The sequence below is a fragment of the Quercus lobata genome, chromosome 8 (assembly GCF_001633185.2).
Source record: "Quercus lobata isolate SW786 chromosome 8, ValleyOak3.0 Primary Assembly, whole genome shotgun sequence".
Taxonomy (NCBI): Eukaryota; Viridiplantae; Streptophyta; class Magnoliopsida; order Fagales; family Fagaceae; genus Quercus; species Quercus lobata.
Window position 1 is genome coordinate 48,886,136 of NC_044911.1, and position 59,098 is coordinate 48,945,233.

Genomic DNA, 59,098 nt, shown 5'->3' on the forward strand with positions numbered 1-59,098 from the left:
TAACTAACAGCGGGAGGTTTATCGTGTTTTACCTTACTTTTCCGCTGGGTTATTTTTAGTAGAAACACTTTACCGCTGGGCTATTTTCTGCAGAAACACCTTCTTGCTGGGCTGTTTTTTGCAGAAATACTTTACTGCTAGGTTATTTCTTACAATATGTTTTTCAACCATGCTGACTTGTCCACTGTAGGGATTGTTCATGGCCCACTCTTGTCAGTCTCAATCTAAGCCCAAGGCATAAAATATAGTGGATTTCTTGGATTTTCACTGATAGCCTTTGGGCTGTGCATCAAGCTCATCGTCGAGTTTCGGTTTAGACTTCCCAACCCAACATAAATCTCATTTGTCGGAAAGGAAACTTTTTCGCCCCCGACACACTATAGCAAATTTGTAAATAAAATGTCATCATGCCCTCAAATCCTTACCTACTCCCCCCCCCCCCCCCTCTTTTTTTAAATGTATTTTACCTTCTTCTTCCAATTTCTTCAGCTTATGCCCCTCCTCTACCACAAAGCTTCTTTCTTCTTCACTTGTAATTCATTTTTGGATCTGGTTAATAGGTACCTTTAAAGTATTAATTAATTGACTACTTAAGAAAGTTTTAATACTTTTTGGGAAATATAAAAAGCAGTTAAGAAATTTAGTTTTTTTTTTTCATAAAATGTTTTTAAAAATATTTCATAGACAATTAACTTTTCCCTTTCTTTAAAAAAAAAAAAATTGACAACTGTTGATACGAGAAATTGTTAATGATAGATAAAAAAGTGATATTAATGATGAGTCCAAATAAAAATTAGTAAAAACTTACCAACTCAAGTGTGAAAAAATTTGTCAAATTTTGTTTTTATGTAGCATTTCTCACGAGTCAAATATCATCTTCTTCTTTATTACTTGTCATGTATCTTGTGATGATCTAAATGCTTCTTCTTTATTACTTCTTATGGGTCTTGTGATGATCTAAATTGATATGTGGTTGCCAATTCTTAGTGTATACTTTTTAGTTTTTACTATTTTCAAAACTATCTTTATGGCTGAATTCAACTTAATCTTCTAAAAAAGCTCAAATTAATGACAAAAAAAAAAAAAAATATATATATATATATTTTGACACATGGTTAAAAATACAAAGAATAAAAATTAAAAATCCAAACAAAGTCATTTATTTAGAAGAGAAAGGGTATTCCAAAGTAGATATTAAAAAAAAAAAAAATTAACAAAAAATGTTAAAGCACGCGCTATGCGCGTGCATGAGACTAGTAATATAAAAATACGTGTAATCTCGGATCTATAGGCCATCTTCACGAGTTCCCTTGCGCGCCACTTTTCTTAGCTATCTGTTTGGTTCCCCAGAAAAAGAAAATGCGCGAAATTAAAGGCGAAGCAATTTAATACCTACTAATGTCAGCAGCTTCGAGTAGAACTTTCACATTACAGTTTACAGAGTTTCGGAAAGTGTTTTCCATTTCCAACTTCTCACAAGAACTCTGAAAAAAAAAAAAGTAGTAAGTAAAAATGGCGATTTCGTCGATTCAGTTCCTCCATAGCCTCAGACCTTTCAATGCATCTTTTACTACTACTCCAACAACAGCTTCGTCGTCGAAAAACACTAAAACTCCGAGAGTTTCCTTAGGGTTTCGGAGCTCGGTGAACTTCAATTTGTGCAGCTTGAGCTCGGGTTTCTTTGTATCGTCTAGCGCTCGTTCTCGAGCTTGGGCCTTGGCGAGAGACAGAGGAGAGAAAACTGAGGATTATCATCCTGTCACTGATTCTGTTGACGACGATCAGGTAACTCTATCATTTTTCTCTCTTTCAATATTTATATAATGAATCATATACTTTTGAGCTTCCGATTTTAGATTCTCCTTTTTTTGTTGTTTGAGATTCTTGGTTTTGTGATTAGATTTACCCAACATTATCACAACCAATTCTAACCGGCAAGTTTTTGTTACTGTAGGTAAAAAAAAATTTAATTTAAGCGGTAAATTTAAATTAAAACCAATATCAAGTTACCATTTATGATTTTTTGGGAAAGTGTTGCGAAAATTTGGTGGATTTATATGTTATTGTATTTGATTTATATTATTTACATATTACAATTTATGGTATTTTTGTATAGTTTTTCTCTGTTAATGAAAGTGGATGAGCTCTCTTTGTAAGTTAGGAAAAATGGGTTGTGTGAAAGAGGTGTGTTAATATGTCTATGTTTCAAAAAGGGTAAAGAAATGGTTAGGCCTGTGGATCTTTTCAAATGCAATTTTAGAATGGTAGTGAATATTGATGAACTTAATTGTAGAAATGAAAAAACAAAATAAAAATTAATAGCAATAATAAAAAGACTAATGCTGAGATGAACGAACAATGAAGTGGTTATATAAACCATTGGAAGACAAACAAGTAAGAAATTGCGATTTAGAAGTAGTTGATGGCCTCGTTGAGATTTCGTTGGATTGCTTTTAATGATGATTCTCATGCCATTTTTTTTTCCTTCCCTTTTCTTTTGATAGGTTGTAAGCACACCGCAAAAGTTGCAGGAGCGTGACTTTACTGACACTCCTTATGTTCCCATATATGTGATGCTACCCGTGAGTCTTATAATTCTACTCTTCTTTAACTGGATGTATTGATGTGTGACTTTGCTAACTTTCACTTTACAGTTTACAGAGTTTTGGAGAGTAACTCATTTTGCAGAAATCACTTTGCACAGAATCCTTGCTTAACTATTAAAATTTTGCATTCTTTCTCATTACTATTACTTAATTGCCAGTAATGGCTATATAGTATTGTAAGTCATTCTTATGAATTCCAATGGTGGGAGTGGCAGCTGGGTGTCGTAAGTATGAATTGCGAGTTGGTTGATCCAGAAGGTCTTGTGGATCAGCTAAGGATCTTGAAGTCAGTTAACGTTGATGGTGTTATGATTGATTGCTGGTGGGGAATCGTAGAGGCAAATGCTCCCCAGGTATATAATTGGAGTGGCTACAGAAGACTCTTTCAGATTGTGCGTGACCTGAAGCTCAAGTTACAGGTGAGTAGTATGTAATATATGTTGATCTGCTTGTTCAAGCTTTTTACATCATTACATCTGCACTTTGGGGCATGTAAAATGTTTCCCTGCTTACCCTGTTTAGGGAAGTGAGTGTTATTAAGTGTTCTAGTGAGATGGTAATGTATCACAAGATGTTGTTAGGTGACTGCAACCTGAACATGTTCATTTGCATCAAGATTTACATCAAGCATATAAGCAAGTTAAATCTCATCTATGACCTGAGGAGTGTAATGTGCTGATTTAGGTGTCAAATTTCCACAGTTAGATATATGTACTTACATACAAAAATGTGGAATTTTTTTAATTTGGAACTAAGAAGACTACAAGGATGGCTACCCAAATCTCAACGTACTATGGACTCTCTCTCTCTCTCTCTTCAATGGGGTCTTTATGCAGGGGTTTGTTTAGAGGAAGAAAACAAATCCATGACAATATGCTGAAGATACCCAAAGAAATTAACACGACAAGAATTATTTTAATAGAAATTTACATAATTTTCAACAAACAAACAGATAAAATGTTTATGTTCAAAAAACTTGTTTTAATATTATTATTGATAACCATTTATAAGCTTGATATCAAAGTCAGAATTAAAATAATTTTCATGGGGCCAAGAGCCTTGTAGCTTAACCGGCACTTTCTGATATTTTCAAATGAGACATTTAGAGTTCAAATCCCCTCACCCCCAACTATCAATTTATTATTATTAAAAAAATATATAATTTTCATGAGGATTATTCTCTGCTATTTCTCTTTTGAAAAACCTCATGCTGGACCTGATTTCCAATTTCTTAATACAAAATGGGTTCAGGTTGTAATGTCATTTCATGAATGTGGAGGTAATGTTGGTGATGATGTACATATCCCACTCCCTCGTTGGGTGACAGAAATTGGTCAAAGCAATCCTGACATATATTTCACTGATAGAGACGGAAGGCGCAATTCTGATTGCCTCTCATGGGGAATTGATAAGGAACGGGTTTTAAAAGGCCGAACTGCCGTTGAGGTATTGCATTTGAAAATGATTGCTAAGCTATATTAAATATCCATCTTCTGAATTGCAGATTTTCCTGTTTCGTGTTAAGATTAAAAAAAAAAAGTCTTAAAAGTTAACAAATGTACTATTTCTAACTTTTCAGGAAACATAGTATTTATTTTTTCATTTGTTCAACACACACACATGCACACATCTAACTATAGAATTCCAGTTTAGGAAAATAACCTTATATAATCTAAGAATTGTTTTCTATAATTAAATTTACAGATAAATTTGAAGTTTTTATTATTGAGACAGTAGATTTGTTAAAAATAATTGTGTTGTTCGATGTATAACTCACAAGATTTACGATATAGTGTTTTGTTTTGTTATAAAAATAACTCAGGTTTACTTTGACTACATGAGAAGCTTTCGGGTAGAATTTGACGAGTTTTTTGAGGACAAAATCATCTCTGAAATTGAAGTTGGACTAGGACCATGTGGAGAGCTAAGGTATCCTTCCTATACTGCAAAGCATGATTGGAAATATCCTGGTATCGGTGAATTTCAGGTACTCTCCTTTGTTTCCACCCCCACACCCACCCCCCCTCTTTTATGGTGAATAATGGTGATTTAGAAAGAATGTCTTTAGTTACTGGAGAGGCTCTCCAGTCTCCATAGATAGTGGTTACATCACCAATTGGTTTCTTAGAATTCCTTCTGTATATTCTATAGTCGTGATCTTGTTCCACCATCACCATTCTAATTTAATTTTATAGAAGATGTTAAATTCTTCTGTGCATTGACACGACCTATTTCAGCTCAGTGTTATGATAAATACTTGATGAAGAGTCTTACAAAAGCAGCAGAAGCAAGGGGACACTTAAATTGGGCCAGAGGACCGGATAATGCAGGTTCTTATAATTCCACTCCACATGAAACTGGTTTCTTTTGTGATGGAGGTGAATATGATAGCTATTATGGCAAATTCTTCCTGAACTGGTACTCTCAAGTATTGGTTGATCATGGCGATCGTGTACTTGCGCTAGCCAATTTAGCTTTTGAAGGCACTTGCATTGCTTCTAAGGTGAGTCACTTTTGTAGAAATAATTTCTTTCTTTTTTCCTTTTAATTGAATAAGAAATTTATTTCTTTATCATGTTTATTATTAAAGAACCTTTGCTTATTTTGAATGATGAGCAGCTATCAGGTATACATTGGTGGTACAAGACAGCCAGCCATGCTGCTGAGCTGACTGCTGGGTTTTACAACCCTGCAAATCGTGATGGTTATGCTCCAATTGCAGCAATGTTAAAAAAGCATGGGGCTGCTCTTAACTTCACTTGCGTTGAGTTGCGCACATTAGATCAGCACGAGGACTTTCCAGAAGCACTTGCTGACCCGGAGGGATTAGTTTGGCAGGTAGGCATGTGCAGAAATTTGTATTCTGTTTTGTACTTAGTTTGTATAGTAGTGTGTGGTCATAGGAATATTGAATGCATCTTTAGCTCAATGTGGAGAATGTTGGTTCTTAGAATGGGGCATTGAACAGAAATGATGAACTTATTTCAATAAAAATGTCATGTGATTTGAGTATAAAATGTCTTTGATCAGGTCCTTTGAAATCATTTCTACCCAAATGCTAATCTTATTCAATGTTATATGTGTTGATACCACAAGTTCTTTCAGTTTGAGCTGGATCATCATGCCAGTTGGCATATCTTGTTTGTTTTCTTTATCAACTGACCACTGGTGATTTGGCCTCATGTTTTATAGACAGTGTTACTGGTCGTGGTATTCCTTCTGAATTACGATATTAACAAAACCTGATTAGGGTTTAACTTCAGATTTAACTAAGTACAACTCAGTGGAGTGTGCAATGCATATTTAACAACCAAGTCAATTGAGATGATGTATCTGCCCCAGATTCATTTCTGGTATGCATGTTAGTAGTTTATGTTAAGTAAAGCTTTGAATAGTTTAACTATTAACACGCTATACTTAATTCCAGGTGCTAAATGCTGCATGGGATGTCTGCATTCCAGTTGCTAGTGAGAATGCTCTGCCTTGCTATGATAGAGAGGGCTACAATAAGATACTGGAAAATGCCAAACCTCTGAATGATCCAGATGGGAGGCATTTATCTGCCTTCACCTACCTCAGGCTCAGCCCGGTTCTCATGGAGAGCCACAACTTCATGGAGTTTGAACGATTTGTTAAGCGAATGCACGGTAAGCTTTACCCTGTTGTTTCTCTTCTATTTGAATGTCATTAGTCCACAGCGTATCATTAGTCCTTTTGTGTTTGGTAAGTCTTACCCTTAGCAAGCCCATTTCTAAGACATGCAATGCATCCATTCTGGATTCCTAGAAGACTAGACTATTACCTTTGTAAAAGAGGCCTTGTAAGAGAGGCCTTGATTTGGCAATATCTGTGCAGCTGACTTCATGACTTCTGGTTCCTGATCACTAAGCTTTTAGCAATGATACAACATGATGGTATTAATGGATGGGCTAGCCCAATTAGGTTAGCCTTATTCAGCAAAGTTTTTTCCCACATAGTTTGAGTCACAAACTCTAATCATTACTTGCAGTCAACTAAGGTTAGGACGTTATTTTTGGTATCATGCATGTTTTCAGACCCCAATGAACTTCTTTTTGCTTTGAACTTGACGCAAGACAATCAGAATAAAACTGAAATAATAATAAAATAAAGGGATATGACCTAGGAGTTAGCACCTAGACCTTGCTTGAAGTCAGCACCAAGCGGGAAAACCACTAGGAGAGTCAGCATCTAGGATAGACCTGGAGTTAGTACCAGACCAAAGAAAGACCAAACGGCCATTTTTTTCATTCATCAAAATATCAACTATCTCCTTAAGGAGTATAATAGGTTGCTTATAAAAGATTGCTAAACTTTAGTTCTAATTGGCTAGGAAACCCTAATTGCCTTATTACAATAATAACCTTGCTTCCCAAATTAAAATACTAATAGCCCAATAAACTACTAGGACCTAAAACATAAAAATACAATTGACTTGCGAATATAAATAATATTAAATAATAATTTTCTTGCATCTCCCGCATCAGAACCTGTATAGCACCTTCAATGGGACCATATCACTCCTTGAAACATGTCATGCCGTCAACTAAAACTGGGGCAATATTTTCAGGTTTTATGCATGTTTCAAACCTCGATAAACTTCTGCTTTTAACTTGTATAGCACCTTCTATGAACCTTTTGACTCCTTATTGGTGTAGTATATTCTTTGTTGCAAATGAGTTGTTCGTAATGATTGATTTTCGTGTCTGAACCTTTCTCGCCAGTCACTACTGTGCCCAAGGCTTAGCTGAAGGCAGTAAAACTTAATACCATTATTTTAACTCGTGAATCTTCATTGTTTGTAAAGTATCAACTACAGTTACTTGAAATCAGACTATTTTAAATGGATTCCAAATTAGGGGTCTTAGGTGCTAAAATACTTCAAAATTTATTTATCTATTTTTTGCTGGAAAAAATAATTCAAATTTTATGATATGTCAGTATAAGTGAGCAGCATTCTGAACTGTTCTTTATAGACAGTCTTATAATTTCTGGCCCTTTTAGATTTGCTATGACTCCAACTGCCTTCCAGTCTTACTTGAAATCCCTCTTGACCTGGCATATCAATGACATCGACATGCCATAATTCTTAATCAGTTCAATATTATTCTTACGCAAATGGAAGCGTCAATAGGTTCCTCCATTGTCTAAATCATGAACATGTAGAATGTAATGTCCTTGTATGAATGGGAGTTTTTCATTGGTGATTGTAGTTATGGGAGTTAATTTGAGGTCACTAACTGACATGATCTGGAGCATGTGGTTGTAGCTACAAAAACATAAATTATCATAATGCGCTTGGAGATTTGAAAGTTGCCCTCTCATTTTCACTTGCAGGGGAAGCAGTTTCTGATCTTCAAGCTAATTCAAACAAAAAGCAAACTAAACTTCAAGGTATAGATGACCAAGTTGCTGCTTAGGAGAAAGATGTGGATAAATTTCACGGCGTACATAAATCCAGGCAGTAATAATGTGAACTCTTAAGCTTCCTACATGTGAGTTTAAATTCTCAATAATACATATCTCTTGAAGTTTGAATTTCTCAATAACATAACAGACCCTTAAAAAAAAATATGTACTGAATTAGCCGAATGCTTCTCTTATTACACTATGCTTGGTAGTTGTACTCATAACAAGGACCATGCGAATTGCACAAATTTTGATAAACAATATTCAACATGTAATTTTAATGGATGTCAAGTAGGAATAAATCTAGAACCGTGCTTTCTAAGAGACATGTTTTGCACAAATTTGGATAATCAATAATCCACTTGTAATTTTAATGGATGTCAAGTAGGAACAAATCTCGAACCATTCTTTATAAGAGATGTCCTGAAACACGATGCAAAAGTTTTGATATCATGATTCCATCTTCGGTTGGATGGCATCATTGGCATGACTAATATTCGGAAAGGGAATTTGAACATTGTTTCTCCTAATACAAGCCTACAAGGCTCGTTAGCCTTAGGTTTTCAAGTTAGTGATTTCAAAAAAAAAAAATATTGTTCTAATTCGCACAAAGTAATGTGCTTTGAAAATTAAGCCAAAAAAAAAAAAAGTTCAAAATTAAATGAACTGTAGATTTATAAGGAAATAAATTAGTGAAATACTGGACAAGTTACGTGGTCCACCACAAGAATAGTATTGTAGGGGCCAAAAAAATATGTGGTCCAAGCCCACTTAGAGTAGTGGGTTGGGCCTTTCAACCCTGGCCCAAATCAATAGAATTTGTAAGAGGAGGGAATGAACAATAACAGAGGGCTTAATCCGAGGATAGCAACTAGGAAAAATAAGGTTTATATTAAGGAATAAATGGTTATCCCTCTCTCCACAAGTTATCTCGAGGAGACTAAGTTTGTATAAAAGTAATACTGTTCACTCTCTTATCTCAATGTTCTTCCTTGTAATTTCTTTTCTCTTTTTTCGATCTCTTTTCCAATGCTCTTCCATTTTCTTATATATATCTACCTCCATCACATCTCCACCATCCATTTCTACCTAACTTCCTTCCTTTTTTGACACTTGTTACCTTTCACATTTGAAGAAGATGGTAGAAGAAGTCTACTTAGCTGTGGCTTACACTGTTCAGGTCATTCTTCATCAATGCGGCTGATAAAATTGTTGTCTACCATTTAATGCGAATGCAAAAGGCAACACCAGGCCAGAAGCTTTCCTACTGCCCAATGACTTCCACTTTCTTTAGATCCTAGCTCCCACTTAAAATACCACAGAGTACCATGATTCATTTTTTCTCCTCCTCGGGTGGATTCCTTCCTTGGGCCTGTGGCTGGCAGCATTTCCACGTCAATGTTGCGACCTTTCAGCTTCATCCTTGGTCCTCGGGCCAATGCTGCGACCCTTCAGCTTCATCCTCGGTCCTCGGGCACCCACAAGTATAATTTCTTCAAAAAGGACCACTAGAATAATATAATTTCTTCATAAAGGACCACAAGAACAATCTAATTTCTTCAGAAAGCTTTGTTTATATGAGGAATTTTGAAATATATATATATATATATATATTTATATATATATTCATCATTGTAATTTGAAATGTATAACTTCTCGTTTATTTTGTTTGAATTAATAAAAAATGTAATTAAAAGTTTCCTTATACTTTTAAAGATTTTGAAGCATTCAAATCTCATCTATAACTTACAAATTCGACTAATATTATTGTGGGGGTCAAAAACACCAAGAATGAAGAACAAGTCCAATGAATCTAATCAACACAACTAATTTGTAAGAAATGAGAAGGTAATCTACAATGGGAGGATTGAAGATCAAGATAAACTAATTGACCGTATTTCACTAAAAAAAAACCTAGATGTACAACAATTGCTAGACTATTGCAAGGTTCTCTCTCTCTCTCTCTCTAAAACTAGAATCCCCTTTGCTTAGGGTCAAGTCTTCCTTTTATCCTCTCAGCTCCTCCCTTTCTAGTTGTTCATTATCTTGTTAGATGTCAGAGGGGACTAATTCCATCAAACACTTCTTCCTTTACTTTGTGATTATGAAGGAGGATTTTTGAGGGTGTTCTTACTTTGTAGGTCATTCATCATTCAATGTGGCTGACATTAGCTATGAACATCTAATTAATGTAGAGAGACTATTGTTTTAGGCTCTATGTCATTTTTTCGGTGTCCTTGGCGAGAATTCTGGGCCGAGCTCCTATCCTCAGCTATATTGTTGACATTTTTCTCAACTGAAGGAATCTTAGCTTACCTCAAAGGGATACTAGAGTCATTCTACAACCCTCCTCGATCCTTGAGCTTAAAATGTTAAGGCTTGGGCCAAGTCCATCCCTTTTATGTTGTTGCTCCAATAGTCCTTCCTTGGCCCATGACCCATTTGGTGGAGACATCCCCTACAATTACCATTGTCTTATCATTATAAAAATTAGTGTATAGTCTCGTGCATATGTACGGGTATAATTAAAAACAATCACAATTATAGGGTTCAATTTTTTTTTTTTTTTATTATAAGAGATTCAAATTATACATGGTATTCGTTTAATTTTTTTTTAAACCATATATTTCTAAAATATGTAATGATTTCTTATTATATATATAATTTAGAATTTATTTGGTTTTAGACTCTTCAGTTTTGCATTCAATAATTCACTTGTCACAAAAATTAAAAACTTAGTTAGACACATGACAAAAAATTGGACTTCAATTGAAATATAATTTAGAATCCACCGCTTGTGGTGGAAGACCTCCTGGCTAGTGATAAAGCTAGCCATTTTTGTAATATACTTGTGGTGCCTTAGTTGTATAATACTTGCATGGTTTACCAATATATATATATACATATATATATAATTTAGAATCTAATTGATTTGAACTCTTCGATTTTCACACTTAATAATTCTTTCACACTTAATAATTCACTTGTCACAATATTAAAAATTAAATGGGATACATGATGCAAAATTGAGAATCCAATTAAAATCTAATTGAATTTTTTCTAAGTTTTGACTATATATATACGCTCCGTTTGTTTCGATGGAAAACCTTGTGTAAAGATAGTTTTCCGTGTTTTCCATTGTTTGGTAACATAAAAAAAGATGAGTCAAAGGAAAACTATCTTTGGTCAACATAAAAAGTATGACTTATTTTTAGAGATTGTTTTCCATTATTTTTTTTTTGGAAAACAACTCTATCTCACAGCAAGCTAAATTAGGGAAGTTAGAAGGTTGTTTTTCAACTTATTTAAAGTTGCTACCAAACATTAGAAAATGAGATCGTTTTATAGAAAATGCTTCTTGAAAAATGACTCATTTTCTAGAAAATATCATTGCTAAAACAAACAGAGCGATATATATATATATATATATAATACTATTGTCATACCATCCTATTTTGATAGTGGCTGTTGGTGAAGGTTGTGGTGGCATGGAGTGAAACACATTATGAGTTTTTTTAATTTTTTATTTAATTTAGGTAACTAAAATAATAAAAAGCATAAATTTAGCATTTAATTAAATAGATGGACATATGACATTCTTTTATTTGTGGAGTATAGAGTGGAGTAGGAAGAATAAGAGAGAAGATTTGAACTCTATTATTATTGCTCTTCATATCATTGGGATATAATATAAGGGAAATGCTAACGAGTGCCCTTAGGGCACTGATTAAGAATCCAGTTAAAGAAAGTTTTTATAGGAAAATAAAAAATAATAATTAATTTTTTGACAACTTTTTTCATTTCCCATTAAAGTGATATCAAAACTTTTAGGACACTCGTTAGCATGACCCATAATATAATAACTTTCACCATCATTAAATGTCTGTTAAATTAATATAATTTCTTAAATTAAAAAAAAAAATCTTCCAAATCAAGAAAATTAAAACTGATATACTTGAAATTCCGATGCATTTAAATTCCAACGTTTTAAAAATTTTAAGACTTTTTCAAAAAATTTCACCAAAAACAAGGTGCTGTTACTATAATGATTACTCGGCATAAATTTTGTGGTTTTACAAGAAAGAAAGTATTCCACACATTTTATCTGAAGTATTCCACACATTTTACTAATTTTTTTTATAAATGGTATTATACCTAAAAACAATAAAAGTTGACTGTATGGAACTTTTCAATTTAAAAGGAAGCTAACGATTAATTCAAAGTAAAATAAAATACAATGTAATTTTAACCCAAAAAGAAAAAAAGAAAAAGTTGGTATACTGTTTTTTATACTCGTACCAATAGGCTAATATACCTTTTGGAGTTTTTTTTTTTTTTTTTTTTTAATTTTATTATTATTATTTTTTTAAATAGAAAAAAGACTGTAATTTTATTAAGGAGAATTAGTCATATCGGGTACAACTATAACATTAAATGTAGAGAAACATCCTCCATCTACATCAAAAGCCCGTTAAAATGTTTAGCAAGGAAATAAACAGTAGAATTACCCTACCACCTAACATGAAAAAAAATTAAAATGTAGAAAAATTTTCAACTAAGCCTTTAGCTTCCTCAATCAAATGATCATAAGATGCAATTTTTTTTTTTTTGATAATCAAGATGCAAAAAAGATAGCCTCACTCTTCAAAGCATTGATGACTATCTCTGAATCTCTCTCCAAAATAAGAGAAGACAGTCCAATATCTTGTGCAAGAATTAAAGCCCTGACAATTATTATAGGTTCCACGGATGAAATAGTCTATTATTTTCTCCCAAAAAATGTTTAAAAAAAATCATTCCATAATAATTCTTGTCAATTATATTTACTACAAAAGATGTTTTTTTTTTTTTTTTTTTTTTTTTTTTTTTTTTTTGTGGTGTGTGGTAATTTTCAAAATAAAAGTAAATGAAAAAAAGTTGAAAAATGAAAAAAGTATTGAAGAAGATAATTCTTTTATTTTATTTTTTTCAAGTGTCTTGTTTGAAATGGACAAAATTGGATAACCAAGAGGTGAAAAGTTGGAAAGGTGCTATAAATATACTAAAATTTAAGTATATTTCGATTGCCACCTTTTCTTTCATCTCCTCTTACCTTGCTCTCTCCATCAAACATAAGAATCGTGTATATGTTTTTTTTTTTTTTTTAAGGAAACAGTAATACTTATTAGAACATACGAACACTAAAATAGTATATAAAATTTTTTAAACAGGTTTATAATATATTACATAAGTGTATATATTATTGATAGTAAATAATATAATTTAAAAACTGAGAAAGTAAATAATATTTTTCTTGTAAATAAGAAATTATTAAATATTCTACTGATCCAATGTTATTTGTTATTTCCTTTCACATAAATAGTAATTTTATTTTTTTTGAGAATCACATAAATAGTAAATCTAATCATGCATATTTAATTATTTTCACATCCAAGAGTCATTCACGTGATCCCGCCCATTCTCCTCTTTTTAAGACGCACACAATTCTCGTGCACCTCCGCACGTGCAAATCACACGTGCCGCTCGCACGTCCGTACACTCTTCCCTCGCATATACACACTCTTCACACACACACACATACACACACGCCTCGTTCGTGCCAAGCCTAATCCTCACACACTCGCAAACACACACACGCGCGAAGCCCTGAGCCTCGCATGCGCGCTCGCTCGCACGCTCTCTCTCTCTCTCTCTCTCTCTCTCACTCTCTCTCGCCGGCCGGACTTGGAGCACTGTGCTCGCCGGAGAACACGGAGCATCTCTCGCGCTCTCGTTCGTTTCCACTCTTTCCGGAGCTCCGACCTCTCTCCGTTAATCTTCGCCGCTCGCCGGCGGCCGGAAAACCTGACCTAATCGGCTTGGAATTCGCTGTAAAATTTAATTTTTTGGAGGGGAGAACGTGGATCTGGTATAATTTTCTTCGTTTGAGCTCTGATTGATGGAATTCCTGGAAGAAATGGAGATTTAGAAGCTTTTGTTGTTCTTGAAGCATAGTTTTCCGTCAAATAAAGGTTTCCGAGTGAAAATTCAGGCTGGAATTTGAATCTCCGCGCACGAGCTCGCAGAATTAGAAGGTAAATTGAGTATCTTTGGAACTTTTGTTTAACGTGTTTGTTTCGTCGGAAAATTTTCCCCTGGAAAACTCTCTCCTGCGAAATTTAACTTTTTTAAGTCTAAAAAGATTTTGTTTTTTTTTAGACAAAAAAGTTCTCTCCTTTTTTTCAAAATTTTGGGCTTTTTTAGGGTTGTATTTAATCAAAGAATTGAGCTTAAGCCCCCTCTGTTTGCTGAGAAATTGGTTGGATTAGTCAACAAAACTATGCCTTGGAGTGTTACTTGTCTTTTGCTGTTAACATTTTGAAGAAATTTAGAGGAAAAGGCGTTACATTGTCGAAGTTCAGTCAATTCCAGTGGGGGTTTTCATTTTTCATTTTTTTTCCTATTTTTTACTCAAAGAAGTATTTGATTTTTTGGTTAGAATTATTTAAAGGTTCGATTTTTCAGGGAAAATTTCCTATGGAGACACAGACTATTTTGTTTGTTTGTTGGTATTTTTGTTTTTGGTTAATGTGAGATAGATATTATTGGTTTTAGTTAATTAAGTTCAGAATGGTTGCCAGAGAATTGAATTGATAGATAGGGGCTTTTTCTTTGAAGTGTAAAGTGGCATTTGGCGTAATTATTACGTTGGAAAATAGGTTTTGGAGGTTTTTGCTCGGTTCTGTTTTGTCCAGGGCCTGAACTTCAGGAGGAAATAACCGCCCAAATTTTTTGTGGGAAAATATTTTTCTGCAAAAATATGGTTAATTTAAATGTAAAATGAAGATGGGTTTTTTGGGTACCAAGCTAAAGATTTGTGAGGGTTTTTTTTTGGGGGGGGGGGTTTGAAAGCTTGGTGGGTATTACTATGTCTTCAAAAACTGGGTTATACCCTTCACATAGTTTGTTTAAAACCGGTGGGAAAGGAAAAGAATGCAACACACCTTTGTGACATATTTATTTTTTATTATTAATGTTGTTGTGAAATAGAAAACGAAAAACCTCAACTGTGTGAAGTGTCACTCAGTTATATGAGTGAAATTCTTTCTTTTCTTGATTCCTTAATTTAGTTAATTATGTAATGATATGAAATTTGATTATATGATTGCCAAAGAGCTCTAGCTGAAAGCCTGAAACTACTCCCTCATATAAGAGATGGAGGGTAAGGTCATGGGTTTAAAACTCACTAGGTGAGTGTGTAAACTTATCAATAAATAAATAATCGAAATTTGAATCTGTGATTAGAACTACGAAGCTAGATTTTTTGGAACAACTTTTCAATGAAACTGAGAGACTTTCCTTTTTCTTTCTGTTTTTCTTTTGTAGCATAAGATATGATTAATCTGAAGTTCCCAGTTGTTGCCAGAAGACTGCAGAATCTGCCAGGAACAAATTAAGTCCAGATGTTGCTGCACTGTGAACAATGTCAGTCATTCATTAATAATGTGAAAAGTTGAGCAGCAATGGAGGTTTTGCAGTAGAAATATAGATATATTTTCTAGGTGACGGGTTGAGGATTAGGGAGAGGAGATTATGGCAACTGATATGCAGAAATTGATTGGAACGAGTGAAGAAGATGAAGAGGAAGACATGGACATGGATGTGAAAGAAGAGGATGATGGTGATGGTGAAGAAAATGGAGAGAAGCATGCTGCCACACCAGTGATGGTAGAGGTTGGAGGGATGGCAACTAGTGGCAGTAATAACCAGTTTCAATACCATGACCAGCAAGCCTCTCGGAGGTGTAGACCACTGGAAGAGAAAGAAAGAACAAAGCTAAGAGAGCGGCACAGAAGGGCAATTACCGCAAGGATCTTGGCTGGGCTTCGGAGGCATGGTAACTATAATCTTAGAGTTAGGGCTGATATCAATGATGTAATTGCTGCTCTGGCAAGGGAAGCGGGCTGGGTTGTTCTTCCAGATGGAACCACCTTTCCTTCAAGATCTCAGGTACTTGTGTCTCGAGAAAAATTCTCTTCTTGGCTTCAAAGATCATACAAACTTTAGTTGTTTCTGTAAATGAGACAGACAGTGCCTCATGTACTTTTTCTTTTTATTTCTACTTGGCAAATGCACTGTATTCAAGCTCATTTGTTATCTTATTTTCTATTAGCTTATGCATGTGGTTTTAAAAGCTCTCTTTATAATTGAGTAGTTAATACTTTTAATGAGAGACTTAAAAAGGTGATTTTTAGTATTAGATATTTGGGTAAAATAGTCCAATCTTCCCAGGACTTAGGAAAATCACACAGACCTACCTTGTTTTTTCAAAATTTCACCATAGCATATGTTAAGAGGATTCTGTCAACGAAAAGTGTAAATTGGTAATGTTTCCCTTATCATTTTTGACATAAAATGAGGTTTATGATCCATTTTGAAATATGTTAGATTATTCTGTCAATAAAAAATGTAAATCAGTAATCTTCCCCTTATCATCTTTGTCAAAAAAAATCAGGGTTACGATTGATGCTGGATAATAAACTCTAACAGAGGGGGTTATGTGGGAAACAAGAAGAATAAAACAAATAGATAGGACTTAGGAATTGGCAACTAGGGTTTGCTGGAAATCAGCATCAAGCAATAAAAGCAAAAAATAGATAGAAATTTGGCATCAGCACCTAGGGCTGCTTGGAATCAGTACTAAGCATGATAGAAACCCAGGAAAAAACACTTGGGCTTACTTGGAATCAGCACCAAGCAATGGAAGAAAACTCTCACCCCAAATTTCATAAGCTTACAATACTTCATATTGGGGCCATTAAATAGGACTGCCAAATTACATCATTGAAAGAAAGATGATAAATTTCTAACCTAAGAAGGAAAGGAACTAACTTGTAATCAATTCCATTTAATGCAAAAACAAAATAGAATTAAATCCTAAAGAGTCTCAATTTCCATCAGCATCAATCAGCATTAGTTATGATCAAATCAGTCTAGGTCCAATTTGGTGTCTGCACCAATGATTCATTTTGAAAGGAAGAATAGAAAATAAATCATGAGCATGGGGTAGATGGTATAGGATTTTTACAATAACAAAATGAAGGGTAATTTTAGGCATTTTACATTAGAATAATAGGGAATGCAATCAACAATTTCTATACATATCAATGACAAGTCGGACTCAAAGTGTACATATAAGGGAGGTCTAAGTAACTTTTGAAAAAAGAGGAGGGTCTGTGTATTTTTTGATAAAATCCAAGGGAGATTGAAGTATTTTATCATATTTTAATAGTATTTTACCATATTTTAATAATAAGTGTAAAATTACCAATTGTTCCAAAAGCTTAAACTCATAGGAAATGGTAAATTTAATTACTTAACCAAAAGTCTAATACTCCCCCTCACTTGCGGACATAAATTTCCCCTTAATAAGTGGGAGCCCAACAAGTGGGAATTTAAAATTTTAAATAGGAGGTAGAGTAAAGCCAGAGATCGAACTTAGGATCTCTTGCTCTGATACCATGTTAAATTATCGATTGTTTCAAAAGTTTAAACTCGTAGGAAATGGTAAATTTAATCACTTAACCATAAGTCTAACAATAAGTTTCTTCTATATTTTTGGATGAGTAATAAAATTGTATAAATCATAAAAAAAGTCACCCAAGTATACAGAAAATAAGGTTCTTCTATGTTAGTTGATCTTTAATTATAAGGTTCTGTTACATTTGACAGTTATCAAATATATTCTGTTACATTTGACTATTTTAAAAGGTGCTTTTTTTGGTTTACTTATTTGTTGATCTTAGATTCTCTGTGAACAATTTGCCTCCACATTGTAGCTGTTGCGAATCATCTAATATGTATCTCACATGTCTAATTAAAGTCCATTTTCCCACATTCTCACATCTAATGAATTCCAGAAATGCCCAAAAAATGTAAATGTTTTCTCTTCTATTTGACAGGGCCCAAGGCCTATGGGTAGCGCTTCTGCTGTGGTGACTCCATCATCTTCCCATATGGTGTCCCAACAGACTCCAGCTGCTTCCCTTAGAGGAGTTACCTCTGGCTACCAGAACTCAGGGGAGTACAATGCAAGTAGTATGAAAGGCGTGTATATGCCCAATTCATCACCTTATGATCTTTCTTCCAGTACTCGATCTCAAACTCCACCCATGGTGGGTGATGGTGGAGAACACGAGAGTCATCCTCTTATTGGTGGCTCCATGAATACAGTTGATGACAAGCAGGTACTATGTCTAAGTTTCTTGGATGGTATGGTTTGAAAATATCAATCTCTTGGTATGCCATTTTTTAGCAATGCCAAAAAAAAAGCAATAAATAAATAAAAAGGTTGTCTCAAAACTTGAACCTAATTTATACAACAATAGCCAAACCTTAATCCAAAACTTTGGGATCGACTATAGCCAAACCTTTATCACTTCTACTAATGTTATTTTAGGTCTTCCTCAATACTTTTTTATTTCCCTTGACTTGAATCAACTTACTCTTTCTCACAAATGCTTTAATCACTCTCCTTTGCACATGACCAAACCATCTTACATGTCTATCCCTCATCTTTTCATCAATAGGAATCACCCCTATCTTTAAGTGAATTTATTCATTTTGAATCATATCTTAAATTGTATTTCCATTTATCTATCTAAACATTCTCATTTCAATTACACTCATTTTATGAACATGTTGTTTCTTAATACCATAAAGCATGTATTTTTTTTACAGCCGTCTTATAAATTTTTTCCCTATAACTTAATAAGTATTTTATGATCATACAATATACTGATGTGCTTCTTCACTTATCAACCCTGCTCATATCCTTTGATTCACATTGTCTTCAATATCTCCATTCTTATGAATTATTGATCAAAGATATCAAACCTCTCACTCTTTGATATCTCTTGACCATCAAGTCTTACAAACCTTTCATCTTTGTTGTTACTTCTACTAAACTTACATTCCATGTACTTTATTTTAGTCCTACTTAGCCGAAAATTGTTAGATTGTAAAGCATCTTTCCAAATTTCTAACTTGACACTAACAGTCTCCACATCTAGTTTCATCGACTATAACTATAAGCATGCACCAAGGACTTTGCCTTAAATCTATCTGGTGAGCTCATCCATAACCAATACAATTTTTTTTGCATCCAGCATGATGCTGCAGTATTACTAGTAATTTGATCATTTTGTATTATTCATTCTATTTGCATAGTGTCCAAATGTCAAGCATTACAATCAGGTAACTCTTTCATAGCAAGATCGTGCACATAGCACCATATGTGTAGCACCTGCTTTCATGTATTTTCATTCATCATGACCCTGCAATATTTTTGATAATTGCAGCTTTTATTTTCATGTTTATTTGATGTCAATTATATTATTATGTAACAATGCTCATACTCTTAATTATATCTCAGGTGATTTGGATTCATTCTCTTAATAATTTATTCAATCTGTAACATACATATTTCTTTTTGATATGATGGCTTCGTTGGGTTTTTTTTTTTTGGCTCAAGTTTTTAAACATTCTTCTATTCTTTTCGTAGATTGTCGACCTAGCCCCAAAGTTACCTGAACGTGATTTTGCTGGAACCTCTTATGTTCCTGTTTATGTGATGCTACCCGTAAGTAGTTAATTTTTTACTCATACTCTGTTACTGTAGATTGGATGTTTGTTTATCTGTTCTTCAAAACCTCACATTTCTACTGTGTTACACGCGCACGCACACGCACACACACACATATGTTATTGAGGCTACGGAATAGCTGGAGTTTTGAAGACACCAAGAATTCTATGCCTGATCTCATGTTATTCTTTGTTAGAACGTTATTGGATTGGTTGTCAGCCATGAGGAACCTTTCTTTATTTTCTATTGTTGATTTACTAGATCTATGTAACTTTTGTAACTAATTGTTTACCCCAGTATATTTCCTGTATACTTGGGTGACTTGTTTTTTATGATTTATACAATTTTATTACTTATCAAAAACAAAAAAACCTTAACTGCTAATGCATCTCTTAGTACTTATGTAAGTCATGCTATTGTGTCTCACGTTGTTGATGGCAGTTGGGTGTCATTAATATGAAGTGTGAGATGGTCGATCCGGATGGTCTACTAAAGCAGCTAAGGGTGTTGAAATCAGTGAATATTGATGGTGTTATGGTTGATTGCTGGTGGGGCATAGTAGAGGCACATGCTCCTCAGGAGTATAACTGGAGTGGTTACAAGAGGCTCTTTCAGATGGTTCGTGAGCTTAAGCTCAAGTTACAGGTGAGTTTTATATAATGATTTGACATACACTCATTAGAGCATTCCCATCAAAATTTCTAAAAAATTTAGCATTTACCATCTCAAAAACCAACTTTATATATAACACGTCACTTTACAATATCCCTTACATCAAAACTTCTATTTTTTTAACACTTCATTTAAATATTCTTTCTTTATTATTTTTTATTCATTTTTTTATTATTTCTCACTCTCCCTCTGTCTCTCTCTCCCACTGTCTCTCCATCTTTCTCAACCCGGTCTAGAAGCTTCTCCCTCTCTTTGATATTCTGCTCTCAAAACATCCATGGCCTGAGCTTTTCAAGCTCATCACCTCTAACCACGGCCACAGCCACAGCCACAGCCACCACCACCAACCACAACCTCAACCCCCAACCACCAAAAAAAAAAAAAACCACGGCACAAACCACAGCCAAAACCCACCACAAAACCACAGCCAAAACCCACCACCCCAGCAACCCCGATCTGAACCTCAACCCTGATTTGAACCCACCACAAAACCGCAGCCAAAACCCACCCCAATCTCTCCGATGACCGCCACCCTAGCAACCCAACCACCACAAACCCACAACCAACGGCCTCAACCCATCGGCACAACCTACCTCAACCCATGGTACAAACCCACGGCCTCAACCAACCTCAACCCACGGTCTCAACCAACCCCAACCACCATCGAACCCTCCACCATCAGACCCACGACCCACTTGCAATCATTGAGACCCACCAGACCCATGAGAGGGAGAATCTGAGAAAGAGATATGAGAGAGAACGAGAGTGAGAGTGAGAGTGATAGTGATAGTCTGAACAGAGAGAGAAAAATATTAAAAGAATGATAACACCTTGCTACAGTGTGCTCTCAAAAATGAGAGCGCATTGTAGCAAGATGGCAAATTTTTTAGGATATAGCATGTTTGATGGAGCAGCATTTTGTGGTTTCAAATGCTAAAAATAGCATTTTAGCACTTATAGAAGCTTAGATGGGAATGCTCTTATCACTGCTCTTAGCTGTCATTAATGCAAAGTGGTATGGTGGTGCTCACTCTATTAATGGAGGAAAGGTTTGGTTTGGGTTAATTGGGTGCAGATGTTGCTGTGAATATGTTCATGGTTTATAAATTGTAAGACAGCATTAGATAATGATGATGATTTACAACCCAAGTCAGATAGCCATGAATGACAAAATGTTAATATCCAGCCAAAATCTGGGCCGGTGTTCTTTTTTTTGTTTTTTTGTTTTGGTTAAAAGGGCTGGTGTTCTTAAGTTGACTGGAGTAAGGTTTTAACGTTTTCTTATCATTGTTATGGAAAACACAAGGCCGGCTCTTCCATTTGGCCACTTAGGCGATTGCTTAAGGTCCCCAGGTATAAGAAGACCCCATAATTTGGTCCTATTGGTTCATACTATTCAATGATAGTTTGCAAAAAATATAGCCATGAATGTTTTCTCAAACATGATATTTATTTTGAAATCGATAGTTTGGATTTATTTTTAGAACTAAAATTTTTACATGTAGAAGAAAACACTACTATTGACTGCTGCTTCTGCAGTAAGAAGTTTTTCCAAATTAAAATTGATAAAATCCTACTAAAGATTGACTATGGCACAAGAAGTGAGAGAAGAACAGATTTTAAATTTAAAAATTTATATATAACTAGAAAGTTAAATAAATAATATTTAATTGATATTTAATTATAAGATTTTAAATTTAAAAATTTATATATAACTAGAAAGTTGAAATAAATATTATTTAATTGATATTTAAGTATAAGAAAAAAGTATTGCCTAAAATTGTCGCCTCAGGTTTCGAAGTGTATCTGGCCGGCCAAGGCAAAATAGTTAAAAATTAATGCCTGACATGCAGTTATGATTGGTCATCGTACATGGTTGCTTTAATTAATTATTCTGAAGATTCATTCCACATCTAAATCTCAAATCTCTGTTTGACATTGGTTCGGTTATTAGAGTTTTGTCAGCGGACCCTCTTTGATTGGTCTCGATGTTGGGGTTTCACGGATTGTTCTACCCTTTTGGATTTTCTTTCATCTATTAGAATAGTTTAGGGGTTACTTCTGTCTTTTTGTTCCTTTTTCCTTTGTTCACTACCGTGAACTTTTTGTATTTCTCTTGCTTTTCTTTTATTAATAATATTCTCTTCTTACTTATCAAAAAAAAAAAAACATTGGTTCAGGTTGTGTTGTCATTTCATGAATGCGGGGGCAATGTTGGTGATGATGTTTGTATTCCACTGCCCCATTGGGTGGCAGAAATTGGTCGAAGCAATCCTGACATTTTTTTCACTGATAAAGAGGGAAGGCGCAATCCTGAATGTCTCTCATGGGGAATAGACAAGGATCGGGTTTTAAGGGGCCGGACTGCTGTTGAGGTAATATTATGTTCTGTATTACTGTCAAGCGTTACATCAGTTGTGTTCTAGTGAGTGATTACCATAAAACTCAGCCAATGACTTTCAACATTAAATCCTATTTGACATTATTTAGGCTGTGTTTGTTTTGACTTCAAATCACTTCCGGAAATGCTTTTCCGTAAATGCAGGTGTTTGGTTGCGCATGGAAAATAAATTTTCCGGAAATGCTTTTCAGTTGACCGTGTGTTGGGGTGTAAAATCATTTCCATTTTTATTTTACCTTCAAATCTCATTTTCCGGAAAACAGAGAGAGAGAGAGAGAGAGTGAGAGTGAGATCGCGCTCGCGCGCAGAGAGAGAGAGAGAGAGGAAGAAGAGAGAGCCCATCGCCGGCCACCCACGAGCCTTCGACTTCACCGGCAACCCAGAGCCTTCGCGCCACGAACCCATGAACCAATCTTCGACTTCACTGGCGAACCCAGAGCCCAGATCACGCCACGAACCCAGAGCCTTCGACCCAGAGCCAGAGCCTTTAACCCACCAATCTTCGACCTAGAGCCTTTGACCCACGAGCCTTCGACTTCGCTGGCGACCCAGAGCCTTCGACTTCGCCGGAAACCCACGAACCGATCTCTCTCTCTCTATGTGATTTTGATTTTTGTCGTTGTTGTGGTGGTGTGGGTGGTGGTGTTTTGGTGGTTTTTCTGTTGTGTGGTGGTCGGTTTTGTGTGGGTGGTGGTGGAAAATAGCATTTTCAAAATGTTACCAAACACATGAAAATATTTTCTAGAACAATTTTCATAATGCAACCAAATACTTGAAAATATTTTCCTTTCCCGAAAATAGTATTTCCGGAAAATATTTTATGGGAGCCAAACACAGCCTTAAAGACAAATTCTTTGACTGTTAAATGGTGCTTTTTTTGTTTTGGAAAGTAAGAAAGTGTTGTAAAGAAAACTGTACAAAGGCAAAGGACCTTAGTATATACAAAGCACAGCAAAATAAAACACAGGATGTCAGCACCCATAATTGGCTTTACGCCAACAAAATGAACTAAAAAAGCTACAAAACCAAAGCTACACAAGATAGAATATGTCCTCATGTCAGGCTCATTGAAGCCAAAGATGCTGCTGAGTTCTCTTTAAATTCTTCTACAAACTAAGCTTTGCTCTGCTACAATCTGGGTGTTTTTTCTTAAAGGAAATTCAACAACATAGTTCTTCTTGCCAGATGGGTGACCCTTATTTTTTCTCTTAATGCCATGTGAGTAGTAATCTTTAGCATGGAATTATTATTGGTTTATTCTTTGGTAAATGGTGTAGGTTTACTTTGACTACATGAGAAGCTTCCGGACAGAATTTGATGAGTTCTTTGAGGATGGCATCATTTCCATGATTGAAGTTGGACTAGGACCATGTGGGGAGCTCCGTTACCCATCTTTTCCCGTGAAGCATGGTTGGAGATATCCTGGCATTGGCGAATTCCAGGTATTTCTTGAATAAGTGTGTTTATAATTAATAGATATGTCTACCATTTTTGCAGAATTAGCTGGAAAATCTCCACAAGTTGCTCTCTTTAATCTTTTAATCTTTTAGCATAATTTTTCCCCCTTTTCTGGGCCAGATGGCATACAAGTAATTAAAATTTGAGATATGCTGTGCCTTGTATGCAATTTATCTTTCATATTGTTAATATTTTTATAGTAATTGTAATAGTAATATTAAGTAATAAATCATGACTTACAGAAATGATGACTTGCAGTTCTGGAGCCTAATGTAAAATATCATACTTTAAAATAATCTTCTTCAGGTTACTTCCATTTCCCTGAAGCAAATGTTACAGGTACCGCTTTCAGTTTCGGAGAAAATAACTTATTTTCTTTGATTACTTATCAAAAAACAAGATATCTTCTCAGAAAAAGAGAAAAAATCATATGTTATTTAACTTACTTTTATTTAAACTGCTCTATAGAGAACTGAAGTTCTGGATAGGAAGTTTTGTCAAAACATGTAACTATGTAAGCAATGTTTGTTTTAAAGGGTTGCCCTTTTACTTGAGGAAATCAGGTTATTTCTAAAATCTTGACACAGGAGAATAAGAAAATTTTCATTTTGAGCATGATAACAGTATTATACACAGATTGCTGATCATCTCAACCCATAGTTGCCATTGTCTCTTTACACGAATCGTGCTTTTTAATTCTGAAAGAGTACTTTTATAGCATCTCCCTTTATTTTCCAGTGTTATGATCAATATTTGTTGAGAAGTCTAAGGAAGGCAGCAGAAGACAGGGGACACTCCTCATGGGCAAGAGGACCAGATAATGCAGGTTCCTATAATTCCCGGCCTCTTGAAACAGGATTTTTTTGTGATGGAGGTGATTATGATGGCTACTATGGAAGGTTCTTCCTGAATTGGTATTCTCAAATTGTAGTTGATCATGGTGATCGTGTACTTTCTCTAGCAAAGTTAACTTTTGATGGGACCCGCATTGCTGCAAAGGTGTGTTAGCTATTCAGAAGTGTTCCTATTTTACATGAGAGATGCATTTTTTTTTTTTTTTGGTATTTCAATTTGAAGATTTCTTTCAACTTCATTTTTTTTTTTTTAATTTATTTATTTACTATTTTGACTCTGCTTTCAAGGGTCACTGCCTTTTTGTTTTTGTTGCAGACCCATTTCACTGTCAACATAACACATGACCAATTTTAATTTCAATTATCATAAATGTAAAAGGCTAAGCACCTTCATCTTCACTATATTAATTGAGTTTTATTAGAAGTTGCTTTATTAGTTATGGCTTAATTCAGTAATCCTCTGTTTGGACAAGGAATTTTTGAATCTTTTTGAATCTTGAATGTTGTTTTGTTAGTTATGGCTTAATTCAGTCTGTTTGCTGTATTTTAATTGCTGAGCAGCTACCAGGTATTTACTGGTGGTACAAGACAGCCAGTCATGCTGCTGAATTAACTGCTGGGTTCTATAACTCTTGCAATCGTGACGGTTATGCTGCAATTGCAGCAATGCTAAAGAAGCATGGAGCTGCATTAAACTTCACATGTGCTGAGATACAAATGTTAGGCCAGCATGAGGACTTCGTGGAGGCATTGGTAGATACTGAGGGGTTAGTATGGCAAGTAAGCACCAAGTATTTGAAACCTCTTGATGAGCTTTGCTATTTCCTTAAATTTAGTTTGCAATTAAATTGTGTAAAGCCAGAATATAATAAGAAACCCTGTGTGTCTGTCAATTCTAGCAAATTTAATAATGCTTGAATTCAACTGTACAGATCTGTAGTTGGAAGCTTTTAGCAATGACAATCCTAATTGTCTATTTCAGGTGCTGAATGCTGCATGGGATGCTTGCATACCAGTTACTAGTGAGAATACACTTTCTTGTCACGACAGAATAGGCTATAACAAGATATTAGATACTGCCAAGCCCATGAATGATCCAGATGGGAGGCATTTTTCGTCTTTTACCTACCTTAGGCTTAGTCCACTTCTTATGGAAAGACACAATTTCATGGAATTTGAACGGTTTGTCAAGAAAATGCACGGTAAAGCACTGGAGACACTCAAATCTTTCACATATTGTCCAATACAATTATTCAGATTTTATTTTAGTTTATTTGATATCTTTCTCGATTAAGCACCCATTTGGTAGGGACAGAATCACTGTTTGCCTTAGAAACAGATTTCCTTCAGCATGGATTTTACTGAACCAATTTGCAGATTATTGAGATCATTTGAAAAGGTGTAAAGAATAGGTCAAAATCCTGGACTTGCATACTGGCTTTGTTAGACACTAATTTTTTTTTGATAGATAATTGAAGTCTATTAATGAAAAGAAAAGAAACAATGTGTTCACGATGGTGAACCCATTGCACTTGTAACAAATACAAACAAATCAAAGAGAAGAACTAACAGACATAAGAAAATCAGAAATGGAACACTCTGAACCCTCAAATATGAGACCATTCAAATAAAGTCCCAGCTAGCATAGACCTCAAGAGATCTCTAGGTCTCTCAATATCTTCAAAAATTATGAAATGATTTCATTTGATTGGATACCAAGCACTGAACTTCTTACCACAACCATTCAATGGATTCCAAACTAAATAGACAAATGACTGGTTTTTTAATTGCTTAAAACTTTTATGTGATCTAAAGAAAAATGTAATATTTATTAGAACATACATAAGAGCAGTATAGGTTATTTTTTAGGGTATTGAATTCCAGTTTTGGCATTGATTAAATTTATGAATTAGAATTGCTTCACATAATTTAATTGTTACCATTCTGTATGGCATTCTGAATGTGGTCATTTGTGGGAATTTTAACTTAATGTCTCGATTTCACTGCAGGGGAAGAAGTTCTTGATCTCCAGGTATAGTGGGATGAAGTCTCTCCTGAATATGTATTATTTATCTCTTCCCCACAAAAATATTGGGGTTACTGTGTTGCAGATTAGGGGAATAGTATTTTTGCTATTATCTATACTAGGTAATTGACTACTAGATTGGGCCATTTTTTAATCAAACACAAAGCCCAACCAAGATGTACAAGTAATTATTACATAGATTTAATATAATCATTTTTAACATAATCCTCTTGAATGAATCAAGCAGAATCTTCATCAGTGAATTAGATTATTGTTGCACCCTGTCAACACTTTACCTAACCTGTTAGTAGTTTGGTGGAAATATTTTGTTTGCGCTTATGTTATGCTTTAATAGGGCAAAACTTAGATGCAATACATTAGATTCCTCAATTAAATTCAAACAATTGGTTGTATTGATTAATAAAACACAAATTATGTTATTATTTCCAATGACATTAAATTTAATATAGGCATGTGTTTGCATTTAATTAGGAAAACTAATGTACTACACCTAAGATACTGGATCTAAGTTTTGCTCTTATAAAATAATGTTTCTTAACTAGTCTTCATATAGTCATGTTATTTGCAGATACACTTTGTGCTTTGTGAATCTTAGGTCCTCTTAGCAGAATTGTTTTCTTTTGAAATTTTTAAGATGAGAATAATGCTGATTGACCTTTTCAGGGTAAGCTTAAGAAATGTGACATACATTTGTGATTAGGATTTAGGAAATGATAATGATCCTCCATTCGGTTTCAAAAAAAAAAAAAAAAAAATGATCCTCCATTCTGAATTTTCATCCTTTGAATGGTTGGAGTTAAAAAAGGCCAACTTCTAAAACAAGGTGGTAGTTTTGGGTTTGGCTTCCCTTTTATGCACAAAAGCTGATATGGGTACAATACCTGTTCTAAAATGATCACGTGTTAGCCATGTGTTCTATCTAGTGCTTCTATACACTGATGAGAAATCTCACCTAGTAAAATATTATTACCTACCGTACTGCAGAGGGGGAAGCCATGTGATGTGACAAACTTAATTATAATGGCCAGACGTGATCCTATTATCCCTGAATGGTTGTTTCTTATCAATATCTGTCACAATATTTTACCATAGATTCCACTATGATTCCATTTTTCTTTTTATTTTAAAAAGGTATTAGTTTTGGCGTGGAAATATCATTTCTGGTGACAGAAAATCTACCTCACGATAACAAATGTCTTGAATCCCTATGTTTTTATTACCATCTTATTAAATGATCTATAGCACCTTAAGCTAATGTTAAGACTTAGGTCCAAGACTATAATTCGGTGTAGCACCGTTTTTTATATTTTTAAAGCTAAGGTTTTTATTACCTTCATACACTTTCATCAAATGCTAGCATGTACCTATCCAAAAAAGAAAAAAAAAAAAAAAAAGATAGCATGTGCTCTCGACCAGCATTCACCAGCTGAATGCTTGCTGAACCTCAGTACTTTAATTTCGTTATCAGAAAGGATAAAGAGTGCAATGACAAAATCATGACCAAATTTACATTAAAAAACAAAAATCTTTTTACATTTGATCAAAGTGGGACGAACATGTACAGCCTTCAAGTCTCTTATCAGATATCCCCGTATGGATTGTAACCCAACATAACTCATGAACCCCTTACGAAAGGGTTTGTTGATATGAATGAAAGAATGATTTTTGTAAAGCTAAGTTACAGTATGAAAATTCTTCAGAACATTTTATGACTTCTTGAACACCATATGACCAGAATCATCCTCATCAAATAGACGCCCCACAAATCCATCCCAACTTTCCCTTCTTCTATTAAAGGATAAGATTTCCTCTCTTGACTTGCCAGAATTCTCACCTCCTTCCATTTCATGAAATGTTCCATATGTATGAGGTGAGAATGCTTGAGGGATATCCAAAGCAATGGCTCTCTGAAGTGCTGCCTTGTATTCCTGGCTGTGTTCTCGGGCAAGATACTCCTGCCGTTTCATCCTCTGATTTGTTGGGATTGCCATAATTTTATCTTTCTCCCGCATTAACTGAAGTCAAGAGAAATAACATTTTTAAACCACTGCAAAGAAACAAAATAAGCTCTTGATGTCAACCACTTAAACTAAAAGCGGTACTTGGATATACATGTCTACTTTAAATTCACTATGAAGACATTGGATTCGTGTTTATAAGAGAGTCAGTTAAAAATTGATAACACGGAGAATTCTTGGAATACTGAAAAAGAATTTAATTGATTTAAACTAGCCATAACATAATTTATCAAAAAAAAAAAAAAAAAAAAACTAGCCATAACATAGAGATTCGTATGAACATTGCAGCAGTAGCAGAACCTATATGGCATGAAAATTGGAACAGGATAGTGTTCTACTTTAGCTTGTGAAAGCCATTTGATAAACAGATATAAGCTTGTAAAAGCCAAATAGATTTATCAAATGATAAACGAAAAAAAGGGCATCTATAGAAAAAATAATAAAATAAATGGTTTGCAAGAGCAGTTTTTAAGTGCCTCCAATCCTTCATATTTAAAGCTTGGATGTAGGAGCTAAGTATTTAGGCACAGTACCATCAAAACCCAGGCGGGGAAAGGGAAAGGTTTGTAAGATAATCCCATGGATACTTGGGTGCTTGTAAGAAACTAGCTCAACTGTGTATGTGTAAGTTCTATGTATTGAACAATTCTCATATGATTTTAATAAATGCAGCTGAATAAACATGGAACCGATATGATTATGTACTTTCCACAATGCTTTGTGATAATAAACGTCTTCTCTTTCACAACGGCCAAATAAAATGGTATTTGCATCCTAGCTTCAAACAGGAACAATATTGGGGAGATAGACTTGTTTCTATAACCAAATTCTATTGATGATAACTTACATCAAGAGCCCTTTGTGATTCTCTCTCTACCCAAATGAGAGCATGGTCAGAAGTTGCATTGCAAGAGAGAACCACGTGATCAAACCTCCCATCCACAGGTACCGCCGTCCTCACAACTGGCGGAAATCTTCCTAACCTGCAACATGGAAAAGAAATTGTACATGAAGCACCAAACTGGTGCCATAATTTAAAATAATGAGCTCAGTGCTTGATAGCTGTGAATCCACAACATCGTGCTTGGGATGGGTTCATAGGTTCTTCATGAGGTGATGTCAGGTGGCATAGATCAACTTTGGTGAAGCCAAATCCAGACTCCAGCATATCATGTTACCCCACCCACCCCAAAAGAATCAGGGAAGAAAATATTTTGTCGTTCCAAAAGATGGTGCCCATACAATGTGCCCCAAAGAGCACCAGCAAGTGACATTAATCTCCCAGGAGCTAGCCCCTCACATAAAACTTTTATACAAACATAGCAGCTAGATACCTAGAAACAATCACTAATCTTATCAAACTCACTTCTATATCCCACCCCAAAAAAAAAAAAAGTTATCTTCCTCTCACTTGCTCAAGTTGCTCTGTGACAGTAATCATCAAGATAGTGCCTCTTCCTAATTGACCTAATGTTTGGGATCATCATGCTCAATATGAACCTTATTATACCTTAAGGGCTTCCGCTCAACAATGTGATAGAGGCGACCAGGTGCATAGAGCCGCCTTGGATCTTTAAGCATCTTCTCCTCCAGGGTACATGTATCCTTCAAGCACGTTAGGCACAATAAACATGGCAAACTGTCCAAATGAAGGAAACCAAACTTAGAATCTCACCTGGATGGTGCACTTTGAATAGTATCAGAAAATAAATTAGTAACATACTAAAAATACATGTGTATGAAAGAATTTATTTTGTGTAACAATTATTCATGGTTTCCTCAAAGAGCTCCCAATAAATACTAGAGCCTTACTTCGTTTAGAGAAAATAAAGAGGGATACATCATTGGTGTGGTTGGGAGTCTTGGGACCAGACGATAAAAAAGAATGCTTCTAATTTCACAAGCAGATGGAATACAAACTAGAATTTGAAAGAATTATTTATGACTCTCTGTCTTCCCCCCTCCCCCCAACCTAAGAGGGGGGAAGAAAGAAAGAAAACAATGATTATCATTAAAGGTTGAAAGAAATTTATTCTGTTTAGTAGTATGCTTTCACCATCTGTCCTCAGATGTACAAGAGATCAGGAGTTCAAGTCTTTAAATTCCATCCCCCCTCCCCCCAAAAAAAAGGAAAAAAAAAAGGGTAAATCTGTGTATATGCCATAATCAATACATTCCAAGACTGATAGAAGTCATCTTTTCCTTAAGTTCCTCCCACATTGTTGGTGTCTTAGTCTGATGATAAAGAGCTATTACAAGGAGCGGACGTCATGAGTTGAAACTCTCAAAAAAAAAAGAAAAAAAAGAATCATGCATGCTAGGAACTACCAAATGAAAGAACGGTGGCTATGACATACTATTTTTTACCAGATAAGTGATTTGAATACGTCTTCCAGGGCAGTGGTTGTCCGAGGTAAGAAATCGTCCTGGTTCATTAAAACAACTCATATTAAAAACAATAGAACACACAATCGTCCATATGCAAAAAGGTCATCAATATAAATTGTAATGTAATACTGGGAAAGAAATTAACTTTTTTTGACATTTAAACCCTTAACTAATGCACCCATATTATGTTTGCAAACCCGTCCTGCTTATGGCAGCTAACTTGATCATCAAATTTATGACGTGCTTTGTAAGAAGATTTGCTGCTCGTCTAATAGTACATCCCTTAACATATTCATCTCTGGCAAATTAGTTATATAATTCTAAGGAGTAATGAATCTATGATTCAGTAAATGCTTCGGTTGTAAGATTTTTGTGTTGACAGAAGATTAATACAAGTAATAGTCTTTCACCATTTCAAAGTGTGACAATACATTTTCCAAAATTATTATATGATGAAAAATATGATAAATATTACCATATATCATTTTGAGTTTTTGAATATATCATGATGAGGACAATATGCACAACTAAACCTGGTCCACTGAAAATATCACGCTTCTATTCCAATATAAGTCAATATTAACCAAATTACTGATGGCAAGGCACCCAAATCTACAGTGGAATCTGATGATTGTACCTGGAGTACAACAGAACTGATAATATCTGCATATCTGACAGCCAAATTTAGTGACATACACCGAGCAGGAGCTACAGCATAGCATCTGATCCTCTTTCTCTCAATATTTCCCAATTTACCCAGATTCTGAACTACCACCAATGTCAGCAATGCTACCACCCCTGCTCCTAGGGAATGACCAGTAAATGTCAGGCTATAATTTGGATTCCTTTCAACCAATTCCCTCAAAACCTCACACTCTGCATCAAAAACCCACTCTGCTGCCTTTAATAAGCCATTGTGGACATACCCACCACCAAATTTTGTCTGCCCCAGTTTGTTATCTAGCAAAACAGCATAATCACTTTCCTTAGCTAAATTTAGTCCCCTAACTGCCAGGATTATATCAGCATTATCGTGGTCAAGGTAAATCATATAAGGAGTAACACGGCCTAAAGTATCTTCATAATCTTTACGTAAGAATACCCAATCAGGATTAATTCCATAGCCTCCAGGGGGAGCCCAAAGCGGGTTACAAATATCTTCTTCATAGCCAAATAAGATTAGGCGACAAAGGCGAGGCACATTCTCAAATTCTTCAGCAGTGGCTAGGCCCCAGTTTTCACTTTCATGGCCTGCAGTATAAAGGCATTTCTGCCACACCCAACGAGCACAGGCCAAACAGTACACACATTCAAGGATGGGAAGTCCACAGACGATTGACATAGATGCCTATAAATCAAGCATGTTAACAGGTACCAAGGAATATGATTCTGCGAATTCGACAATGAAAAAATATATAAGTATAAATCATAATTGAAATTTTCCTAGAAATTGAAAAATAATGTGTTTTCATTTATTTGAAAATTGACTTAAAATTCAACTGAGTTTAACAAATATTTTGAATCCTAAAGAAGTTTCCAGCTAAAAATTAATAAAAATAGATTTTGATATTAGTTATACTGATACAAGCAGAAAATATTAAATAATATGGAAATCAATATGTGGAATCTATAGTTTAAAAACCTTAAATCGGCAACTCAGTAACAAATATGACCTTGCAGCAGATGAAAGTTATTGAAACAGATACTCCAATAGCAGTCAATATGAAGACTGAGCTAATTGAATCAAACAACAAGAAACTGAGCACTTCATGGAGGGTTTTAAGGAGTTATCAAAGAAAAAGATATACAAACTTACAAAGCTCAAGGTGCATGTACTACTTCACACAAAACAGCAATTCTGAATTTCAAAGCAGACCCATTTGTGGGAATATGAATTGTGCACAGAATCGAGTTTTAGCTAAAGAATACAACTTTCAACCAATATGGGTCAACCCCAGTTGTTAAAAACTGAAATTGGAAGATACCCAGGTTTTAGAACTTTAAAACAAAGACTTTTTACTTATTGGGTTTGTGGGCATAGGGTTTTTCGGAACAAAAGCAACAAAGATCAGCAGCTGTACACAGACACAGGCATAATAATTACTTGGACCCCTTACAAAATATTATAAAAACAATTAAAAATCATATTTTGATTAAAGAAGACTGGAAGTTAATTACAAACTGAGGTTTTGGCGGTGCTGAATTGGGAAAGTTAAAGCTCAAAGACAAAAGAATTATACTATATAGAATAAAAATAAAAACAAGAATGAAAAAAAAAAAGGGACTGAAAGAGAGAGAGAGAGATAGAAGGAAGACAGAGTTTTTTTTTTTTTTTTTGGAGAATGACAAGGAAGACAAAGTTGAGTTGTCAAGTTTGGTTGTGGTGTACGTACCTGCTAGTCAAACCCATTTCTTTTTTGGGTAGGCTTCAAGAATCTACCTTGCTTCAGATTCCGTTTGCTTGTATGATGATTGGTTTGATCGTTGATGGTTTAATTGCTGAAAAGAAAAAAAAAAAAGATTATTTATATTTTATTGTGAATAAAGTTTGGCCACATCTAGCCTAATAATCACTTATTGGACGCGAACTTTTGATTATTAGGATTACATTTCCTTTTTCTTTTTCTTTTTTTTCTTCTCTTGCACAGTTTTCAGCCGAGATTAAATTTCCTTCTTGTTTACAAAATTTTCAGAAGAATAAACTCGATTATTTATATTTTAGGAGAAATTACAATTGACAACGGTGGTTTGATTGAAATTTTAAATTCGCTACGTGCAATTTAAAATTAGACATTTTAAAGGATTCACATCAAGAATAGGACTTGTTTGGTAAGCCAACTTAAACTCACATTTTTATATTTTAAGCAATTTTACATATTTTTTCATCTACACGTATATGAAAAACACCTAAACAACATTACTCAAACTATACTACCAAACAGGCTGTAAAAATTATAGCATTTAACATTTCGAAAAGTCACTTTATTTATTTTCACATCTCGGCTAAAAACTATTCATTTTTTTATCTCTCTCTCTCTCTCTCTCTCTCTCTCTCTCTCTGATGTCCACCTTTACAACCCACCATTCACCATCTCCACAAAACCCACAACCATCCCACCTCTCTCTCTCTCTCTCTCTCTCTCTCTCTCTCTCTCTCTCTCTCTCTCTCTCTCTCTCTCTCTCTCTCTGTCCACCCACACCATTCACCATCTCCACAAAACCCACAACCACCACCACCCATAATCCGTCAAACTCATAATTTTTATTCCTTTTTCCTGATTTTCTTAGCAACCAAACAAACTCACAAGCATCAATGAAATCAAAACAAAAAAAAAAAAAAAAGGTAAATTACAAAATTGGTCCCTATCCTTTATGTCAAATCTCAATTTGGTCCTTAACCTTTCAGTTGTGTCGGTTTGGTCTCTAACCTTTTGGTCTCGTGTTAAAATGGTCCTTACCGTTAAGTGATAGATGGAAAATGCTGACATGTCTAACTAGTAAAAATAAAATATTATTTTCACTTACATAGATGGCCATGTGTACTACCACGTCAACAATAAAATGAAATATAAAAAAATAAAAAATAAATTCATCAATGCCCTCTGTGCTCACAGTAACCCATAACCCACACCTCCAAAATCCATGAGATTAAACGCCATAAGTCTCAGCCTGGCATATGCTTTCCTCAATTAACACCATGACCAAACACGAAAAACCCATCAAAGATATTCCTTTGCCAAACGAAAACCGAAGCGCACACAATGATCCACAATAAAATGCGTTGAAAACAATGCTACCAATATCCTTTAGTAATGCAACAGGTGTGAATATTTCTTTGATTTTGATTGTATGATCATGGTTACTGCTCTTCTTCTTTTTTTCTTTGTATAATCATTCCAATTTTTTAAGGTCTGTGTTTTTACTTGTTTCCTTTTGGTTTTAATCTTGTTTACATTGTTTGCTAATTTGGGCTTTTTAGTTTTACAGTATCGATTTTTTTTAAGAATCTATAACAGTATTGATCTCAAGTGGGTATTTGATTTCGGGGTGCATTTGTATTTGTTTTCCTGGCTTCATTTCTTCTTAAAATAATCTTACAAAAAACTTGTGTTTTACTCCATTTGTATTCAATTGATTGGCCTAACTGAAGGAGCTTGGAGAGTTTTGGTCATGGAGTCTGAGGAAAGAGAGAAGGGGACACAGAGAGCGTTAGAGTGAATTAGGAAATGTTGATATTTATAATTAATGCACGTGGTAGCTTATGTGGAAGTCATGTAGCATAAAAAAATAAAAAAATGATATGTCTACAACATTATTACAACAAATCCTAAGTGGTAAGTTGTTACTGGTTGTTATTGTTGGGACAAAAAAGTAATCTTAGTGTTATTTTCAAATTTGAACCAATAACAACTAACCACCTGTGATTTGTTGTAAAAATTTTATAGACGTAGCATCTCTCAAAAAAATAATATTTTAATTTGACCGTTATCCATGTCAACATTTTTCATCTATCACTTAAAGGTAGGACAATTTTGACACAATGCCAAAAAGTTAGGGACTAAACTGACACAATTGAAAGAATAAGGACCAAATTGAGATATAATGTAAAGGATAAGGACCAAATTTGTAATTTACCCAAAAAAATACAGAGATCGATCTCAGCCATCCCATAGCCCGATCTTAACCACCCCCAACTTGATCTCAACCAACCACTCCGATCTCAAGCCCAGCCTGATCTCAACCAACCACTCCGATCTCAAGCCCAGCCTGATCTCAACCCCAACGAAAACCCACCCACCCTGATCTTAACCCCAGCCAAAACCAACAAGGCAACCCCAACCACAAAAGCATCCACCATCCACCACCCATTAGCCACCACAGCCCCTCCGATCTCAACCCAAAAACGCCAAGAACACCGACCCAAAAAGAGGGAGAAGAAAGGTGCTGGAGAGAAGAAAAAAAAAAGAGAAAGAAGGAAAAAAAGAGAGAAGAAGTGAGACGGCTGGAGATTGGAGAGAAGGAAAAAGAAAAAGAGAGAAGCCTGAGAGAAAAGAGGGAGAGAGAAAAATATATTTTATTAAGAGAAGAGATAGAATCTAATAAAATATTATTATTTTTATGAGATTGTTGCTATAGTAGACTGTCAAAGATGACATTTTACTGTAGCTAAAATATTAGGGCCCGATTGATAGAGGAGTTTGAGTAATGTTGTTTGTAATTTTTTGAAATATGTGTGGGTGAAAAAGTGTGTAGAAATGTGTGTAATGTTGATTAAAAACTGAAAATAAATTGTTTAACTACTCTACCAAACGGGGCTAAAACTTTTAAGAATAGCAACCCTGATGTGTGTGACTTTTTGAGAGGATGAGAATTAAAAATGAGATTTTAGCATTTTCACATCCTTGATGTGAATGCTCTTACCTTCTAGAAGTTTGACTGAAATTTAAATTGCATACTTGTAGTTTGAAATCTCACGATGTAAGTATTCTGTTGGATTCTTTTTAATCTTATATTTTTATATTTTTTGTATTTTTAGAGGAGAGAGACATAAAAGTGGAGCAAAATTATATATTTAGCCATATTTTTAATAGAGATGAGTTATGGAAATCTAATTGAACTAATCTCAAGTGGGTAAAGTATCAAATTTCAAACTACAGGTAGGCAACTTAAATTTCAGCTAAACCACAGGTGGGTAAGTTATAATTTTCCCTATATTTTATTATGGACAAAGTTTGGGAGCAAACTTTATTTTATTGTAGTTTAAGGCTACAACTCCACTTATAGGTGTAAATTCTGACCGTTGGGATTACATTTTTTTCTTATATTCTCCATATTTGCAAAATTTTCAGAATAGCAAATAACAAAAATAAATAATTATGTCATCAATCAAATATTTAAATTTTAAATTTTTATAATATAAAATTATGTTCAAAATGTAATTTTATAAAACAAATAATAAATAAAATATGATTAACATGGAAATTTACATATGCTTTAAGAATATGAAGAAAATACAATTAATAGTAGATGAAAATACAATAAACAGATAGATTTTCAAAACATATAGCTATGTTACAACCAATTTGTAGCTAAACTTTGTCCATTTATTATTTAGCTTATCTAGCTAGTTCAAGTTGAAATCTATACACGAATATTAAATCATTTGAGTTTAAACATAATAATGTTTTTGCAAACAAACTTGTAAGTATAATATTTGCTTTAAGTATATATAATATTATATGTTTATATGTATGCATATATAATATTGTATTTATATAGACTTGTTTTTATTTTTATAGGAATATAAACTATATTTGATTGTGTACTTTTTATTTATTTATAAATAAGTTCATAAAATATCAAATTATTATTTATGTATTGATAATAGAAATACATCATTTTGTAATAAAATTATATATGATTTTTTAGAGTACAATGTTGGTCAATCTAATTTTTACAAATTCAGAAATGAAAATAATTATATCCAATTAACTCAAATAATAAAATTTCAATTATAATTTATTTATTAGTTATTATGTTAGATTCGTGGAGAAATAAAAAATTATGGATGTAACATTTACTATATTGGAAAAAAAAATAAGTTAATCAGTGAACAAAGTCAATATTGTTTGACAATAAAATAAATGAAACTTGAATATGTAATATAGTTTGTGTACGGCACTTAAACGCCCAAGTTCATATTGGGCCTTGGACCATGAATCAATGATATGGGCCAAGGATCTAATCTTCACATCGACAAAGGCCCCAGCCCAGACCCACGAATAGCCACCAACGTGAACTGAGTATTGTCAGGACACTTAGAAAGTGGATCGCATATGCCCTGCTCACAGGATGCTCGGGAAACCATTCCCGGTAACTATGCACATGCTCAGTCACATCGCCCAGACACATCACCGTTTACGTGCCTGGCAAAACCTTAGGAAACTCCGCTGCCAAACACATTAACTGAAGTGAGAACCATTTTTAAGGCCACTCGTACCTAAAAACCCACTTAAGCCCATTGACATTGGACCCTTCTTTGCACTAAGGGAGAAGATAATGATGATCACCCCATTAACGAATGCTATAAATAGGAGAAATGAATGGATAGTTGGGGGATGCAATTCTGAGGGAAAGAAGAAAGTAAGAAAGAAAGAGAGAGAGAGAGAGAGAGAGAGAGAGAGAGAGGAGTTAACGTTGAGAAAAAGGGAGAAAAGTGTTTGCATTGGGTCCCTTAGCCTAGGATAACCCAAGGTAGGATACTCAGACCCACCAAATCAATAGATTGTGAGCCCAAATAGTGGTTTGGCCCATCAAGCTTGTCCTTGGAGCTTACAGTTATTTTAACCCATCTCATAGTTTCGTTGTGGGCACAGGCGCACAACAGAAAGTTTAGTATGATTTTTTAAATAATATAGTGTATTTAAGACTCATACTAGCATGCAAAGACTATGCATGTGCTACTTGTTAGTGATAGAAATAAAGCAAAGTCTCGTACAAAAGTAACAAAAAATCTCAAATTCAAAAAAAAAAGGATATTGTGCTGTACAGGTGGAAAGAAAAAGGAAAAAATAAATGGAAAGAAATGAATATGGAAAGAGAGAAAAAAAAATTATAGTATTAATTAGGTAATGAGGGGAAAATGAATAACATTTAATAATGTTTTTTCAATTGTTAGATCTTTTAAAAATTTACGGTGTAAAAAATGTGTAACTTTACAAACGTTACACCAAGTATAACTTGAACCAATCTCTAGATATATATACACACAAGATAGAAATTTTACTCTAGAATTATCTAAGTGTATATGTGTGTGAAACTTTCTCGTTGAGACTTATACCCCGGCCTATGCCCCCCACACCCCACAAATACTTATACTTGTAGAGTGATCATCGTGTCAAGGGTGCGCCGCAGTGATTTTAACATGATTAAACACTCAGGTTATGTTTAGTAACAGTTTTTGTTTTCTATTTTCAAAAACTTTTTTATGAGAATTGAAAGAAAAAACTATTTTCTTATATTTTTGAAATCAGAAACATGTTTGGTTAGTTGAAAAAAAAAGTTTTTTGAAGAAAAAAATAGAAAATACTGAAATATGTTGTTACTGTGAGAGACCGCGCCCTTGGCCCATTTTTTAGGTGTTGGGCCAAACCCATGTGAATGGGTGGAGTCGTGTTATTACCTCTCAAAATGGAGGTTCGACTGATTATATTTTTCCATTTAGATTAAGGGTTTTACAATAGAATCACCATTTATATAATTATTGGAAAAAATAAGAAAATCAAAATTGAAAAGTTCCTCATTTTATTAATTTGAAATTGAATTTACATTGATCATAGGAAATTACATGACTTTGGTCCTAGATACAATCTAAGATAAAGTACATGATTTTGTTTCCTAGTTATAATCTAGAAATTGAAAATTATATGGATAAGCATTTTATCTACTAACCCTTGATTTAAGCTTGAAGGCTATATTACAAGGTAGGAAGGTGTTAGGCACCCACCTTACCCCGTGAAACCGGTCTTCTAGATTATAGTGACTAACATTCATACCACATCATCCAATATATCGTCAATCAATTTGCGTGTTGAATTTAATGTGTGTACATGTGATAAACCCTAATTCAATTTATTAAGTATTTCATTTGGATTGAAAAATAAATTCTAGTGAATATGTGTGGATGGTGATATTCTAGATTCAAGGATTTGAAAGAATTATTAAACAAACATCTTTTTCATATTTTTGATATGGATTTAAGATTAAAACTAGTGTTATGCATGAATATGTGGTGAATAACTAAGAACATGTGAAGAACACATAAGAACATTTAAAAACACTCAAGCATATTCAAGGAAATTTCAATAATTACTATCATGCTTTAATCTTAAATTCTCATTATGGAAACATAAAAAACAAGTTAGGAAAAGAGATTATACATTCATGCAAGATTCATACGATAGTGAAGGAGACTCTTGGTAGAGGTCCCAACGGTGGAGGAAAAGAAAAGTTAGGAGAGGGAGAGTGAGTCTCACTCAATACGTTGAGTCTAAATAAGATCAAGATATGATAAGAATACTCTATTTCACTAAAACTCAAGAGAGGAGAAGATAGAGGTTTTTTTTGTGTCATTTGGAATGGAGGAGAGGGGAATTTATATAGTAGTGGTGGAGAAAATATGAATGGAAGGTTATTTAATGAAGGTTGACAAAGAATCATGAACCTAGACCTTATTTTAGCCTTTGGGGAAATTGAGTGCATTAAATGTAGAGATTGGTGGGAGTGAGGAGCAAGCAAAATTCGATTTTCCCGCAGCTACTGCAACAGCCTGTAGAGCCAATTTCAAAAAATCATATTTTACTCAATTATGATTGGAATTGTCTCATTCTTATACTCAAATTGAAGCCCTGAATATCTAGTTTCTGGGAAAATTAACCTCATTCATAGATTCAAAATATTCTAAGAGATATCAAGGAAATGGTGAGCAGAGATCATTTATTAGAAAATAATTTCAGCACAATTAACATTATTAGGTCCCAAATTAGTTCCTGTGGGGTACAAGAATTTGAATAAAGTATTTGTGCCACGTGTCATACCTATGGCTGAGGAGGTCTAACGCATTATTTGTGTCAAAATAGGGATAAGATAAAATTGATAATTTACCACTATTTCATTAAAGGATTGAGTGTTACTGCCACTTTGAGAAGGAATGTTTAGAAGGAAATGAGATGGAATGAGCATTCTTTCCTAATCATTCTATTCCTTCTTACTAAACTCCCAATTAGGAAAATGGTTGGAATGTTCTTAAAAATCCCTTTCAATTGTGCCACTCCATTCCTCACCCCACCCCACACCCCCCCCCCCTCTCCCAAATGGAAGTTAGTTTAGCTATTTGACAAGGAAAATCCTATTTAGTTTAGATATTTGACAAGGAAAATCCTATTAGGCAAACCTATATATGTTTCTCGGACAATTTATATAGTCCTAGACTATAGTTCTTGTTAAATTGGAATTTCAGAAATTTGTTGGAGAGCTTTATACTGTGATCCCATCTTTCAACCTTCGTTTGAGAGTTCATAAGGAAATTGAATGGAATGTGTAAGTAAGAGAAAGGAATAGACTGGAATTAAGTAATCTTGTTTGGATGTTTAAGAAGAATGGCTTGAAGGATCTGTTTATGAATCAAGAAATTCAAAATATAGGAGAATTACTAAATTCTTTATTTTGTGTTCAGTAACTTTTAGGTTTGGTACAAGGCTGCCTCATTTAGCAACCAAAACCATCTTTAGGATTTAAAAGAAGGTAAGTTATATATTATATAGGAATTCACCATTCAAAATATATATATGTGTGTATATATATATATATATATATTATAGGAATTCACCATTCCGTAGGATGTTTTAATGTTCAAAGATATGAGGCTAAGGATGAATGTCCACCTTTACTTGCTTTGAAGATAAGATGCTATTTTTGGTATTGTCAAGCTCACTATATAGTTATCTATGCTACATGGGAGTCTTAGGATACACGTGGTATGGTTGATGGTATACTTCTCTACCAGGCTATTAAAAAAAATCTACATACATTCATGAGTATAAATTCAGTTTTTTTTTATATATAAATTTTTTATGAGTAAAAAAAATTTCATTATGAGAGAAAAGGGTCACAACCCATGGGAAGTATACAAGAGACACACCAAAGAGTCAAGAATAAGTTTTTTTTTTTTTAAAACGAGAAATTTAGATGAGGTAGAAAAAAGAAAAATAATCACCGGCAGCAAATGCATGCAAGCACACCAACACACAGACATAGTGCTTTCTCTATTTCAGATCCTATTTGATATAAGCTTGTGTGCCTCCAGTAAAGTAGACCGGGATAGCCTTCTAGTAAGAGCCTAAGAATAAAGTGAACCATAATTATGTCTGTATTCGGCTTCACTTGAAGATAGGAACCAGAAAATCTGCCAGATATGCGACCTGTCAACTTGTTTAAACTGAATTGTATTTAATGCTATCAATACTTTTCTGCTAGTTTTACGAATTGATAGAGACAAGCATGGGACAATGTTTCGTAGTTCTGTTATGTCTGCTTATGTTTTGCATTGAGTACCGTTGCTTGTTTTTCCTGGGTAATGTGTACTTTGCAGTAATTGTGAAATTGGATGGATTTTCATTGTTATTGTACCTAAAGATCATCTTTTGATTATGAGCCTAACAACCGAATGAAAGCTGTTGTTTGGTTAGATTATTTACTCTAATTTTTTCATCTTAAATAGCTAAAATGTGTTTGGCTGATTTAGGACTTATGGGAACAAGATGGCCGCTAAAAATTTCATTCCTTGGCCCATAGAGATACAATTTTGTGAGCCCAATGCTTCAACCAATCAGACTAAATCTCCTCCAAGGTTAGCCTGGTTTATTGTGTTGGATATTCATCTTTTCCTATGGGCTAAATATGCACATCACTTATTCTAGAAATATGAATATGGTTTTTGCTTGCATGCAAATCTGTGTTTACAAGCCACATCTTGGGTACATTTGATTTGTATTGCAGTTCGAGGTATTGGTTTAGAGCAAAAGGCTAACTCTCTGATGATCAGGCCTTGCATAGGTAAGGAAAACCTTTTTATAAATATATATCCAAGGTGGGTTCTGCTTTGCTTGAATAAAAGCTGAGCAGAATGAGTATCTCATAATGAATGAGCAATGTGGCCTTTTGTATTGTTCTGCGTTGTTTTTGAGGGAACTTTATACTGTAATTATTGGTATATTCCAATTAAGTTAACAAGCCATATCATCTATCTGTTATATTTACATGACTAAAAATCAGCCTCACTGTTATTTTGACCCTTCGTAGAGGTCAGGATGAAAATTTTTGTTGGTGGGCCTTGCCCCAAGAAAGTTTTACTTGGCATATATAAAAGAGTTCTTGGGACAGTTTACCAGCACAAATAATGCTCTATGTGATGTTTGTTGTACTCTTAATCAAATATAAATTCAAATATTATTAATGATATCTGGATAAAGGTCCAATTTACCTGGATTTATTTTTGTTCCTTTTTTTAATATGCTTTTTTTGTCATTTGCAGATGTGTAGTGGCATATACTTCGGATCTGATATTTCTTCAAGTATGAATCCCCACCATCGGAAGAATTTGAAGACAAGTGTTGTTAGTCTGGACCACTGGTAAGTATCTGCGTCATATTACCAGATGATTAAACACCAAAGTGTGTGGCCAATATGCCAAAATTATAGAATACTTTTATAATCAATGTCAGTTTAAAAATGTAGGGCCTGCTTTTATAATGGAGCTTAAGCTGTTATATGTCTGAAAAAGATGACCAAATCATATTTTGCTAACATGGCTCTTGATTTTAAACGAGAAGCATGAAGTGAATTCAGGTAACTATTGCCTTGTGGCAAACTGCATTTTAAAAAAATTGGACAACTCCTTTTGTATTGCTGAATAGATGAACTGCTACTATAATTTATCAAATGATGTTTCTGGCCATGTCTTGGAAGTATCTCTGTTGGCAAACTTAAATATCCTGACATACATGTCGTCAACTATTGTATTTGCATTTAAGTTCATGGTTAAAGTTGATTGAAGAGCATTCCTTTGCCACTTTTTTCAATCATTACTATAAGCTTGTTTTCAATTCCATCTCAGGATGCACTTTCACCGGCCTCTCAGAGCTGATGACTGGCTATTATTTGTGGTACGTGCCATAGAGTGTTTAGTTTTCATGTTTAGTTTTGTTTTGATGCTTGTGCTTGCAAGTTTGTTTTGGCTTTTTCCCCCAGATATACAGTCCCGTTGCCTACAATGCACGCGGTTTTGTTTCTGGTAAAATTCTCAATAGAAAGAGTGAGGTAAGGATTTCATTATATGTTCATAAATAGCAGAAACAACCTTCTCTATTCTTCTTTAATTACCTCTTACTCTTTTTGCTGTTTTCTTTCCATCCAAGTGATGTCTGTGTCATGAACCGATTTTTACATGTTTTGATGAGCAGCATGTTGCATCGGCAACTCAAGAGGGCCTAATTAGGGTGATTAAAAGTCCAATTCCACCTGTGACTTCGAAGCTGTGAACTGGTTGATGCTAGGTCGTGTCAATGGAGTATTATGCTGAACTTTTTGTTATCCATCAGGTTTATGTGCCAAGATTACCCCCCCCCCCCCCCCCCGGGCCTCTCTCTATTTTCCTTTTATGTTACATATTCAATAATGATTTGTGCAATTGTAACAACAATGAAAAAGGGTTAATAACTCCGACTACATAGCATTTAAGATTTGCTTTTTCTCCGTCTCTTTCTTTTTCTCTTGAAAAATTATATCATGACAAAAAGTAATCACATGCATCATAAACCAGAGGTATAGCCCTCACAATATGTTAAGGCAAACGGTAGTCGGCTGGTCCCTTTACATGAGTTATGACTCATAAGTTATATGCCATTGGCTAACCCAGTAATTATTCAAGGCATATTTTCCTATATTACTTTCATTATTGTGGATCTTGTGGCCTTGTGGGAGAAAGCTCATTTTGAATATATTTGTCCCCACTCCCCGCGGCTCTTTGAAGTAAATTAAAGAGGAGAGGGTGAGCTTGCTATATTATTAAGGGTAAAATGCACACGCATTGCTTGTGATTTGAGCTTTGGCTAATTCTTGTCACACACTCGTTATTGCACATTTCGTATATACTCTATGCCTTCCTAGGTTTTACTGATTTCAAAACACCTTTTGAAAGGAAGTGTATTGAGTGTACAATAACAAGTGTGTGATAATCATTATTCTTGAAATTCTATGACACAATCTTGGTTCTTTCAATTTCTAGTCATACTCATTGTGCGATTTAGTAGGTTTTATTTTTTCATTTTTTATATCAATATTTCCTTTCACTTTTTTTTTATTTTTTTTATTACCTTCATTAATAGAAATTATTCACAGACTTGCAAGTGGCAAGTGTTCTAGAAAAACAGAGGAATGGATTAGCATTGAAGAGCAAAACAGGGTGAAAAGTGAAAACAGTTTGCCATCCCTAACAGGGTTGTATTAATTTTGATGAAAGTAAGAAAAATGAGATGAACGGAAGAGGAAATAGATTATAGTATTTTGAAGATGATACTAAGCTATACACAAAAAGGTTAAATTATATATAAATCACTTATACACATATTTATAGACAGTAAGCGTGTGTGAATCTTATATTTATTGGATTGGAGTCAATCTCATTTTCCCCTTTTGACATTGGTGTTCTTGTTTATCTAATGATTTTGGAATCGCTCAAAAACCTAACTATTAGGTGATAGCACTCATTACATTATAGCTTTATTAATCCTAAAAAGGATGAACTACGGTTGATTTTTCGGTTTGTATTTTCTTTTTCTTTTTCTTTTTCTTTTTTGAGCTCCATAAAAAATGCTTCCTCAAAAGGAAGACTCCCTTCCCAACAATAGCCTTGCATTGATGTTCATATCATGGAGGAAAATTGTAATGTTAGATAAAACATTGTTGCACGGCAGATATGTTCTGGTGTCCATGAGTTAGTTCCTTTACGTACACAGCATCGAGCATAGACCCAGTGAATGATCCCACAAGTGTTCAAAGCTCATTTTTCAGATTTTGAGTAGAACGAGAACGACCCTTTTTCCCTCCAGATTCCACTACTCCCTTGTATGTATGGGTATGGGGTTGGTCCACTTCAGGAAGAGAAAATTTATTTAATCTTTGGTTTATGTCATAGCGTAGCGTAGCTGGGGACCCTTGCTCGGCTGCTATTCATTCCATGGGCCCAAGTTTGGCAATCTCCTCTTGCTGGTATTTTCATCTCTTTGTATGCGTAATTTATTTGGGCTACATTTCATGGCTTTCAGCCGAATCTCATGAGTCATATTAACAGGTTTTGGGCCTTTTGTTGATGTGCCAACAGTGTCCTCAACGAATGTTATGTGCTGATTTTGAGATGTTATCTAATCTAGTTTCGATTTCATTACCGTGAGTTTGGGAACAAAGACTTCTTAGGTTTTTGGGCATAGGGTTTTTGGGAACAAAAGCAACAATGATCAGCAGCTGCACACAGACACAGGCATAATTACTTGGACCCCTTACAAAATATTATAAAAACACTTTGAAAAACATATTTTGATTAAAGAAGACTGGGAAGTTAATAACAAACAGAGGTTTTGGTGGTGCTGAATTGGGAAAAGTTTGTAAGTAACAAAATCAATCTTGTTTGATAATAAAATAAATGAAATTTGAACATGTAATTTAGTTTGGTTATTATCTTGAGCTCGGCTTGTGTTTAAAATAAATTTTATTTAAACAATTTTTAACTTTTAAAAGAGGATTACGAGCTTTATTAGATCTTTTTAAAAAAAAAAAAATAGAATCAAATGTTTCACAACCCACTAAATATATATATTTTTTTAGGGGTCTTTAAAACTAAAAACAACTTTAATGCTAAAGTTGAAATTTGGAGCTTTAAAAAAAGGATAAAGTTTAGCTACAAAATTGGTTGTAACTTAAGGTTACAAACTCACTCAATAAAATAAATTTTATAACATATTTTAAAAATCTAACCGTTGAATTGCATATTCTTTATGCTCTTAATACATATGTTAAATTTTGTGTCAATCGGATATTATTTACTATATAATTTATAAGCTTATATTTTGTGCATAATTTTAAATTACAAAAACTTGCAATTAAAAAAATTTATTGATAACATAGCTCTTGATCTTTAATTTTCTTGAAATTTTGCAAGCATGGAGGATATAAGAAGAAGATGTAATCCAATGGTGGATTTGGCAAAATTTACCTCTAATAAAAACATATTAAGTAAGTTTGTAAACTAAGGCTACAACTAATTTTGTAACTAAACTTTGTTCTAAAATAAAAATAAAAATAAAAAACTTTAAAATTTACTATTCATGCTTTTATAAATTCATAATTTAAAATCACTATTCACTTTGATTTACTAAACACTCAAGACACTACATATTTTTTTCAATTAAATTTCTATATCACAAAAGCTCTACTACTATCCTTAAAAATTTTATATATCATACATGTATGTATGTAAGCAGTGTGTATATAGTTCTCCTACTAAACCTTTGTTTTTTACAGCAATGCCAAATGAGCATATTTTTAAGTGTGGCAATCTACAATTCTAAAGTACTTTAAAGCTATTAAAACCTTTAATAATCAATATCTATGAACCTCATTTGACTAAATTTAGAGGATGGGATTATGTTAAGTGAGGGTGAGATCCATAGAGGTGAATTGTATTTAGATATAAGTTTTGTTTGTGTTCGTTTCCATTTTTTAATTAATTTTTATGGGAAAAAGAGTAGTTCTTGCAATAGAAAAAAAAATGATAAATAAAATGAAATTTTATATTTATACATGTGGACAAAAGAGAACAAATCCAAATGCTATCTAATATTAGAGCATCTCTAATAGCATTAGCAAATACAAAATACTCTCTATTTTAGAGAGTATAACCACAAAATGCTGCTCCAATGGCCTCTCTATACATGAAATTTTTTTTGGCTCATGAATAGTAGCTCATCAAGTCTAATGAGCTACTGTTCATTCTTCAAATCCTTTTTTACTATTATAATAATTAGGTATTGAATAAAAAAATGTTAGAAGATGTGTAGTTGTTAAAAAAAAGAATAAATAATGAATAAAGAAATAATATTTAAATGAGATAGAGAGTCTGTTGGAAAGTGTATTTGAAAAAGTGGGTAAATAAAGGTAAAAGTCACTGTTCATTCTCTAAACAGTACAAAAATTTGATGATTTTGCTAGAGATGCTCTTAGGAGAGTAGATCAAATTTTGAAACTTTAGTAGGCAAAATTAAAATTATCTCAAAATCTAAGGGTATAATTTATATTCTAATCTATATCTTAAGTATATTTTCTTAAGTGGTATAACTTAGGTTCTCTAATTGAATTAATTAAGTAGAGTGTTTGTATTAACAAATGGAGTAAAAACTTTGTTGTTATTTTTAGTATTTTTAGTATTATTATTAAATCCAACTATATAAGCTATTGGTTAAGGAAACCCAATGGTTAAATTTTTAATATTAATGATTTAAATTGATACTATTTTGAAGTTATTTAGGAATTTATTATTATTATTATTTTTTTTAAAATATTGAACACAATTTCGTCACTTAAAATAGTGATTTCAAAACATGATTTCAATTGCTTTAGCTAAATTTTAAGTGAAACCATGTTTTGAAAATACAATTTCAACACTAAAAATTGAGTTTTGTACTTTGTTTAATAGGAAGAAAAGGGAAGAGAAAGGGATTCATTTTCCATGGCTTAGTTAGAAAGAATGTATCCCCCACCTTTTTTTTTTTTTTTACTTTTCCTCCAAATCTTAGAAAGATTTGAATTTTTTGTGATACTACTTTTAAAGCATTCTCATTAGGTATGCTAGAGCACTCTCATCAGGTGTGCTAAATGTGTTAAATGCTATAATATTTGGCATTTGGCACATCAAACTCCAAAATATGAGCTTCATCAGGTGTTCTATATGTGCCATTTTTTTAGAACATGCTACAGTACGCTCTCAAATTTGAGAGTGTACTGTTTACTTTTACCATAATTTATATTACTTTTTTATTCTCGCTGGCCCACTGCCTTTGTCTCCTCATCTCCTCTTTCTTCCCTCTGTCTCCTCATTCCTTCATCGAAATGTATCTGCTCTCTCTCTCACTTCATTTCTTTGCTCTCTCTGTCTCTCTACTCCACGTCACTGCCTCCCTCTTCGACGAAATCCAGGCCGGAGCATCAAGCCACGCCACGCCACACGAACCCGATCTACACTCTCAAATCGCCGTCCACCAACACAGCCACACAAACCCGACCCACCACATCCACAACAACCCATGGCCTGATCACCACGCCACGCCATGCCGCCAAGCTTGTCGTGCCATCCACCACGTCATCGGAACCTCCCACCATCGGATTTCTCTTAATCGGCCTACAGTGGTGGGTTTTGCTTTTGGGTTTGTTTGATTTGGGATGTGGGTTTGTTTGATTTGGTTGTGTTTTTTGCCGTACCGATCTCTCTGGTTATGTTTGATGTGGGATTTGCCGTGCCGATCTCTCTAGTTGTGTTTTTTTTTTTTTTTTTTTAATTGAGGTGGCATTGGTGGATGTGGGTTTGTGTCAGTGTTGTTGCGGCAGTGGTGGTTGTGCCATTGTTTTTGACGATGAGGATGAGGATGATAGGGAGTAATTAATATATTATTTTAATGTGTAGTAAATATTATTTTAATGTATAGAATTGAAGTATAGAACATCTGATAAATGGCATGTTGTAAAATGATGTGTTAAAATGATAAAGTAGGTTTTTGATGTGTTAAAATGTCATTTTTTATGAGAGAGCTGATAGGAATGCTCTATGTTAAATGCTATCATATTTGGCATTTGGCACACCAAACTCCAAAATATGAGCTTCATCAGATGTTTTATATGTGCCATTTTTTTGAAACATATTATATTACGCTCTCAAATTTGAGAGCGTACTGTTTACCTTTACCATAATTTATATTACTTTTTTATTCTCACTGGGCCCACTTCCTCTGTCTCCTCATCTCCTATTTCTTCCCTCTATCTCTTCATTCCTTCACCGAACTGTATCTGCTCTCTCTCTCACTTCATTTCTTTACTCTCTCTCTTTACTCCATGTCACTGCCTCCCTCTCCGATGAAACCCAGGCCGGAGTATCAAGCCACACCATGCCACACGAACTCGACCTACACTCTCAGATCGCCGTCCACCAACACAGCCACACGAACCCGACCCACCACATCCACAACAACCCATGGCCTGATCACCACGCCACACCACACCGCCGAGCTTGTTGTGCCATCCACCACGTCATCGAAATCTCCCACCATCGGATTTCTCTCAATCGGCCTACAGTGGTGGGTTTTGCTTTTGGGTTTGTTTGATTTGGTTGTGTTTTTTGCCGTGCCGATCTCTCTGGTTATGTTTGATGTGGGTTTTGCTTTTTGGTTTGTTTGATTTGCCGTGCCGATCTCTCTAGTTGTGTGTGTGTGTGTGTGTGTGTTTTTTTTTTTTTTTTTTTTTAAGTTGGCGTTGGTGGATGTGGGTTTGTGCCGGTGGTGGTTGTCGGTATTGTTGCGGCAGTAGTGGTTGTGCCATTGTTGTTGACAATTAGGATAAGGATGATAGGGAGTAATCAATATATTATTTTAATGTGTAGTAAATATTATTTTAATGTATAGAATTGAAGTATAGAACATCTGATAAATTGTATGTTGTAAAATGATGTGTTAAAATGATAAAGTATGTTTTTGATGCGTCAAAATGACATTTTTTTATGAGAGAGCTGATAAAAATGCTCTTATATTGTCATAATTAATTACTGTATAGTATATAAATTTATAAAGATAAAATAGTAAAATATCTTTTATTATTATTATTTTTTGTTATCTTCCTTTTTACATCTAAAAACAAATTTTTTTTAAAGTGTTTTCTTTCCCCCATTTTTTTTCCCTTTCCACGGCTTATTTGTTTATTTTTTATAAAAGTTTCCAAATAATTTGATAATCGTATCAATTTAAATGATCACTTATTATTAAAAAATAATATTATTTTACAAAATTTACCCCCAAATATCGGCTATAAATATTAAATTAATCCCAAGGTTCCTTATCTCAAGTCTCAACCCTACAGCATCTTCTATTCTGCGACGGTGAGCAGTGAGCACCTTGCCTCTCTTCCCAAACCCTTTTCTCAACGCCTCCCCTTTTTGATTCTGAAACTAATTTTCACAGATCTCAAATTTTCCCGGAGAATCTTCGCGAGAGCCGTTTGCAAGGTGAGAAAATATGCTCCAATTGCTTCGGTCCCTGTTTGGTAACGCATTTACTGTTAATTATGTTATTTTTAAGCTAGCTCTGTTTGGATTTCAAAATCTTTCATGCTTTCTTAGACCCGTGTTAGTTTTAGTTTAGAAAGATACTTGAATTGGAGCTACGATTAGTGTTGTGGGGTTTTGGTGTTTATGGTTTTCCAATGTTCAAAGCTTTACAGCTACCAAATGGGGATTTTCTTATGTTGGGGTTTTTGGCTTGATTCTCATCTGGGTCTTTGCATAAAAGCATTTTTGTCTATATTTTTCTCTTCTGTGGTTCAATTCTGCTTGTTTGTTGTGATCTCTTGTGTCTTATATTGTTTTTGTGTTCCTGTTTGGTTGCTGAGAAAGTTGAGGAAAATAAAGAAAGTCAAATTATGACATTGATGGGTTTTTCAATTTGGTCTGCACGAAAACGAAAGCCATACTCGACTGACCCCGAAATTTTTTATGGGGTGGGTGGGTGGAGGTTCAAGTTTTCATGGCTTCCAAGATATGGAAATTCCGGAGGATTCATAAGTTTGACTTAATTTATTTCTTTTTCATTGGCAATCAAGCAGGATCTCAAGGGTCGCTTTAATAATGTTGTTCTTTTGTTCCTGTTTGGTTGCTCAGAAAGTTGAGGAAAGTAAAGGAAGTGAAATTATGGCTTTGATGGTTTTTCGATTTGGTTGCATAAAAACTAGAGCCTTACTCGACTGAACCTGAAGTTTTTGATGGGTTGGGTGGATGGAGGGTTCAAGTTTTCATGGCTTCCAAATGATGAAAATTCCGGAGAATTCATAATTTTGACTTAATTTATTTCTTTTTCATTGGCAATCAAGTAGGGTCACCTAATGTTTCTGTTTTCTTGAGATCCTTTCTATTTAGGCTTCATTTTATTAGCATTGATTTGAAACACTCACAGTTTTCTTGTGCTAGTTTTCTTTGGAACATGCTTAGTCAATTTCATATGGGGTATAGTTATTAATCTTTGGTATGCAATCTATTTCACATTAAAAGAATGTACTCATTTTTTTTTTTTTTGAAATTTGGTTGATGATAATTTTTGTTCCTTGCCATTATATTAAGGGAAAAGAATAGGAGTACAGGACTACTATCAAGTTCATATGTGAATTAATGGGAAGGTCTCTAATGTCTACTTCAAGATCAAGATTTTTACCTGCAGTTGTTCCAACCAAACAGTCAAATAGGTTCTCATGCAATGTCAGCTTGAGAAAAAGGATTGGTTAGAAGTCAATTCAATTTGATGAGTTTTAACCATCTAAGTTTATTGTTTTAATATCTCAAATATATTTATAGAATTGATTTTTGAATATCCAAATTTAAAATTTAATGTAGAAAATCAAGTTTAGCTGATTTTTAGTACAGTTGATCTACTAAGTGGGACTCATCATATGGGTTCCCAATCCTTTTTTGTAATATCTACATGATATGATACATGATGTCAACAAAAATATTTAAAAAAAAAGGGTCATGATGGGTCTCATTTAGTAGATCAAGTCTACTAAACATAAACTTAATTTGAAGATCTTTACATTGAAATTTGATAAATTTGGATTATTTTGGAAAGGATGTTCAAATTGATTGGTTAAAACTCATCAAATTAACATTTGTTTTTAGCATGCTTCTTGTTTCCAAATGTAGCGATTATATTCTAATCCTTTTTTCATACGAACATGTCATTGTGGACAATTTGTATAGTTTTAGCTATCCAATGGTCAAGTTTGATAGCCAAATTCCATTGCATGAACCTCTTCTTATATGTTGGAATTGTTTTTGTTGTAAAGCATGTATTTGGGTTGCAAGATTTGATCACATCGTATCCAATGTGTTAACAATATATTGAGTGTTTAACTATGTTAAAATCGTATTGGACACACACGGTCTTTTGACATGTGAGTCTCTTGAAGAAGGTAGAAGGTATGATCCTTGATCCTCCTTAAAAGTGCGTGTTCTTGACCTATAAGAGTGGTGGTTTGTAATATTATCAATATTTGCTCTAGGTTGATTTATATTTTCCCCATCCATGCAATGTGTTTTCACTATTTTTCGAGCAATGCTAGTACCACAACACTTTACACAACTTTTGTCACAACTTGTCACGTGGCAAGTTGTGAGTGGTGGAGATGTGGACCTACATGGACCCACCATTTTTCTTCGCCACTCACAACTCGTCATGTGACAAATTGTGGCAAATGTTGTGTAAAATGTTGTTGTACTAGTATTGCTTTTTTTTTTTTTTTTTTTTCCTGAAATCAATTATGAACCCTTTATGATTATCCAAGTGTTACTTTTTAAAACATTCTATTAGAGTTGATGGAAGGCTTTGTGGAATTTATTAATCATTTTATGGTGTAGATCAATTATGGTTCTAAGTTCTAACTATGCAATTAGGTTTTTATGCTATGTTATATGAAGAAAAAGGGACTGCTTACAACCAGTGGAGGAGAATTCAGAATTATCTTGCATTTTAAGTTTTAACCATCTAACTATCATCTATTCTATATATTTGATCAAATTAGGTTAAATATTTAAAGTTAAAAAAAGTAGATTAGCTGAATTTTATTACCCTTTGATCTATTTTTTGTGACTAATTATGCTAATTAGCTCTAGCTCAAATGGCACTTCCTTCTCCCATAAATAATGATGGAGGGTAAGGTTGTGTTGTTTATGCCTAATGTTCTTATAAGGTGCAGAGTATTATTTAGTGTCCCTGATAAAATGACATGTCGGATTTGGGAGGAAAAAGATTAGGATATATCATATGATAAGTCTCATTTAATAAATTCATTTCACTAACAGCCTTACCTGAAGCTTTTTTTTTTTTTTTTGGTTGGTTTCCTCATCACGACTAGATTTTAGCCTACTCATCACTATCAGTTGTAATACTTCTAGAAAAAGAATTTTTAGAATGGATAGGTGCAAATACCAAAAATTGCTCTCTTTTTTTTTTTTTCATGCTGACATGGCATGAGCATAGATGATTGTATTATTAAACCTGTTTGAAAATCTGTATGTGTATGTGGACTTAGGGCACGTTTGGTAGACTGTAATGATAATTACATAGGAATAAGAATAGGTATAACAAGTAATATAAGATGTTGTAATGTAATACTTATTACTATTTATTTGTTTAGTGACAACACAAGAATAAAACCCTGAAAGTAATGGAATAAAATTATTTTAAATCAAATTGTCTAAAATACTCTTATTCTAAAATTACAAATACGCTTTTGATAAGGATTGGTTTAACAAACTTAATCTTGAACAGAGGACCTCCAACAAACCCAATCTCTCTTTCTTCTTTCATTTTTTTTTTTCTTCATTGCATTAAAATTAAGAAGTAGCTACATCAGTAATCAATTTGTCTTTAAAAAATTCTTGTTGGTCTTCAATCAAGTGTCTTGCACTTATAAAATTTGACCTACAAATGACAATCTTACTTGAACAACGGTAAAATCCTCAATCTTTTCAAAGTCCTCAATTTTGATTCAATATCTGGTTTTGCTGTTAATCCAGCATTTGGTAATTTGGTAGAAATCTTTTCTTCTAAGACTTTCAAATATCCATGCTTAAACTTTTTCTTAGGGTTACCTTCCCTTTCATGGTGATATTCTACCAAAGCCTCCACTAGTTTCAAATCTTCAATAGGAGTCCACGGAGTCCACTTTCGATTAGAACGATCTTGAGAATCAAGTGTAATTGAATTATATCTGAAAAGGCAAATCATAATGCAGTTAAAATATTAACAAATAAATTGGGAAGTTGATAAATAAAATGTAAATAATATGCAAAAAAGCAGCGCATAAAACAAGCTTATAAATCTACAAGTTTTGGAGTGTAGGGCATGAATGTGATTTTAGCCCTATTGATTCATTGCCATGTGATGATACCAATTGAAAATATTGTTGTAATTGTATTTACTAGATCATAATTACCAGATCCGAATAGGAATAATGAAATTTAGTGTTTGCATAAAAAGAAAAAAAAAAAAAAAAAAAAAAAAACCTCTACCTTGCTTCCTTTGCCAGATTCGTAGAAGTCAAAAATCTCTACCTTGCTTCCTTTGCTTTTGAAGAAACAAAGGTCTACTAAGCTTATAGCTAGAGTGATTCAAGTGCGTGTTTGAGTGTTTTGCGGAAGCTATTGGTTCGTAAGCCTTAAACCCAATCATGTTTCGCCATGGGTCAATTCAAAGTATTAGCCATTAAGCTTTTGGAGAGAGAGAGAGAGAGAGAGAGAGAGAGAGCAGTACCTATGGAATTGTAGAGCTCGGGGGGAGAAAAAAAATTCTTGAGAAGAGAAAGGCAATACTAGTAGCTGTAGAAATAGAAAATCTCTAGTTGCAGGAGATTAAAATTTTTGAGAAAAAAGGGACATAAAAAATTTTGAAGAAACGGGAGGGAGATAAAAATTTTGGAGAAGCAAATGATAAGGGATTTTTTGGGAATTTTTTTAATAGTGTGTAAAGTCTCTGATGGTTGTATAAGAGATCTGGGGTTTAATCATCGCCTATACCATAAATTGATTGGTGTCTTGGTCTGATGATAAAGAGCTATCATCAGGAGCAGACATCATAAGTTGAAACTCTCTTTAAAAAAAAGTGTGTATTACGTTAAGTGAAGGAATAGGGATTCAAAACTTTTAATAAGAAGTTACTATTCTTTATTTTAAAGAATAGTTATTCATAAGAAATGATTATTTCCTGTAATAAAAATATAACCAAACAGTCATATAGCTAAACCATAGAAATAGTTATCATATTACAGTATCTATTACAGCCTACCAAACGTACCCTTAATTACTGTCACATTTGGATTCCTAAGCAATTCCTGCTCTATTGTCTTGTGCTTGGGCCCTTTCAAGTTTCTGCAGCACTATTGCAAGCTCAATTGCTTTATGCAACTTACGAGTTACGAGTAACTGGTTACAATCAAATCCTCATTCCTTAGTAAAGAGTTAACCTCTATTGTGATAGTTATGTTACAATCAAATCCTCATAAAAGAGTTAACCTTTATTGGGATAGTTATATGACGGCGTACTCTGTAATTACTGCCATTGTGTAGGTTGTGGTTGCTTGATTTCTTGCATTGCAACTGTTGCTCATTTTGCTGTTTTATATCTTTATTATGATTTTGCCTTCTTCATATGTTGATTATAAATTTATATTTTGTTTGTTCCTTTTTTCTTTTTTTTCTTTTTTTTCTTTTTTTTGTGGTAATGAGATTTTGTTGCTTATTCTGGGATGTTTACTCATTTCTGGAGCTGGGGAGAAGTGGGTTTTGCTGCAACAAGATCTCTTTGTGGACTCTCAATTCTTTTTTTCTTTTTTTAATTTGGCTGCTAAAATATTTGGAATTTTGCTCAACAGTTTGACTTGATTCAAATTGTCGACTGACTTTTGCCAAAAGATGTTGAATTTTCTACTATTTTTGATGTAGGTCAAGTTTGTAGTTTCTATACCAGTTGAATACCCGGATATAACCTACTCCATGAGTAATTTTGCCGCATCGCGATTGATCTCTTGTTGAATCTGGTGAGCTACTGCTTGGTCAATCAATATACTATAGTTATGCTTGACAAGGCTTGTCAATATTAAACTAAGCCTTGGAAGCATTGAGCAACTATCCCTAAATTATGAAATTACCAGTTGTCCACTTATTCCTAGAAACTACTTCAGTATAATTTTCTCAAAAAAAAAAAAAAAAAATTACTTCAATATAAGGATCTAAAACAAAATCCACCAAAATTTAATCCCAATCATCAAAATGAAGGAAATGACTCCTAACAATTTATGATATCCATAAAATCTTGGGTTTGAAATCTCTTACTAGCATCTTGGGCTTATTCTCATGAGATTTCTCCATGTAATAACTTGGTATGTGTGAGATGGAAGGATTGCATGCACTCAGAAGAATAATCCGATACTCAAAAAAGTTTAGATATCCTTGTTTGTAAAAAAATAAAATAAAAAGAGTTTATGCGAGTATGATGTGTGGAAATGCTAATGTTATAAGGTTTTTTTTTTTTTTTTTTGGGGGGGGGGGAGGGGAAACGGGGAATATGTTAATACTGAAAAGTAAAATAAGCATATGGTTTTTTTTTTTTTTTAAAAAAAAAAATAAGTATATGCTCACTTATTTAGTGTGGGGTAGGGGTCGGATCACATACTGGGCCTTGGGCCCTGTTCGAGGAAGTAAGTGATCCGAAGACAAGCAAGCAGTACAAATTGTTTTAAGTCAGACTTTACGAGCAGAACATGGAATTGAAGGTTGTTCGAGGAGGAGTGTCTCCTCAGACCGACTCAGAGTTGGTCAAACACTGGACCTAATGATCAAAGCTACCCCCCAGGATGCATCGATGACAAGGACATACCTCCGAAACGTGCAAGAGAGAAGAAAACCCCAAAAGAAAAATATAATATATCTGAAAGAAAACTGCTGCTATCGCATTAAAAGCACCACAACTACTTTTCTGACTGCATTTATGTATAGAAGACTCCTGAACAGTAATGACTTGGCAACCACAACTCACAGAAAGCGAAGGACGGTGCCAGATGGGACAAGTACTCAAGTAAGGGTTCAGATGGTCAACAAGCGTAAGATGAAGATGGTCTGGGGAGGACTATATAATGTGAAAAACCCTCCATGAAAGGGTAGAGAGAAAAAACTGTAATGAAATCTGTCATAAAGCTTTAAGTACAGAATATCTGAGAATCAATGTCCTCGGACCAGTTTGAGAGCATTATTCTTTAACAGACTTTTGTCATCTTTCTCTTTTTGGCATCAAAACCCGTTCTTCTGCCACTTGGTTCACAGGAGCCCAATCCCCCAACCCATTCTCTACAAATTTAATTATGTTGGGTTGCTTTGGGCTTAAGTCTACACATCCGTTGGGTTAGAAGTTCAAATCAGGTCCTTACATTTAGTATTAATAAGATATAACAAAACAAAAGGTACACATAAATGTTTCTTACTACATATCACTTCAATCAATTATGATATATCAAAATGGAACTTGATACTCTTTTGAATCCTAAAATCATCTATGATATACTACAAGTTGAGTGAATTGATATACATACATACATACATATATATATATATATATTTATATAAAATCAAGAATATGAACATATTACTTGAGTGATATGTTTATTGCATGGCTTATTTGTACATCTTTTGACTTTTTTTTTTTTTAATAGTTTAATAGTTGGGAAGAAGGGATTTGAACCCCATATGTTTTTGCTATAAACGCCAGAAGATGTCAACAATTGAACTACAAGACTTGTTTTAACATAAATTGATTGCAAGTTGAAAATGATAGGAACTAAATAAATTGCTATCAAGATGTATAGACCAAATTGACAGTTACCTTAAAATTTAGGGGACTGAAATGGTATTTTTCACCTTATTTCAATTGTTTGCAAAGACAACTAAATGTGAGCAATAAATTGTATTATGAATTATTTTGAAATAAATAATTAGTACATAGCCTATAGAATGGTAGATAATAAATAAGCTAAAATGTAAATTGCACTTTCTAAATTTACTTGAAATTCATTTTAATTTTCTAACTTTATTTTCATTCAATTGAGTCATTTAAAATTTAAAATTTATTCAATTTAGGTCTTCTGACAAATTTTATTAAAAATTGCCATTAAAAAAAAGTTTTTCACACATGAAAAT

The 59,098-nt window shown here is 34.0% G+C and overlaps 4 protein-coding genes across 15 annotated transcripts; 3 read left to right on the plus strand and 1 right to left on the minus strand.

Annotated features, from left to right (window-relative positions):
* The first annotated feature begins 1,305 nt into the window (after positions 1-1,305).
* On the plus strand, positions 1,306-8,363 carry LOC115957980 (beta-amylase 2, chloroplastic). Its single transcript, XM_031076339.1, has 9 exons — positions 1,306-1,785; positions 2,505-2,582; positions 2,822-3,025; positions 3,858-4,052; positions 4,429-4,593; positions 4,849-5,109; positions 5,226-5,444; positions 6,034-6,253; positions 7,962-8,363. The coding sequence occupies exons 1-9, from the start codon at positions 1,513-1,515 to the stop codon at positions 8,042-8,044; spliced, it is 1,698 nt and encodes a 565-aa protein (XP_030932199.1). The 5' UTR covers positions 1,306-1,512; the 3' UTR covers positions 8,045-8,363.
* A 5,238-nt stretch (positions 8,364-13,601) lies between these two features.
* LOC115955380 (beta-amylase 7) lies at positions 13,602-27,333 on the plus strand. Of its 3 annotated transcripts, none has more exons than XM_031073490.1 (11): positions 13,602-14,107; positions 15,399-16,022; positions 17,975-18,259; positions 19,576-19,653; positions 20,098-20,301; positions 22,509-22,703; positions 24,007-24,171; positions 24,926-25,186; positions 25,603-25,821; positions 26,024-26,243; positions 27,051-27,333. In XM_031073490.1, the coding sequence occupies exons 2-11, from the start codon at positions 15,606-15,608 to the stop codon at positions 27,077-27,079; spliced, it is 2,073 nt and encodes a 690-aa protein (XP_030929350.1). In that variant the 5' UTR covers positions 13,602-14,107; positions 15,399-15,605; the 3' UTR covers positions 27,080-27,333. The 3 variants fall into 3 exon arrangements, with proteins under 3 accessions (XP_030929350.1, XP_030929352.1, XP_030929351.1); XM_031073491.1 differs by lacking the exon at positions 13,602-14,107 and adding an exon at positions 15,009-15,262; XM_031073492.1 differs by lacking the exon at positions 27,051-27,333 and having other exon boundaries at positions 25,603-25,808; positions 26,024-26,115.
* A 1,229-nt stretch (positions 27,334-28,562) lies between these two features.
* On the minus strand, positions 28,563-33,995 carry LOC115956037. Of its 5 annotated transcripts, none has more exons than XM_031074492.1 (6): positions 33,888-33,995; positions 32,132-32,883; positions 31,474-31,532; positions 30,617-30,745; positions 29,954-30,089; positions 28,563-29,103 (listed from the first exon to the last, which is right to left on the minus strand). In XM_031074492.1, exons 2-6 carry the CDS (start codon positions 32,834-32,836, stop codon positions 28,795-28,797), a joined length of 1,338 nt encoding a protein of 445 aa, XP_030930352.1. In that variant the 5' UTR covers positions 32,837-32,883; positions 33,888-33,995; the 3' UTR covers positions 28,563-28,794. The 5 variants fall into 5 exon arrangements, with proteins under 5 accessions (XP_030930352.1, XP_030930351.1, XP_030930353.1 ...); XM_031074491.1 differs by lacking the exon at positions 33,888-33,995 and adding an exon at positions 33,311-33,781; XM_031074493.1 differs by lacking the exon at positions 33,888-33,995 and adding an exon at positions 33,137-33,781.
* An 8,014-nt stretch (positions 33,996-42,009) lies between these two features.
* LOC115958224 (acyl-coenzyme A thioesterase 8-like) lies at positions 42,010-44,666 on the plus strand. Of its 6 annotated transcripts, none has more exons than XM_031076621.1 (7): positions 42,010-42,041; positions 42,797-42,901; positions 43,051-43,107; positions 43,586-43,683; positions 44,168-44,216; positions 44,302-44,370; positions 44,514-44,666. In XM_031076621.1, the coding sequence occupies exons 4-7, from the start codon at positions 43,586-43,588 to the stop codon at positions 44,589-44,591; spliced, it is 294 nt and encodes a 97-aa protein (XP_030932481.1). In that variant the 5' UTR covers positions 42,010-42,041; positions 42,797-42,901; positions 43,051-43,107; the 3' UTR covers positions 44,592-44,666. The 6 variants fall into 6 exon arrangements, 4 of the variants coding, with proteins under 4 accessions (XP_030932481.1, XP_030932480.1, XP_030932479.1 ...); XR_004084484.1 differs by lacking the exon at positions 42,010-42,041 and adding an exon at positions 43,789-43,899 and having other exon boundaries at positions 42,247-42,901; XM_031076620.1 differs by lacking the exon at positions 42,010-42,041 and adding an exon at positions 42,247-42,383.
* Positions 44,667-59,098: the final 14,432 nt, after the last annotated feature.

Coding starts and splice junctions, on each gene's coding strand:
- LOC115957980 (XM_031076339.1), top strand. CDS start 1,513: ATGGCGATTTCGTCGATTCAGTTCCTCCATAGCCTCAGACCTTTCAAT. Junction 4,594..4,848: donor CTGGTATCGGTGAATTTCAG/GTACTCTCCTTT, acceptor ATTTCAGCTCAG/TGTTATGATAAATACTTGAT. Junction 6,254..7,961: donor ATTTGTTAAGCGAATGCACG/GTAAGCTTTACC, acceptor TTTCACTTGCAG/GGGAAGCAGTTTCTGATCTT.
- LOC115955380 (XM_031073490.1), top strand. CDS start 15,606: ATGGCAACTGATATGCAGAAATTGATTGGAACGAGTGAAGAAGATGAA. Junction 24,172..24,925: donor CTGGCATTGGCGAATTCCAG/GTATTTCTTGAA, acceptor TTTATTTTCCAG/TGTTATGATCAATATTTGTT. Junction 25,187..25,602: donor GGACCCGCATTGCTGCAAAG/GTGTGTTAGCTA, acceptor ATTGCTGAGCAG/CTACCAGGTATTTACTGGTG.
- LOC115956037 (XM_031074492.1), bottom strand. CDS start 32,836: ATGTCAATCGTCTGTGGACTTCCCATCCTTGAATGTGTGTACTGTTTG. Junction 30,746..31,473: donor GTATTCAAATCACTTATCTG/GTAAAAAATAGT, acceptor TCATTTGGACAG/TTTGCCATGTTTATTGTGCC. Junction 30,090..30,616: donor GTTGAGCGGAAGCCCTTAAG/GTATAATAAGGT, acceptor TCCATGTTGCAG/GTTAGGAAGATTTCCGCCAG.
- LOC115958224 (XM_031076621.1), top strand. CDS start 43,586: ATGTGTAGTGGCATATACTTCGGATCTGATATTTCTTCAAGTATGAAT. Junction 43,684..44,167: donor GTTGTTAGTCTGGACCACTG/GTAAGTATCTGC, acceptor ATTCCATCTCAG/GATGCACTTTCACCGGCCTC. Junction 44,217..44,301: donor ATGACTGGCTATTATTTGTG/GTACGTGCCATA, acceptor TTTTTCCCCCAG/ATATACAGTCCCGTTGCCTA.